The sequence below is a fragment of the Lotus japonicus genome, chromosome 5 (genome assembly GCF_012489685.1).
Source record: "Lotus japonicus ecotype B-129 chromosome 5, LjGifu_v1.2".
Taxonomy (NCBI): domain Eukaryota; kingdom Viridiplantae; phylum Streptophyta; class Magnoliopsida; order Fabales; family Fabaceae; genus Lotus; species Lotus japonicus.
The window spans coordinates 45,381,257-45,453,345 of NC_080045.1; the positions used below are offsets into that span (position 1 = coordinate 45,381,257).

A 72,089-nucleotide genomic window follows, 5' to 3' on the forward strand; every position below is an offset into this window, starting at 1 on the left:
GCCCATTGAAGCTTAAGAATGCACTCGAGACACTTGATTTTTCTTATTAGGCCTAAGCATCCCTTATTGGACCATTGAAGCTTAAGGATGCACTTGAGACACTTGACTTTTCTTATTGGGCCTAAGCATCCCTTATTGGGCAATTGAAGCTTGAGGATGCACTTGAGACACAAGTGATTTCTCTTATTGGGCCTAGGCATCCCTCATTGGCCCATTGAAGCTTAAGGATGCACTTGAGGCACATGACTTCTCTTATTGGGCCTAAGCATCCCTTATTGGCCCATTGAAGCTTAAGGATGCACTTGAGACACTTGACTATTCTTATTGGGCCTAAGCATCCCATATTGACCCATTGAAACTTAAGGATGCACTTGAGACACATGACTTCTCTTATTGGGCCTAAGCATCCCTTATTGGCCCATTGAAGCTTAAAGATGCACTTGAGACACTTGACTATTCTTATTAGACCTAAGCATCCCTTATTGGCCCATTGAAGCTTAAGAATGCACTCGAGACACTTGATTTTTCTTATTAGGCCTAAGCATCCCTTATTGGCCCATTGAAGCTTAAGGATGCACTTGAGACACTTGACTATTCTTATTGGGCCTAAGCATCCCTTATTGGCCTATTGAAACTTAAGGATGCACTTGAGACACATGACTTCTCTTATTGGGCCTAAGCATCCCTTATTGGCCCATTAAAGCTTAAGAATGCACTCGAGACACTTGATTTTTCTTATTAGGCCTAAGCATCCCTTATTGGGCCATTGAAGCTTAAGGATGCACTTGAGACACTTGACTATTCTTATTGGACCTAAGCATCCCTTATTGGCCCATTGAAGCTTAAGAATGCACTCGAGACACTTGATTTTTCTTATTAGGCCTAAACATCCCTTATTGGCCCATTGAAGCTTAAGGATGCACTTGGGACACCTGACTTTTCTTATTAGGCCTAAGCATCCCTTATTGGCCCATTGAAGCTTAAGGATGCATTTGAGACACATGACTTCTCTTATTGGGCCTAAGCATCCCTTATTGGCCCATTGAAGCTTAAGGATGCACTTCAGACACTTGATTATTCTTATTGGACCTAAGCATCCCTTATTGGTCCATTGAAGCTTAAGAAGGCACTCGAGACACTGGAAGTATCAAAAGTCATAATAGAAGTATCAAAAGGTTTGATTTAACATTAAAGCAAAAGATAATAACTCATAACGAATAGCTGAGATCCAAAAAGAGCATATAGATAGTTTTCTAATATCAAATGAAAACAAGAACAACACTCAGGAGCAAACTTGGTACTCTTCTCCTTATCAGCAGCGGCGCGTCCCTTGGCCTTGGGATCCTTGTCGAGCCTGAGCTTGGTGACCACCACCTTGGAAGGGTGGATCCCAACGTTGACGGTGGAGCCGTTCACCTTCTCACGGGTGATGCGCTCGATGTGGATCACCCACTTGCGCCTGTAGACTTGAGTCACCTTCCCTTCTCTTCCCGTTTTACTTGGAGCGCAGGTCGGCTGAGAGCGGTGCGCTCATGAGGACGCGCGCGGACGCTCGACGGCGTTGTGAAATGAGCCTTGCGGCTCTTTCGCCTGCTGCGCGAGACTAGGGTTGAACTTCATCTTCTTTTCCTTTTCCTTGACAAGTTTGTGGCTATTGTTGTTCCAACTTCCTTCAGAAGTTCTTTTAGAAATGGTACGTGAAAATTTACTGAGATAAGTGAAAATGACAGTGGGGTCATTAATTAAGAAACTAGATAGAAATGGGGTCGTTTCATAATTAATGAAAGTATAAGGATATATTAAAATACAATATAATTCATTTATTGTGCCTAACTATGATTGGTCTATGACATTCCTGTACCTACCCATGTTCAAAATTGTGGGCACCACAGCAAGCACCTATATATATATATATATATATATATATATAGATTATTGCATAGAAAAATCTTGTGGGGTTCTTGCAGTGGGTTACTTTCATTCATTTTGTATCCCCATGTTAATGTATTTTTCCTATCATTTTTCTTTCCTTTTGGTTTTGGTTTTTCCTGTTTTGTATTTGGGCTTAGCACCCTTATGCTAATTTCCAATACAATTCTTTGGTTTATATAAAAACAAATTAAACATTTAGTTCAACTTTTAATTTCTGTGTGGTTTGTATGGAGAAGAGCTGAAGAATCAGCAGAAGCTTCTCTTCCTTATTGTTGTTTTAGTGACGCCTACTATGAACTAGTAAAAAAGTACTCTAATTTTGCACCCACTATTTTAACCGGAAATAACAAGTGATTGTTTTAAGATAATAGTTTCAATATTTTTTTTTTTACATAAGATAATAGTTTAAATAGTTATTAGTTTTCTAACACCAAAACAAATTTGTTTTAGATTTTAAAAAGTGTTAAGACTAAGCAAACACCCCTCATCGCCGTTCGTTGTTTGCCCTCCCTCCGTTTCCAATCCTGGATGTGCCTCTTCGCCCTCGGAAGGGAACAAGGGGTTGAAACTGCAAAAAAAACCCATAACCTGGGTATATCTCTTTGAACGCGAGAAAAGATTTAAACCCCAGATTTTTAAAATGTATTTGTTGGGTGGTAATCTTCCAAATGTTTGAATATATAATGTATTTGGGTTTCATGTATTTGTGGGTGTGAGTGGTATCCAACTTCATCTTAATCAGCACTTTGGATAATGTATTTGTCGGTTTTGGGCTTATGGATTTTTGGAAGAAAATCTGGTGGTGGTGATGATTGTGTAGTGGTGGTATGTGAGAGGGGAGAAGATAAGTGATAAGGTGGTGGACTGGTAGTGCAATTTGCAGATTAAAAGAGGATGAACATTATTTGGACATGGAGAAGATGAAGTTTCTGCTAGGAAAGAGGAAGGAATTTATTTGGTGTTCTTGGGTTAATTTGGTATTTTTTAATGTAAATATTATTGTTTTAATAATTATTAAAAAAAATAAAAATATTTTACCTACTCTGCTATAGCCCGTCAAAAGAGTTGGTCTAAAATTGAACTACTTTTGTCAAATCCGATCCCTTACTTTGCAAGGGTAAAGAACAATTAGAAAAACAACTTCGAAGGAGCACTTTCTAGATTCTAGGCAGTTGCGGGTGTTGTCAATTAATTTATTTAATTTTGATTCGTTCAACTCGTTTAAGCTATGTTTGTCAACCTTCAAACTACATGGTCAGTCAAGGGGAATTAACTTAAGGTTTACTTTCACACCAATAGAGAACTACCACACACATGCCATTACATAACATGCATGGCCTATATGTGTGTGTGTATGGAGCTGCTTATTCCTTACCAGATTCATAGCATAAACTCTACTCACTCCCTCTTTTTCTGAATCAATCAAAATCAGAAATAATAGAAAACTTGATATGTCTTTCTCTTTCAGTTACATGATGATGAGGATCCTCCTAATAGTTTCGTTTATCATCTTTGTTATTTTGGTTGCCTCCCCTCAATTTGGAGCTGCCTATAGGCCATTACAAGATGGTCTTGTGTTGCAAAAGCTTCCACGAGGCTCTCCCATTCAATCAAAGCCTGATTCATGTCACCCTATATTGAGGGAGGTAATGATTCATTTATGTAACACCCCATTTTTCCCATTGTTTTATTTAAAAATGTTTATCAGAGTTTAAAAACATATTAAGGGAGTATTACACTTCTTCACGAAAACTCAATAAAATTAACACTGATTGTGTTTGAAAATTTATAAGTTCATATGCTTTTCAAAGAATGAATTATTTCTGCCAATAAAATTTCTAAACCAGCCAGATAATCCTAAAATGCATAAAATCACTTATTTAAATAGGTTTATCTTCCTTGATATTCCAATAAAATTCATCATACTCAAAACTGAATTTTATAGGCACTCTTCGGCCATCAACAGTACGACATCGCCATAATTTAGAAAATTATTCAACAACTTCCATAAGGAGAGGTTATAAAATTCTCTCAACAGAAGTGTAAAAGTAACGTAAAATATCTACCCAGTGTTACATTACAGAGCAAGACACTTATTTTATAATAATATTAATAATAATAATAACATAAGCTAAGACTCTCCGAAGCTACTCCTCATGAGCCACATCTCTACCTCTAGTACCTGAGCGATGTCGCATAGAACATCATTCCAACAGAAGGGTAAGAACTTACATTGTATAAAATATAGCATAACAAAGAGCAAGTAAACAATTCAGATTTTGCTTTATAAACTCTTCACCTTTTCTTTAAAATCTGAGTGATTATAATATTTGCTCTCAAGACAGTTTCATAATTCTTATTGTTGTTTCAGAAAATTATAAGCTTTAAGAAGAATAATAATTCAACTTTACCACAACAGCAAAACAATTCACCAACAAATCACCAAACACATAAAACCACTGAAAACGTGAAACTTAGTGTGTGAGACTCTAATGTATGCATGTGGTACCAATTGTTAACCTTAGCGGTATCACCGCGTCCACTCCAGACAGTTAACCACCAATGAAGTCCACTCCAGACTTCCAGAACCACTCCAGTTCTGGGACAAACCTCAGTTTTCCGATGAAAACCGACACGTTGCCTCTTGACTAAATGAAGTGTATTTCGTGCAAAAACTCATAAATTAAAACATGCAATTTGAGACCACTCCAGTCCCAAATATATAACATATTTTCTCACCAAATTCCATAACGGAAATCACATCAAAATTGCACAAAATAACACTTCAATATAATTATCAAATCATTCACTATTCCACCGACAAACTAGCAACACAAAATCATCAAATGTCTCATATCAATTACCAGCAGTTCCAGAATCAATCACAGAAATAAGCAGGAACATAACAAACTTGCAGATAAATCTGGTACTAAACGAGCACTCCAAAAATTATGAAAATTTTACCGAACATAGCCTTATACGTTAGCTTTCATACAAAATTGGTTTCAACCAATTTGGAATTCTGTAGAGAGAGTTATGCTCTCTACAGCACAGGCTGTTAGGGTGTCAGCGAGCAGAAATAGAGTGAACTTGCAGATAATTCTGGTATTGAACCAACAATCCAAAAATTATGAAAATATTACCCAATATAACCCTATGAGTTAGCTTTCATACAAAATTAGTTTCACTCAATTCGGAATTCTTTAGAGAGAGTTATGCTCTCTACAACACAGGCTGCTAGGGTGTTTGCGGGCAGAAACAGAGTGAACTTGCAGATAATTCTGGTACTGAACCAGAAATCCAAAAATTATGAAAATATTACCCAACATAACCTTATGAGTTAGCTTTCATACAAAATTGGTTTCACATTCTGTAGAGAGAGTTATGCTCTCTACAACACAGACTGTTAGGGTATCTGCGGGCAGAATAGAACCCAAATTTCCCCAGAACCTCAATTTCGCCCAAAATCAATTTTGCCCACCACAATTTAACACTCAACACAGTATCTCAGTTCTGAATTTTCAAAGAAGTTGGGGGTTCCTTCATGTTAAACTCAACCTCTGTTATACTACAATTATACAAGTAAATTCAAACCCTTACCTTCTATGACACCGGTACAAAGCCTCCTAGATCATTTTCTTCTTGAAGATCAAATTCTAGGTTTTCTTCTCTTTTCTCCTCTCCTTGCTTTTCACGTGTTTTCTTTGTCTGCTAACTTCTCCAATTCTCAAATTCTGATTTCTCTCTTTCTAATTCACTCCTAACCCTTAAATAGTCTTACAATGGGCCTCACTCCCAACTACTCACTATAAAACCTAAAACCCTTATTTATCTATATCACATAATAACTTAATTATCTAATAAAATCACTTAATGACCTTATCATCTAATTAAATCACATAATCAAATAATCATCAAATTAAATCACATAAATTATCAAATTATCATATAGTATAATAATTAAAATAAAATAATAAATAACCTAATAACGAAAAGTGGGGTGTTACAATTTACACTTCACTTTCTTTTTCATCTTATCTTCACATATTTTCTTTAAATCCCTCTTTACATTTTCTGGTTATATCACTCATATTTCTCTATTTCTTTTCTTATTTGCTTAAGGTGGATGCACATCACATAATTCTGATTACCCATAAGTACAGAAGCGTTTTCTGACCGCAGATAATTAAGATGGGCCAACTTAAGTGACGTTTCAATCAACCAAAAGCTCGTTTGCCTATTTCCTTCTCTAAAACTGTGATAAATTTCATTGAATAATCCTCCCTTTTACTGTTAATTGTATGCTACTTTTGCTGGAGGTTTATTTCCCAGCCATTTCAATATATATATTGCCTTTTTCTTCTAAAAAAAATAATACTCCATTTAATTTCTATCTCTTGCCGTAGCACTACTCCACCTTTATTTTTTCAGTGTTGATTGGTGGGCACTAGTTTTTTTCGACACTAGTAATACATGCAGTTTATGACGATTTCTTACCTCCACTAACTCCAGAATTAAAACCTTTTAAATTTATAACTGCAAAAACCGTCACAAACTACATATCTCATAAGAAAGGCTTAAATATGTTGGAGGTCCCTCTAAAAAAGGGGTCATTTGGTTAAGGCCCCTACAAATTTTTTTGGATGGAATAAACTCCTAATGTGAAAATAATATATAGTGATAAGTCCCTGTCGTGAGGTTCCATTTAATTTTTTATGATTCTGCAAACGGCGGTGAAGTGGATTATATTTTTCGAAAATTATTAGGATGCCACGTAAGTAAATTATGGTTGAAAAAAGTAAAATTAAAATAAAAACCCAAAGTAAAAAACCCAAGTAAAATCCCCAAACGTACTTGGGTTTTTTACTTTGGGTTTTTAATTTTTTCAACCCTCATTTGCTTACGTGACACCCTCTTTAATTGAATAATTTTCACAAAATATAATTCATGTCAGCGCTATTTGCAGAATCATCAGAAAGTAAATGGAACCTTACGGCAGGGGCTTATCACTATATATTATTTTCACATTAGAGGCTTATTTCATCCAAAAAAAATTTGTAGGAGCCTTAACCAAAGGACCCTTATTTTAAAGGGACCTCCAACATATTTAAGCCCATAAGAAAATAAGATACACTAATGATTTTTTTTTATAAATGACCGCAGTTGAGAGACAAGAGTGTTTAATGGACAAACTGAACCTGCCAAATAAAACCGTCACAAATAAAGAATAGATATACAAACTAACTGCAAAAACCGTCACAAATTTATTCAAGATATGACAAAGGAATTTTTCTTCTTTTTTAAATGACAGAACGGAAATATTCTACACATCTCAAATTCTCAATCGATTATAGCTATCTAATATTATGGCTAGCTAGCTAAATAAATAAAGAATAGATATACAAACTAACTAATGATCGACTAGCTAAATATAGAATATATATATACATTAATTTTGTTAATTACCTAAAATATGGCAAGCCAAATAAAGAGAGAATATACAGTAATTATTTACACACGCTAATACTCACCTCAAGTTGGAGCATGCAGACTCAAAATGACCAACTTGCCAATAAGAATGTCAAATTGTCGTTTTCCAATAGCTTTAGTAAGAATGTTAACCAACTAGTAAGAAGTATAAACACATAACCTGGTCGAATAGTACGTACTTTGAAACATCTCATCATGAATAAAGTTAAAATCAACCTCAATATTGCGTATAGCGCGCTTTGAAAAACTGAATTATTAGCAAGAGCATATCGATTATTACAAAATAGGTGCATAAGAGTAGAATGAGACACAACGAAATAGGTGCATAAGTTAAAATCAACCTCTTGAGCCATTTTAACACACAAGTAGTAGCTCCCACAGAGTGATACTTAGCCTCTATTGAGAACCTGAAATTGTAAGTTGCTTCTTGTTTTCCAGAAAATAGGAGAGCAACAGAAGAAAATAAAGTAAGTATAGTAACATAACGATGATCGAGTTAAAAGACAACTCTTCCAATCAACACCGGAATAAGAAGATAGCTACAAGTGACACTCAACACCCAATAAGATATATGCCCCCGATTAGACTTCAATATCGAACAACCCTTAAAGCTCCCTCACAATGGGCTTCTTTACGTTGTTGCATGAATTGGGAAAAAATATGAACACAATAGAAAAGTTCTTGAGGGTGATAGTTAAGTAGACAAGACGCCTTACAATACGTCACTAGAAAACAAGAGTAGCAAAATCAATTTCATCAACCACCACCAAGTAATGATTTTGTTCAATAGGAGTGTTGGCGGGCTTGGCTCCTAGTAAACCAATTAATCTTGAAGATGATATCTAAGGTTTGTTGTAATTAAAAAGACTCTCTCGAATGATGACATCACAATTTATTGTATGTCATGATGGGGCTCCGTACGTGCAGTACAAGGAGATCACTGCTCTCATATGTGCCTGGAAGGATCCTCTCTCCTTTATACAACTCGATGCTATATTTCTCTCTCATAAAGCCTATATCAAGCGTGTAGAGGCCCTGACAGTCAATCTAATTGCTACATCTACAAAATCACTGGGCATGTAGCTCGCCAATCCAACCTCTCCAACTCATTGGGCATGTGCTTAGTGCTATGATTTTTTTTTTCTGTTTCTTCTCTTGTTGCTTTGGGTTGAGAATTTTTTTCTGAATAATGTAAAAAAAATATTTATTTAGCAAAAAGGGTTGGGAAAAAAATTATTTAGCAAAGTGGGGTAGTTTTTGGAGAAAAGGCTACGGTTTTACTGTTGTTGCCTAAAGTTTCTTAACATTGACATAAATTTTTTTCTCTAAAAATTCGTATAAATTATTTAAATTATGAAAAACAAATTATTGTATGTTTCTAGAATTTCATTTGAGTTTACTATCTTCCCGATGTAGCAAAAAACAATTTCATATGAGTTTACTATATTTATTTGTGTTATTTAGAGATATTTATTTTAAAGAACTAAAATAAATATGGGCATTTTTCTTTATTTAGATATTTTCAACAAAAAATTTATATATTTGTAAATTTTATGAGTTTTTTATTTGAACTCAAATTTCATGAGTTATTTGTGTTCTTTATAAATATTTAAATAAATAAAAAGCCTCATATTTATTTTTGTTCCTTAAAATAATTATCTATTTCTGTTGTTTAAAATAAATATATATTTTTCTTTAAAATAAATATCTATAAAGAAAACAAATAAATACAGTAAATTCATATAAAATTATAATAAAAAGTAAGAATTTGTTTTTTATAAGTTAAGATAATTTATATGAATTTTCTATTGTAAAGAAACTTTAGGCAACAACTTTGAAACCGTAGCCTTTATGAAACCTGGGTTCTACCCACATTTGGAGTGAATTGTTGCCCTTTTATACTTTTGGCCATGGTTTATTGACGGGAGCACCGCGCCGTGGTCTTTTCTCCAAAAACTACCCCACTTTGCTAAATAATTTTTTTCTTACCCCTTTTGGCTAAATAAATATTTTTTTTACATTATTTAGAAAGAAAAAAAATCTTTGGTTGAAGTACCCCTTGTACTTATTTTTTTATCAATATTATTGACTTATCTAAAAAAAAAATGTCGCTCGCCAATCCAACCGTCTCCAACTCACCACCAATGCAACTTCACTCCGAGCCAATCTAGTGGCAACCAGTGGTTCATGGAAATGCTACAATAACCACCAAAACATTGTGTGTTTTATTTGGGGAGATTGGAAACCCGACCAAATGCTTTTTTTTACAGTTTGCATTTAGCGGCAGCTGAAAACTTTCGCTAAACGCGTATGTCGAACGAATGTCGCGCAAAAATAGTCTACGTCCAAAAACTCATCTGTTAAATATATGTATGGCAGGTAAGGTAACGCTTTATACATAAGAAACTCAATATATACTAATAATATCTCAAAGTCTCGAGGCGATTAATTTCATGGGGTGTTCGGTGGTTATAAGGATATTGTTCTAGGAATGAACATTGAAGAAAGGTATAGTACCAAAGGGTAGAGAGATTGAGCTAGAGAGAGAGAATTAGAGAGTGAATGCTGAATTTCAAGTGTGTATTTCTCCAAATGAGCCAAAAGTCCTTTACAATTGGTAACTACCTCCTATTTATAGAGTTTGGGCACAACCTATTGGGCCAATTGGGCCTCCGAAGCTGAGGCCCAACCTAGGACCAGGCCCTCGCCTTGGGGCGAGCTACACACTGGGCGTTGCCCCTCTAGGGGCTCACCCAGTCCACTAGTCCACAAGACACCGAGCTTGAAGTATGAGAGCTAAGTGTGTCTTTTAAATGCCTTCACATATTCTCTATAGTACCCTGGGATCTAAGCCGCCAACATGGCCTTGAGAAAAAGTAAGTTAACTACGTTGCCGACATGGCTTAAGCAAAAAGAAACAAGCGTTTTTGGTCTTGGCGGACAACCCAAACCGGCAAGTCCACAAGTCCACAAGTCTACAAGCGGCGAGAACGACCGCTCCGAACTGGCGATTTGTTGTAGTAGGTGAGCGATCGTTCGCCGGCGAGAAAGGTGGCAGGCATTGATCGTGCGCTGACCACTCAAGCGTTGGCTGGCAATGTCCCTGGCGAGTGGCTAAACTTTAATGCTGGCATTACTTGTCAGGCAATGGCGTTTGGCTTCCCTGGTGGCGAGGCCTTTCGCGCTTCCTCTTGTTTGAAAACCCTTTCAAATCCCTACCTGCTCCACGTGATGCGCCAGTTACACGTGATGCGCCAGTTACATCTGTTTTCCTCTTTTTCCGGAACCGTCACTTCACTTTTCATAACTGTCCCATCGTGCGCAGTAACTCCCCATTACACGCGACCCACTTTCCCAAAACCATCATGACTTCCAACCTTCCACACGCGTCCAACACGCGTCACCCTTCCAGCTTCCCCCCTTCTCCTATAAAAACCCTTCTTCCCCACAATCATCCCTTTCCGAGACCTCTCTTTACTTCCCTAATCGCTTACCAAACTCCCTCTGCCAACTTCCGTTCTGGAGCCGTCGCTTATCATCCTTTCCGCTACCCACTCTACACATCCTTCTCCGGTGAGTCCTACTGCCCTTATCTCTGCATCATATATATACTCATCCTTTCCTTCTTTCCATTTTACTGTCTAAAAATGGCTTCAAACCCTAACTCCCCTAATCACTCCTCCCCTAACTCCCCTAACCACCCCTCTTCCTCTTCCGGGAGTGACCCTGACTCCACCGCAGCCGGCGGCCTCCGCTTAGAGGTCCCGGAGATCCCTCCTTACCGATTAAAAACCTTCGCCACTCTGCCCCTTCCAGTTCAAAGAGCCCCCACCCACGAAGCCATAGACCAACCTTCCATTTTCCAAGATAGTGATCTCATTGTGCAATTCGTGAGCTCCCAGGGTGGTCTGTCTAATGACGATGAGTTTAACGCCAAACTCAGGATCTGGATCTGCAGTTCTGAGGATCGCCCCTGGCTTCATAAGCTAAACGGCGACGTAAAGAGATCCCACTTTTTCTTTGCGTACGAATACATGTTTAGCGAGCTTGGAATCAGGCTTCCTTTCTCGCCCTTTGTCCAAACCGTCCTCCGCGACATCAACGCGGCTCCCTGCCAACTTCACCCCAACGCCTGGGCCTTCATTCGGTGCTTTGAAATCTTATGCGCCGCGGTTGGCATCGCCCCATCTCCCACCAGTTTCTTCTACCTCTACGATGTTGACCCCAAGTCCATCAAAAACAGAGGGTGGATTTCCTTGAAGGCCCGGGCCGGCCGGAAGTGCTTGCATCCCCACAAAAGTAACGCGAAGTCTTCCTTCGCGCGGAAGTACTTTCGTGTGGCGGTTCACCCCGCCTACCCAGAAGCATTCACCCTTAGGGACGGGACCGCCCTTTTCCCTCTTTACTGGACAGAGAGGCCCAATGGGATTACCGATCCTTCAGAAGAATCTTTGTCCGCCAACGACAAAGCCTTTCTGAATCTCCTTGCCCCGCTTCCCATTCTTGACTGCACAACAGTCCTTGAGGGCGCTGGCCTCTCAAGAACTCCCAAATACTTAGGTTGTCCATAGCTTACTTTTATTATCGACATTTCCTTTCTCGTCTCCTATGTTGTCACTGATCTTCTTTTTTATTGTTGCAGAAGATATGAACTTCACGAACGCCGAGCTCCTGAAGGCCCGCGAGAGGAGAATGGCTCGCTTTTCCCCAAAGTTCAACGCTGAGGGCGACGTGAAAAAGCGGGGCGGTGCTGAGAACCAAGCTGAGAGCGCCAAAGCTCCTAAGAGGAGAAAATTGGTCAAAGCCTCCTCCGGCGCCGGCACCTCCAACCCTGGCGCTCAGCCCACCACTGCTGCTGCGCCTAAAGGCAAAAATGTCACCGAAGCCTCCGTCGCCGCGGCTACCGAGCCAACCACCGTCCCAGCCTCTATTCCTGCCACCGCCGGTGCGGCCGCCGCTGTTGCCGCTGAGTCCACTGCTGGCGCCACAGCCGCCTCCGTCGGTGCCACAACCACCAACATTTTTCAATCCTCAGCTGTTGAGAAACTCGCCGGCGTCAACGCCACAAAAGCTGCTGCGTCTTCTGACACTCCCGTTGGAGAGAAAGAAAAAGAAAATGAAACCCCGAAGTCTCCCTCTCGCCAAGACGCGCCTCCTAGCCCGCCCCCAACACATGATGCGGGCTCCATGCCTTCCCCGCCTCAACAAGGGGAAAAATCCTGTCCTGGCGCTGCCATTACCTCTGAAGCAGCTCGAATTGAGCAAGCTCCTGCTCCCGAGGGCGGTTCTTCAAGCTATTATAATATGCTCCCCAACGCCATTGAACCCTCAGAATTCTTACTTACTGGCCTCAACCGTGACGCCATAGAAAAAGAAGTTTTGAGTCGGGGCCTTAATGAAACCAAGGAGGAGACTCTTGCTGGTCTCCTACGCGTTGGGTGCATCTTTGCCCACGCGTTTGAGAAGTTCAACGCCGCCACCGTTGAAGCTGAGCGGTTGAAGGCCGAGAGTGCTAAGTATCAAGAAGCCGCCGCTGCTTGGGAAAAGCGCTTCGACAAACTGGCGACGCAGGCAGGAAAAGACAAAGTCCATGCCGACAAGTTGATTGGCACGGCGGGGATTAAAATCGGCGAACTGGAGGATCAGCTGGCGCTGATGAAGGAAGAAGCGGATGATCTTGATGCAAGTCTTCAAGCTTGCAAAAAGGAAAAAGAGCAAGCTGAGAAGGACCTGATCGCCAGAGGCGAGGCGCTGGTTGCTAAGGAGTCAGAGCTCGCCATATTGCGCGCTGAGCTGGAGTTAGTGAAGAAGGCGCTGGCGGAGCAAGAGAAAAAGTCTGCTGAGTCCTTGGCCTTGGCGAAGTCTGACATGGAGGCGGTGATGCAGGCCACGTCCGAAGAGATCAAGAAAGCGACCGAAGCTCATGTTGAGGCCCTCGCCACGAAAGATGCTGAGATTGCTTCCCAACTGGCAAATATCAAAGGGCTAGAGGACGAGCTGGCGGCGGAGAAAACCAAAGCCACTGAGGCGAGGGAACAAGCTGCCGACATTGCTCTTGACAATCGCGAGCGCGGCTTCTACCTTGCCAAAGATCAGGCCCAACATTTGTACCCGAACTTTGATTTTAGCGCTATGGGAGTAATGAAAGAGATAACCGCTGAAGGATTGGTTGGTCCTGACGATCCTCCCCTGATTGACCAACACCTCAGGATGGCGACTGAAGAAGAAGAAGAAGAAGAAGAAGAAGAAGAAGAAGAAGAAGAAGAAATAGGAGAAAAAGAGAGAAACAATGAATAATGTGTCACTTAGCCTTTTCTGCCGTCTTGTAATGCACTTTTCCGCATTCATATATATAAGCAACCTTTCGCCACAGCTTTCATATCGCCGTTGGATATTTTGTAAATCATGTTGGAATGCTTCCGCCTTACATTTTTTGGTCGCCGCATTCTTGTTGCTTAAAAAAGTTAAGAATGAATTTCATAGTTTAACGCCCCAACACGCCGGAGTAATAAAATACTCAACATCCTGAGTGTCCAAGCACTCGCCTTCCACCTTATTCATTCGCCGACCTTATATCTTGCGCTATTTTTTCACGCGTCATATGATTGAATTACGCCTAACGACTTCGTGCATTAATTTTAACTAGGACTTGTTGCTTGGTATTTCCCTGCCAAGACTTTAGACGTTTTCCTCAAAGGAATAAACGGCCTCCATTCTCGAGGGCTTCGCCCAGGGCTTTGCCCGCTCGGGGCTTACAATGCTTGGGTCCCAATGGCCATTTGGGGGTCCCAAGTCTTTTGCCTAGTTTACGGTGCTCGTCATATTCTGGCGAGACTTACCCAGCACGTCGTTTACGGGACCGGCGATCACGTCAGACTTTCCGGGGGGCGATTCCCAGGCGTCAAAGGCCATTTGTGGAATCGCCACCACCTTCAGGGTTCCAGCAATCCCCTTTGGAGATCAAGCTTGTCCCACCTAGTGATCGCCGTAATTCTTTGTGTCGATCGGCAATTCCGACCGTCAGGGAATACCTGGGATTTTTAGACGCGAATTTCATGAATTTTCATTTTATTGATGATGCGTCTCATTAAAAAACTCCTTTCGGAGAAAAAGATTACGCTTTTGCTATAATGGAGAGTTCCGAGGTACATTGAAAACATTTATCTTTGGCGAATACACTGTGCTCACAATCAACTGTAATAATAACGCAGGCTCAAACCGTTGAACGACCTGGGTAGTCGCCTTCCATCAAGCTCCTCCAAGTGGTAGGCCCCTGTACCAAGAACTTTGATAATGCGGTAAGGCCCTTCCCAGTTCGGAGTCAACTTGTTCCCTGGGGCTCCTGACCGCCACTTTAGGACCAGATCGCCAACCTGCATATCTCGAACGCGAACCCTGCTATTGTACTTGGCGGCCACGCGCTGCTTCATCGCCGTTTCTCGAATGTGCGCCTCGTCACGTGTTTCAGACAGGAGATCCAACTCCACCGCCATATTGGCTTGATTCTCCCCTTCAAAATCTGGCTGGGTTCGCCATGTGAAATTGTCAATTTCCACCGGCAACATGGCGTCTACCCCATAAGTCATTCTAAAGGGGGTTTCTCTTGTGGTAGATTGCACAGTGGTGTTGTACGACCATAATACCACCGGGAGTTCGTCCAGCCAGGCTCCCTTAGCCTCCTCAAGCCGTCGCCTTAGTCCGCGCAGAATTACCCTGTTCGCAGATTCTACTTGCCCGTTCGTTTGCGGATGCTCTACAGAGGCGAATCTCATCTATATACCCATTTCCTTGCAGAATTCCCTTGTTTGGTTGCTTGAAAATTGGGTCCCATTGTCAGATACGATCGCCCTTGGGAGGTTATTTTGGCCAGAGGGTAGAGAAAGGTATAGTACCAAAGGGTAGAGAGATTGAGCTAGAGAGAGAGAACATTGAAGAAATGAACATTGAAGAAAGGTATAGTACCAAAGGGTAGAGAGATTGTTCACAGACGGCACCAAATGAACATTGAAGAGGTTATTTTACCCTGTTCACAGACGGCACCAAATGTTCTAGGAATGAACATTGAAGAAAGGTATAGTACCAAAGGGTAGAGAGATTGAGCTAGAGAGAGAGAGAATTAGAGAGTGAATGCTGAATTTCAAGTGTGTATTTCTCCAAATGAGCCAAAAGTCCTTTACAATTGGTAACTACCTCCTATTTATAGAGTTTGGACACTACCTATTGGGCCAATTGGGCCTCCGAAGCTGAGGCCCAACCTAGGACCAGGCCCTCGCCTTGGGGCGAGCTACACACTGGGCGTTGCCCCTCTAGGGGCTCGCCCAGTCCAGATATATATATAACATTGGTGCAACAACAAAGTAATATTACCATTATGAACGAGGAAATATAACATGAGACAATGTCAAGTTCTTTGCCTTGCAAGTCTTAAGAACAATTAGAAAAACAATTTGGATGGACCACTTTCTAAGTACTTTCTATGCAGGGGCGGGGTGGTCTACAATTAGTTTATTCAATATTTTTGATTCGTTCAACTCGTTTAAGCTATAATTTTCAACCTTCAAACTTCATGCTAAGTCAAGGGAAGGTAATTTCGTTCAAACTAAGTACCACCATTCACACACAGGATGCATAGTGTGCCCCTTTATATAGTGTGTGTTCAGCTGCTTTCTTTCCCAGATTCATATCACAAACTCTATTACTTCTCTGTTCAGTTTCTTTCACAGAAGAATTAACATGTCTTTCTCTTACAGTTACATGACGATGAGGAGGATCCTCTTCATAGTTCTGCTTATCGTCTTTGCCATTTTGGTTGCCTCTGCTCAATGTGGAGCCGCCTACCGGCCATTACAGGATGGAGTTCTTCTGTTTGAAAAGCTTCCTGCACGAAGCCCTCCCGTCAATTCAGGTCCTGATGATGACCACCGTCATAAGTGAAGGTGTCTCTATTGCACCTCGGATCGATTCCAAGATGATGAAATTTCTGGAGAATCACTTCTAATATATTATAAGCCTTAGCACTTTTCAGTGAACGTGTCTTCAAATAAGTGTAAATTGGGAAACCAAACACACAATATTTAAGCTAGTTCTTACCTTCAATTTGAAATATATATATATATATATATAAAATAAATAAGGCATTTGAGTTCCGTGGAAATTGTTTGTTTGTTATGCATATTCAAAGGAGTGTCTGATATTTGGCAAAATAAATGGGTTTAACCAACTTAGTTAATCTGTCTTAAGTTTAATATTCGTTGATTGAAACAAGGCTTTGCGAGTAGTTTGAATGATCTAAAGTGATGTACGCCTGACTTTTCCTACACTACTTTTATATTATTTTATAAGATAATTAAGAAATTTATTTTCAGATTTGATTGACCTATCATGATGCGATTAATATAAAATACTAAATGTGAATGAGATACACATACATGTGTTGACCATCATGGTATTTCCCTCAAAAAAAAAAAAAGACCATCATGGTATTGATTTTTTAAATAAATAAACTCCTTGTGAGATACACATACATGTGTTAGAGTATTGATCTGGTCGTGCCTCCACATGGCTTCCTCGGCGTCTTGCTCGCGATGTTCATCAGTGCTGGAAGACAGTCTTCATGCCTTGAGGGACTGCCCTCACTCTCAGGAACTCTGGGGTAGAATGGCTATGTGGCATTGGCGTGATTTTTGGAACCAGAACGTGAAGGCCTGGATCACCCACCATGCTCGTAGTGATCATGCTGTAAAATTCCTTGTGGGAATGTAGAATGTCTGGAAGTGGCGCTGCAATATGTGCCTTGATCCGAGTAAAGTGGATTAATAGTTTAGCAAAAATAAGGGTAATAAGTTATTAATTTCAATCATATTTGAAACGCAAGTGGAGAAACTTGAGTGTAAAAGAGCATTCGAATCTCGGAATATTAAATTGACACTCCTAAGAACCAAATTGATTGGACATGAGAGGAGCAGAGGAGGCCAAGCCTCCATCCATGGTTTAGATTCCTTCAGATAACAATTCCCCAGAGGAGGGACCCTCTCTCGTGCTTTGTGAGGTCCACAATTAAAGACGAACTCTAAGCAATGAAACCTCCATAGTAAGATTTACAACTCCTTCCACTATAAATACAGGATCATGGCTCAATCTTTGAAGGCATAGCAGCAGCATACAAAGCTTTGAATTCTACAGCTAAGTTCATTTGTGGTGTTTTTCATTTCCTCAAAACCAAACATGTCAAGCTCATGCGGTAACTGCAACTGCGCTGACAAGAGTCAGTGTGGGTAAGTGTTTCATTTCTTTTTCGGAGTGTACACTGTACAGCATGAACTACATGTTTCAATCACCATGTTTGATCTCTAAAGTGTATTATCCATATTGAGTATCCTTGCAAGCAGTAAAGACTGAAAGAGTTAGGTCTGATGTATATTGTTTTCATGGTACCCATTTTAGCTGTTTGATTTACCTATATCCTCATGCTACGCTATGCTATTCAGGAAGGGAAACAGCTATGGCCTTACCATCGTAGAGACTGAGACGAGGTGAAAATTTTACATTCAGTGTTGCATTGTATAAAGTTAGACCAAGAAAAAAAAAGCTTGTTATGACTCACATGTTTTTCTTTTCAGCTATGTCGAGACCGTTGCCATGGACGTTCCAGCTGCTGAGCATGGTGGGAACTGCAAGTGCGGCGCTAACTGCACTTGTGTGGACTGCACCTGTGGCCATTAAGAAACATATGCAAATGTAATTGCCACGTGTCTGGCAATTCAAACTATCTAATCATGTAACCTTTTACTAAATAAATGAGTGTGCTATTATCAAATTTCATGTCTATACAAGTGATGCACAATTGTTTCCAGTTCATGTCCTAGTTATACAACAGCCGTGGCTGTAGCATTTAAATGGACTAAAATACGGGTAGCTCTTTGTTTAACAATCTCTTCTGTGCTTTTATAGATATCACCATCTACATCAGCACATAGATTCCACATATACAAGTGAAAAACCAACTCAGACTAAAATTTGAAAGATAAATCGGGATACACAGGACTAATCTATTTGAACTCAAGGTGAATGAGACACACGAAGCAAAGGCATTTAACTCTGAGATAGCTAGTAATAAGTGCACATGTAAAGATAACCAATGATGTAAAAATAACTATGATTTCTCTCAACAATAAGAACCAACAGGGAAAAGGGTAAGCAAAAAACAGGTAAAGGGATTTATTGATTAATGGCAGCTATCTTCAATCAATTGATGAGTACAGAAACAATGTCAAAACCCTAAACTAAAGCTGTGACTGGCGCAACATCTAATAACAGATACACCAATTAACCTGACTAGCCTAACAATCACTAGTGACCACAACATACTTAGCAAAATAGTTTTTTACAAACCCCATGACAGAATACATTTTACAACTCAATAAATTCTACACTAGCCCTCTATATATGCAGAATCTCTGAGGTTACAAAATAATATCATATGGGCCAGCAAACAAAGGGGGCGTACTGAAAAAAGAAGGGTGATGTTGGACGTTTTGAAACTATAAGTAGCGGGTTATTGAGCTACTTGGGACTCTAGAAGAGAAATAAGAAAAAGGGTGAGTCACATAGACTCATAGCAGGCATAACAACTACCAGGAATTAGAAGAGGAAACACAATAAGAGTGACTGTTCTTTCAAACCTTTGGTAAACATAATAGATAACAAAATACAATTAATCCAAATAGTCTCAATAAACTTTTTGAACAAAAATAACAAATTTGCAAATTTACTATATCGAAATTGAAAATAATAACATTTTTAACACTATAAATTAAAGAAGAAAAAATGGAACTAAAATATGTTAAATGGAAAAACATAGGAAATCTACAATAAGGATCGAACATGAAAAAACCAAAATATGAGGCAACTTCATTGTTTCCCTAGAGCACCGTCTCTAACTCTAGAAAACCTCCAGAAACTAAGTTCACAAGAAAAACAGAAAACAGGCAGGACTTTGAAGCCTCAACTTAAATATCCAAAAGAAGCTTGAAGTGGAGAAAATGGAGCCAAACAGGGAAAAAGAGAGAATGAGCAAAAACATATGTGGCAGAGAAGGGAGAACATCTTGATTCAACAGGTCAGAAAGTTAATAAGTTATGAGTAGTATGTAGCAATCAATAACCCTGCTTTTATTCATAATTTCAACAATCATTCTGACTTAACTATAAAAGAAAGAAACTGTGGTCCAAAACCATCACCAATCTCATAAAACCAACCGAGTTATACTACCAATATCTTCTTCTCTTTTCCTCATTAACAATCTCAAACATTGAATCCCTCAGCACGGAGGCATTGTTTGTGAGCCTCAATCCACTTTGTACAAGCTGCTTCACCGTGCTCTACTATGCATTCATCTCGCAGTTTTTTAGTGTCTGGGCAAGCACAGCAGATTTTCTTCTTTGGCTTTGACTCCACACCACTAGCTTCAGTAGCTGAAACTTTATTTTGTTGTGACCCATGTAAGGTGGCAAGGGAAGCATTTTGCAGTTGTGCACCACTCATTGTCTTAAATCCTCTAAGGAACAAAAAAAAGTGAAAAATAAGTTCAACTCAGGTAGACCTGGATCGAGAGGGAAATTTAGAATACAAATCAATGAAATTTATTTAGATACAATATGTCAGTGAGACACAAGCAAGTATAATAAGCTTAACTAAAATTAGTAAAATGGAAACTTTCACATATAACATGTACTAATTCATTGTCATATGAAACAAGCACAATCTTAAACTTTAGGGACTTTATATGCCACTTAAATGGGTATGGCACCCAAGGCAAGTTGTGAACCATAATACCATATCCAAGAAAAAAAAAGTACTGGAGTAGAGGCTAAGATTGGCTAGAAAAGAAATGAACCCCTCTTGAACTAAGATTGGCGTAATTCAATTCAATCCACCTTCCACCATTAAAGTACTAATCTTTGAAAATTCACAAACAACCAGTTGGTGGGAAATTGACATAGGATTGGTACACCGTACACCCACTGGAAATGAAAAAATAAAATGTATATCAAGATTGATTATCAAATACCTAAAAATACCCAAATGCTGAATAAAAGTAGCAACGCGAACCATAATAAATTATAATTCTATTAACCGAAGCATCTATTAATTCCACAAACACAAGGAGATGAATTCGCAGTGGAATGGGAATTTATTTATTTTTCTTTTATTTCTGAAAAAATGCATTTACTAAATCATAGGGAGCCTTTGAAAAAGTGCATGTACCTGAAAAATGCAGTTTCATGAGCCATCAGTGTTAAGTTTTCTAAAATGGCAAATGCTTGCAACACCTCCCAGCAAGTGAGAAGGATTTTATATAATGCTACTGCCTACTAGCACACCATATATATCATAAACAAGGGAAGAAATCACACAATCAAGCAAAACAAAGTGATTTCCACACACATTGAAGAAAAATTGACACAGACACAATTAGTTGCACAAGATGAGTCAGCTCAGTTCAATTAATCAATCATCACAATACCCAGAAAAATGAAGAGTAAAGAGATGATAGAAAAGACAAGTACCTGAAAGGAAGAGTTCGGAGGAGGGGGGAGCAAACAACCGGAAACTACTCGCAGACTACTCCACCGACGGCACAACCTCTTTCCGGCGACGGCGGCGGCGAAACCTCTCTCTCGATGATGAACGTGTAGACGTTGGAGCAGAGCAGGTAAAAAAACAAGCAGCCAAGCCCAAGCAATGAAAATGGGCTGCACACTTTTCGGGTGGGTAAATGGTCACATTGGTCCCTAAATGTGTCCACCAACTTCAAAGTCGTCATTGGAAGAGTTTTATTGTGCTCGTGGTCCCCAGATGTGGCAAACGTCCGACATATTAGTCCCTGACGTTAAAAACCTCTAACGGACGTTAACCCAATTAATAAAAGTCAACATTATCTTTCTAGTTTTCTTTCACTTTGGTCCCTTTCTTCTTTCTTTCATCATCTTCATCCCCTTCTTCCATCATCTTCACCAAAAACTCATCCCCTTCTTCATCAACCCATTCTTCAACTAGATGTGATAATGGAGCATGACATAGAAATCCTACTATGTGCGTGATAATTACAGATCTGATAATGGAGCATCTCAAACAACTCAAAAATCCTACTTTTACATGCTTCTGCTTGTGCGTGATCTTCACTTTTGCTTCTAAAATTGAATCATCCCAACCCAGTTGCAAAACCCAAAACCACAAATCCAAACAATCCCAAACCAGATCGGTGCGAACATGAAGAGGAAGAGATCAAGAAAGTGGAAAATATGCACATTGGTCCTGTTCTCTGTAAAAAATTGAAAATATCTACCAGTTGATGAATTGGGGACAGTGGAAAGCGATTTCAAGTTCAAACTTCAATCTTTTTGCGGATATCAACCCTTTTTCCCGTTTTCTTCCTCCTTCATAAACTTCGAACCCAGATGAATGGGTTGATGAAGAAGGGGAAGAGTTTTTGGTGAAAATGATGGAAGGAGGGGGTGAAGATGGTAGAAGAAAGAAGAAAGGGACCAAAGTGAAAGAAAATTAGAAAGATAATGTTGACATTTATTAATTGGGTTAACGTTCGTTAGAGGTTTTTAACGTCAGGGACTAATATGACTGATTTTTGCCACAACTGGGGACCGCGAGCCTAATAAAATTCTTCCAGGGACAACTTTGAAGTCGGTGGGAACATTTAGGGACCAATGTGACCATTTACCCCTTTTCGGGTTGTGCAAAAATTGAATTCGAACTGACCAAAGATGCACGGGTTGGGTTGGGTTGGGTTGGATTTTGCGGCTTACAGTGTTTCAAATCTGAACCAAGCTGACTAAGAGCAGGTTGGTTTGGATCACAGTACTCGAGTTTTTTCCACTAGGCTTCTATCCTACGTTCTTTTTCATAATAAGGTTTTTAATAAGAGACATTATTAAGAGATGCTCATCTAAGGGAAAGTGTTATAGATATTTTTGGATGTCCATCATCACTATTAGAAGTTAGGGTTAGACGTAGAGTTTATGAGTCAGACTCATGTATATTTTAAGGTTGTACTTTGTAATACGTTATACTTCATTCTTAACTTAATATTATATATATGAGGAGGTTACTCGTAGCAGGTATCTCATTACAGTATTTCTCTGTTGCTTATACGTTCTTGTCTCTTTACTTACTTGCTTACTTCTTATTCAAAATTTATTAAGTTTTTCATATTTTTATATTAAGGGTAAAAATGTCACTTGACATCAATTTCTATTCAATTGAACGAAAGATATTTACATTATTTTATATCTTCTCTTTTTTGTCTATTTTAATCATACTAAAATACCTACAAAATCTATTATTTTTCTCCACTCATATTTTATCTTTACCCCTGATATATAGATGTACCACCACATATTACATGTCGTTCTCTGTCATACGTCATTTTCTCTCTCTAGCTTTCCCTTCATGTTACACCACATATCATATATATCACTTATTTCTCTTTTCTTCATATCCACTCTAGGTGTCAACACCTTTCGTTTTTTCTTTCTCTCCTAAACCATACGACGCAACAAGGGGCTATTTGGTTTTCTCATTTTCAAAGAAAACAAACAAATGGTTGATATTTCGAAAATGTTTTATTGTATAAAAGATGAACAGAACAAAAAAAAGACCTTTATTTTCAGTGAAAATGAAAACGATTGAAAACAGTGAGATAAAAACATAGTGGTAGTCAAGGTTGGTGGTGGAAAGGGTGGTGGCAGTAATGAAGGTGGTGGTGGTGTTGGTGGTGGAGGGGGGTCGGTGGTGGAAGTGGGGAGTGGGGGGAAGAACAATGACAACGTTGGTGGAGGTGGTGGATGGTAGTGTTGTGGTGAATGGTGATGATGGTAGTAGCGAGCATAGTGATGAAGGTACTGGTTGTGATTTTTTTTTTGGATTGAGACAGGTGTCCTCCTTCGGAGACAATCATGCTCGAACTGGGAACATCTACATCATGGTGGGGCAAACTCTCCCAGCGGGGTTTTTCCATTCACAAGACTCGAACCCGAGACCTTGCTTATGGAGAATCAAACACGTACCACTTAAACTAACCACCCGTTGGTAGGTACTGGTTGTGATAAATCAATTTTAAATTCATTTTACTATTTAAAAATAGAAAACAAAAAGTTAAACTAAGCTTGTTTTCTAAATTTTAAAAACTTAAAATGAAAATAAAGTAAAGCAGAACATGTTTAAAAAGGAAAAGCCCTGGTTTTTATGGCGTCGTCTGCAACACCAATGGAATTCTTTTGCTGGTCCTTGTTTTGTTGGATCACTTGTGACTGCCCCGGTTCCTCAAAGCCAAGGTACTGTTTCAAATTCATCCCAAGTTTGTGTCTTTTACCTGCTCTTGTACCTTACTAACACTGGATTTTCTTAAAGTAGAACCTGTGCTAATAATCAAGTTCTGTTTTTTAAGCTTTTATGTAATTATTAATAATTGTTATTTGTCCTGAACAAAAAGTTTAAGCATGAATGGTTTTTAATATTTAACTTGGAACACGCCCCTCATCCGAGGGTCCATTAGGCCTCAAGCTTGGACAATGTATAAACAATAAACCCACTTATGATGGGCTGAAATTCAACTTTTTATTTGAATAACTGGGGTCAATAACTCTAGATGACTTAGTTATAGAGTCTCTGATACTATATCATGGATTAAGTATCTCAATAGCTTAAAAGTTGTTGGTTGAAGATTCATAGAAGATTTTAGATTATACTTCTAGCATGATTATTGTGGTCCTTATTTATTCATGCAACTGTGATGCTTTTATGGATCTTGTCTTGCATGCCAAGGTTGGAGGCTATTCTTACAAGTGAAATAATTGAAGCAGGGAAATCAAAGTTCAATATCTTACTTCATATTGGTGATCCAATATAAGCTCAAGTTCTTGACTGCAAAAGTCTCTGTTTTATTTGTCTGTGCTGATTCCTGTAAGTCAAATTGGGTTTTCTCTGCCTATTTCGATGCACTTTGTTATTATTTTACAACTATTTATGCATGTAGTTGTTCCCTCAAGATTCTTAAATCAATATTATTGAACTTATGGCTTGAATAAAAACTAAACTTGAATAAATAGACAGAAATGAGATAGTTTGATGCCTTTTTCCCAGAGATTTTCACTGTTGAATTTAATTGGGAATTTATTAGTTATATTCTAGTCATAAGCATTAGGAAAAAGTTTGGTTGACACCCTAAATACACCAGCTCCCAAAGAGAGATGGAAATAGAAGCGAGAGAAATGAGAGATATATGATGTGATAGGAAAAGAAGTGATATTTTGGTTTCATTTTGTTGCAGGATTTGATGCTTGGTGTGCTGACCTTCATACCCCTGAGGTTGTGGCTGCTGCAGAATCTGCTGTTTTCCAGTTATGAGCCTGTGATTCCATTGGTTGGTGATGATAGTGAAAAGCCTTCATTTCATGTTCAAAAATCTATTTCTGGTAAAGATTATATTCATGGAAAGCTATCAAGCTATCAGGGAATAGGCATTCCGAGCAACGTCTGAGGTTAGTTGAGCTTTCATTAATGAGCCCATTACAGTGTTGTCAATTAGCGGATATCACGGTGCCATAGTACTTTAGCGTAGCGCTTCAAGGGCTCACCGCTATCCGCTATTTTACGCTGTTTTCTGCTTTGCGAGCTTGACATAGCGGATTTTTAGCTTTCCGCTATTTTCCACGATCCGCGGTTGACAACATTGGCCCATTATGATAAATTTATTCTAAGACATTTGTGAAATTGAGAATATAATTATAGCAAATTCACTGAGATGATACAATGGGAAATTTTCTATCTGCTAATGTATTTACCATCTCATATGTTAGGGGCAGATAGTGAATAATACAAGAAAGATAGAAAAATTCCCATTTCATACTCAGGTATTCAATATAGAGGATCTAGTGAGCGTTGCAAGTCATCTTTTTACAACAATTATGATATTTAAACACCTCAACATACACACACTTCACCATATACCCCATTCTCAAACTCTCTCTTGATATCATACACATCATAATCATCACTTATCTATATTTTCTTCCTTTCTCATTTTAAATTTGAATGTAGACACCTAAATAGGGGGTGGTATTTGGTTGATATAAACAAAGGAAAAACTTACATATGGTCCTAGACATTTTCATTTGGTTGAGAAATTGAAGATGTTTATTCTGAATCGATCATGTTTATGGCTATCGCCATTATGATCAAAGTCTAGCGAGCATGTAGCTCTGTAATTGAAGCCTCATTGACTGAACCTTGAGTTGAACTATACTCCCATGACTGCATGTCTGGAAGGTTTTCAGTTCTACTATCCACATAAAATGCAGGTTCTGTAGGCACTGGAAGAGTGACAGAGTAACTATTAAGCATCAGGACAACAGAAGCCATGGTTGGCCTGCTAGCTACGTTATCTTGAACACAGAGTAACCCAATATGGATGCATCTTATCATCTCATTTCGCGAATCACTGCTTAATAGCGGATCTATAATATTTGTAGCTGATCCATCCCTCCAGTTCTTCCATGCCTGCAGGAATTTGCTCAATAGCAATGACTATAAGTTAGGTTCCCTTCTAAAGGAATGTTGAAAAACTAACAATTTATTTAGTTCCATACTTCTGAACACAAGGAAAATAAATGATGAGAAGAAGAAAATGACTTACAAAGCTCACTAGATCCTCTATATTCTCCCCATGACGAACGCTGCTATTTTTTTGCCCACTTACAATCTCAAGAACTAGCACACCAAAACTAAAGACATTTGACTTCACTGAAAACTGTCCATGCATTGCATATTCAGGTGCCATATAGCCACTGGATAACAATGGACGAGCTTAATCAATCAAAATATTTTCACAATTATCTTCAAGTTTTCAGATGCTAAGCTCAATGATATCAATATCAGCAAATGCTTCATTTGAATACTTACTAGGTTCCAACAATTCTATTTGTATTTTCTTGAGTTTGATCCACAACAAATAGTCTTGCCATGCCAAAATCGGATATCTTAGGATTCATCTCATCGTCTAACAGTATGTTGCTTGCTTTTAGATCACGATGGATTATGCGTAGTCGAGAATCCTCGTGAAGGTAAAGAATGCCTCGAGCAATACCTGCAATGATTTTGTAGCGCATTTCCCAATATAATTGTGCTCTCTTGGTTTGATCTGCATATACCCACAAGTGATATCAATATCAGAAGTATATAATTAAGCTTAGTGTATATTTGGAAACTGAGTAGATTTTTATGTAGGGGGAGAAGTCATATGGAAAAAGCTACTAGCACTAGTTTTTGTAGGAAAAAAGTGACTCTGAGATGGTTAATTGTGGTTAAAAACACAACTGAAGTGTAAGAGGTATAGTTCAATTAAGTGCAGGTTTGGAAAATCACGGTGAAGTTAAAATTATGGTGAAGCAATTTCCCTTAGCTTTTACTTCAGTCCGACATAATTTTGACTTCACTGTGGTTTCCGAACGTGTTTCAATATATGCACTAAACATATACATTCAAACCTACCAAATATGAAGTAGTCAAGGCTTTTGTTAGGAAAAAATTCATAGATAAGTAGCCTTTCCCTTCCTTCCAGACAGAATCCAAGTAGTCTGACTAAATTTCGATGCTGAAGTTTAGCCACTAAAAGTACTTCATTCTTAAATTCTAGATCTCCTTGTGCAGAATTCCTTGACAGCCTTTTGACAGCAATCTCTTGTCCATTGGCAAGCCTACCCTGAAAGTATATCAGTTAAGAATAGTAAATTCTCTGCAACTATCTGAGAATATCATATTTTGGTGAAGTCATGATATTTCACAATGTTATTTTACCCTGTAAACAGCTCCAAATCCACCTTGTCCAAGTTTATTAGAATCAGAAAAGTCTTTTGTAGCATCTTTTATGGTGCTGAAGTTGAAGTGCAATGACTCAGCAATTTCAATTTCATCGATATCATCATAATCTTCTTCTTGAGTTTCACCTAGGGAATGGCTTCAAATCAGTACATTTTTCACATTTTACTACTACAATAAAACCTTCTCTAACCATTATTAAATATGCAGAATTCAGTGCAGTTTAAAACTAGCATAGTTAGGTGTGCACCCTCCGGTCACTATTAAAATGTTTTTTGCTTATAATAGTGACCGGAGAGTGTAATTCCTTATCATGAAACTAGCACACAATGGTTATTTTCTTCCTTTGTTCTTTTCCCTTATTCAGTTAGTCATAGTCGTTAGTTGAGTAAAGCATGCTTTGAATAGCTGAGAATGACATTATTTTATTTTCTAGTTGCAAAAATGGATTGTTTATCTTACAGATGAACTGAAATCCTTGTTCTCATTTGATATTTCATTTCATGTTCCACAAGTCCAATTGTGTCATGTTATTTAAAAAAATAACTCATCATGTTACAACACATTCCTAGACAAAATTTAAGGGAAAACACTAGTTGGTGCTACTTACTTTCAATCTTTTTCCTCAGCTTTCTCACTCTTAAATAGATGCAGATAAAAGTGAGCAGCACCATAACAGCAACAATTGGTACAACTACAGCGATGACAGTGGTAGTTTTGTTGTTTGTTCCTGCACAAACACCATTTTTGGAAGAAAAAAAAAAAACCTCATAAATCAACTTTCAACAGAATCAACTCAAATTTCCCCTCCATTAAGGGTGTGTTTGGTTTAAAAGAGTGGAAGGGAGGGAATAAGATGGATTTTAATTGAGGGGAGGAGAGTGATTTTAACTCTTATCATATTTGATTATGAGGTGCGGGTTTTAAAAATAAATTTACTTTAGTTACCCTAACTTTTAAAAGAGTTTTAAAGGAGAGGAAGGACATTTTTGTCTAAGAAATATTTCCCCTCAAAATCCCCTCTTTTGAAATGGAGACAAAAATGAATTATGAGTGGTTTTACCCCTCCCCTCCTAGAAATAGTACCAAACAAGACAAGTTTAACAAGACAAGTGCTTATCAAAAAAAAAAAAAACCAAACAAGACAAGTTTAACAAAACTATGAAAAGTTTCAGAGTAAAGGAGAGGAAAATGGAAAATAGCTTGTGTTATTCATTAGTGTTAGGGATGGTAATGGGTAGGGTCTGGATAGGGTACTATAGTACCCATTCTCATACCCGCGTTTTAAAAAATTACTCGTACCCGTCTCCATACCCGCGTGGGTAGCAACTTGAATACCCGTCCCCGTACCCTCTGGGTACCCGTGCCCATTACCCGCAATTTAGCTAACCAAAATATATTTTTCACTATTTTTGTTAATAGAAAACAAAAAATACAACTAACTTTTTAAATAAAAAACACTAATATAAATACAAAAGATTATCTACATAACAAATAAAATCATTCAACTAAGAATATATTTTTTTAGAACGAATAAGCAAGAAAGATATAACTTAATTTTTAATTTTAGATTTATAATACAGTCCTAAAGTTGTATGTTATTAACTTACTAATTTTAAAAATAAGTAGGAGTAAATTAGCAATGATTATGAATACTTTAAATAGTCACTTATTTCTTAAAATAATTAAGTTTGAAAGCTATAGGTTAAGTTGATTTAATAATAATAATAATAATAATAATAATAATAATAATAATAATAATAATAATAATAATAATATGTGTGCGGGTATGGGGCGGGTTGGGTACTATACTACCCATACCCATTACTTTTTGCGGGTAATTACCCATACCCAACCTCATCCCCATCTAGCGGGTTTTTACCCTACCCATAGTGGGTATTTTTTGCGGGTACCCTGTGGGGTCCAAGACCCATTGCCAACCCTAATTAGTGTACAACAGTTTACAATTCTCTCTTATATAGAAGTAGAAAAACTAACTTTCACTTCTATTAACAGTAAAGGGAAACTAGGCTATGTTTGGTTTTCTGTTTGTGAGCCTCAATGTGCTTTTGGGTTGCACTGAACATTGTGCCATTATGTTTGGGTAACTTGAACCCACTTTCACCCTAACTCACTTTTGGCCAAAAACCCACTTTCATCTAACTTGACCCAACCATCACTTCTACGTTCACGTTGAGCAGTTGGGCTAATTAAAGTTGGATTGAAAAAAATCAACTACTTTCACAGTGCCATAACTGACCCTCTCTCTTCTCCTTATTCCAACCTTCTCTGTTAGTGTAGTTTCGTTTTTTCTCCTTTTTCTTTACTGTACCTGCAGTTGTTTGTTATGTTTTTTCTACTTCTTTGCACCTATTTATCTGCTTGGTTTCTTGTCTTGTATGTTGCTCTTTTAGCTCACTTGGAAGAGGTTTGTCTCCAAGACCTCTCTTATATCAATATATTTTCTTTTCTAAAAAAAAATTCTACAACTTATTTAATTTTTATTAGTGTTAAGTGTTAACTTTACAAATTTCAACTATTTGCATTTTTTGATTTCCTTTTAAAAAATATTTTTGCTTAAAATAATAAAATGTAGTTAAAAAATCATGAATGAAACTCTGTTTTAGAATAAAACTCATACCCTTTTTAGTAATTAATCAACTTAAAAGTGTTTTTCATTAATATTATCCAAACATGATTCATGATATCAAACTCTGTTTCAGAATAAAAGTATCCAAACATAAATCACATTACAATCAACTCATTTTGACCCAAACTCTGTTTTGCAAACCCACATTCACCCAAACTCTGTTTTACAAACTGAAATCCAAACACACACTTAACTTGACAACTACTAACTGAAATTGAATACAAACGCATTAGTAGAATACAGGTACAAATCTCATGATTTCACAAAAACCTCTCCGCTTTCATTCATTCCCCTCCAACCAAACGCTATGTAGAATTTACTTATCTTTTCCTCCATGAGATGAAAAAGGAAAACAAAACCACACAGAAGAAAACGTTCAAAGTTGTGTCATGAATGTAAAAACTGGATCATGAAGTCAACTTGACAAGTATACCTGGTGAAGTAGTGTTGTTACTAGTGTTGGAGGTGGTGGATGGAGGAGGTGGCGGCGGTGGTGGTGGTGCTGTTAATCCATAGAAGAGGAAATTGGTTTCAAATCTCATATTACAACTTGGTCTCACCACCCTGCCACCAAGCTTGTCTCTACAACAATCTATGGGTATGCGCGCAATAGACTCATGCAAGCAAGCATAGCATTGTCACCTGATGCAGCTTTGCTTGTTAAATTCCCCAGCAAGTTCCTCACTGCTACATTGAACTCATCCAAATCGGTTGCGTTCATCTTGTTATTCGCATAGTATGCGGGGCCATCTTCCATATTGTGAAATATTGATCGGTCTGAGTAGCGCAGCATGCATTTCTCATCTTCATACCACCCAATTGCCTCTTTCTGGTTTGGACAAAGCTGTGTGAGATTGGCTTTTGAACCGCTGAGGCAACTGCGGCACTCACCTGCAGTGACGGAGTAAGAAATTTGAGATTATGTGGGCTAAGATAAAAAAAATATGACATGCCTACATGAATTTTATAACTCACACACATGTATTACACGTAAGAAAACAAATATTGAAAAGCTTCGGGGGAGGGGGCATGACAGTTGTGTGTCACCCCTCTCTCCGCCACCACGGCTTACCTGGGGCAAAATCCCCTCTACACAGCCCAATGGCGTTTACTTTGTTAGTACTGTTTTCGCGGCCATTTGAGAAATTATAGAAACCGTAGTTAATTTCTGTGTTGGAAGTGAGGGTGGACAAAAGGGTGTTGAGGTTGGTGTGGTAAGTGTAGGAATTACATATTAATTGGATCTATACTAGGAATTAGAACACCATGACATCTAGTAAAACTATAAATAGCATACCGTCATTCTTTTTCATCTTTGCGGAAGCCGACACACAACTGTATGTGACAGAACAGGATCTTCCACTTGATCTCCTGTCTCTTGCAAACTAACTAGTTCGATGGAGCACAAGCCGTTAAAGAACATCAGAGTCAAGTGGGGATCCTGCCCTCTATTAATAAAACATGGAAAACCTAATGTCCATCCATCATGGATATTAGGCTCATTGGGCCCTACACAAAAGCTCATGCACACTTGTCAATTGGGCTCAACCCAATAAACTTATATGCACATGGTGATTCCAAAAATAGCTCAAAAGGATCACATTAACAAAAGAGCTCACAGAGAAAGAATATATCAGGTAACATTCAACTCATTTTAATAAAATAAAAAGTCATCAATCAATATAAGCCCAAATTAGAATAAAATTCTAACATTCTCCCACTTGGGCGATATTGATTGAGTTTTATTTATTTACAAATTCATTTTTGAAAATGACTCTTGAGTTGAACAACTGTGGCCACATAAACAACCTGATATAATCACCATAAAATACATGACCATCACAGCCAACAAAATCATTAGCTAAGAACCATAAGCAAAGATAAACTATTCCAAGTTTAGTTCACCTATAACTACATAACCAACAATCTCATTAACATGATCATAACACAAGTGTGCAGTGTAGGTACACAACATAGCATAGTATGTGATCATCATTTTCATGCTATCGTGTATAGATCCACATTGTGTCTTTCCAACAAAACACAATCAATCTCACCAAGAGATTACAAACATGTTTCTCATGAAACATCATTTCCATATAGGAAACCAACATCTTTCAAATGAAAGATCAATGTTTTTCCAACAAGAAAACATCAACATCTCCCCAAGGAGAAAATAAATAATCATGTTTCACATTTCACATGAAACATCAACATCTCCCCAAAGGAGACAGTAAACATGTTTTATATTAAACATCGTTCCTTAAAAAGGAACAAAACATCTTATGGTTAAAGACCAATGTTTTCCCAAGAAAACATCACCATCTCCCCAAGGAGACAATAAACATGTTTCTTAACGAAACATCATTCCTTGAAAGGAACAAATCATCTTTTAGTGAAAGATCAATGTTAGAAGGAAAACATAGCCATCTCCAGATATTATAATCATACCAAGGTATTATCATTCCAACATCATAATTTTTAACCATATGCATCGGCCCCTCTGCGGAAGTTGTCCAGTCGTTACCATGGTCCCACGAACCATCGGCTCTGATACCACTTGTAGGGGATTCAAGCACCTCGATTGCACGAAGTAGTAGAGCGAGAAATCACAGATAAAGCACACAACATCTTTGGTCACGCAGTTCGGCCTAATTGCCTACCTTTGCGGCTATAGAGTAGCTATAGCTCATTTGTATTACTTGTGGCATGAAGCATGTGGTTCCAAGTACAACTTTTAGGGTTACATTGTTATCCTATTTATAGTGGATTCTATTGATCTCTATTTCACAATAAAATCCTAATAAATCCTATAACAATCTCTTAAAACCTTTTACAATCCACATTAAATCAAATCCTAATAAACTAAGATTTTAGCCCAAAATATAATGAGCCAAATCTTAACCGGATGCAATGATGATGAACGTGGTGATGGAAACAGTGGTGAAAAGCCTTCATTCCATGATCACAAATTTATTTCTGGTAAAGATTATATTCATGGAAAGCTATCAGGGTATCGACATTCCGAGCAACGTCTAACGTCTGAGGTTAGTTGAGCTTTTATTAATGAGCCCATTACAGTGTTGTCAAATAGTGGATATCACGGTGCCATAGTGCTTTAGCGTAGCGCTCCAAGGGCTCACTGCTAACCGCTATTTTATGCTATTTTCTGCTTTGCGAGCTTGACATAGCGGATTTTTGGCTTTCCACTATTTTCTGCAATCCGCCGTTGACAATATTGGCCCATTATGAGAAATTTATTCTAAGACAATGGGAATTTGAGAATATAATTATAGCAAATTCACTGAGATGATACAGTGGGAATTTTTCTATCTGCTAATGTATTTACCATCTCATATGTCAGGGGCAGGTAGTAAATAATACAAGGAAGATAGAAAAATTCCCATTTCATTCTCTGGTATTCAATATAGAGGATCTAGTGAGCTTTGCAAGTCATCTTTTTACAACAATTATGATATTTAAAGTAACACCTCAACAGTACACAAACTTCACATATACCCCATTTTCTCTCAAACTCTCTCTTGATATCCTACACATCATAATCATATCTATCACTTCTATATTTTCTTCCTTTCTCATTTTAAATTTGAATGTAGACACCTAAATAGGGGGTGGTATTTGGTTTATATAAACAAAGAAAAAACTTACATATGGTCCTAGACATTTTAATTTGGTTGAGAACTGAATATCTTTATTCTGAATCGATCATGTTTATGGCTATCGCCATTATGATCAAAATCTAGCGAGCATGTAGCTCTGTAATTGAAGCCTCACTGACTGAACCTTGAGCTGAACTATACTCCCATGACTGCATGTCTGGAAGGTTTTCAGTTCTACTATCCACATAAAATGCAGGTTCTGTAGGCACTGGAAGAGTGACAGAGTAACTATTAAGCATCAGGACAACAGAAGCCATGGTTGGCCTGCTAGCAACGTTATCTTGAACACAGAGTAACCCAATGTGGATGCATCGTATCATCTCATTTCGGGAATCACTGCTTAATGCCAGATCTATAATATTTGTAGCTGATCCATCCCTCCAGTTTTTCCATGCCTGCAGGAATTTGCTCAATAGCAATGACTATAAGTTAGGTTTCCCTTCTAAAGGAATGTTGAAAAACTAACAATTCATTTAGTTCCATACTTCTGAACACAAGAAAAATAAATGATGAGAAGAAGAAAATGACTTACAAAGCTCACTAGATCCTCTATATTCTCCCCATGATGAATGCTGCTATTTTTTTGCCCACTTACAATCTCAAGAACTAGCACACCAAAACTAAAGACATCTGACTTCACTGAAAACTGTCCGTGCATTGCATATTCAGGTGCCATATAGCCACTGGATAACAATGGACGAGCTTAATCAATCAAAATATTTTCACAATTATCTTCAAGTTTTCAGATGCTAAGCTCAATGATATCAATATCAGCAAATGCTTCATTTGAATACTTACTAGGTTCCAACAATTCTATTTGTATTTTCTTGAGTTTGATCCACAACAAATAGTCTTGCCATGCCAAAATCGGATATCTTAGGATTCATCTCATCGTCTAACAGTATGTTGCTTGCTTTTAGATCACGATGGATTATGCGTAGTCGAGAATCCTCGTGAAGGTAAAGAATGCCTCGAGCAATACCTGCAATGATTTTGTAGCGCATTTCCCAATATAATTGTGCTCTCTTGGTTTGATCTGCATATACCCCCAAATGTGAATATCAGAAGTATGTAATTCAGCTTACTGTATATTTCGAAACTTGAGTAGACTTTTATGTAGGGGGAGAAGTGATATGGAAAAAGCTACTAGCACTAGTTTTTGTATGGAAAAAGTGTCTCTGAGATGGTTAATTGTGGACAAAAACACAACTGAAGTGTAAGAGGTATAGTTCAATTTAGTGCAGGTTTGGAAACTCACGGGAAAATCATGGTGAAGTCAAAATTATGGTGAAGCAATTTCCTTTAGCTTTTACTTCAGTCCGCCATAATTTTGACTTCACCTTGGTTTCCGAACGAGTTTACATATACGCACTAAACATATACATTCAAACCTACCAAATATGAAGTAGTCAAGACTTTTGTTAGGAAAAAATTCATAGACAAGTAGCCTTTCCCTTTTTTTCAGACAGAATCCAAGTAGTCTAACTAAATTTCGATGCTGAAGTTTAGCCCCTAAAAGTACTTCATTCCTAAATTCTAGATCTGCTTGTGCAGAATTCCTTGACAGCCTTTTGACAGCAATCTCTTGTCCATTGGCAAGCCTACCCTGAAAGCATATCAGTTAAGAATAGTAAATTCTCCGCAACTATCTGAAAATATCATATTTTGGTGAAGTCATGATATTTTACAATGTTAATTTACCCTGTATACAGCTCCAAATCCACCTTGTCCAAGTTTATTAGAATTAGAAAAGTCGTCTGTACTCTGTAGCATCTTTTATGGTGCTGAAGTTGAATTGCAATGGCTCAGAAATTTCAATTTCATCGATATCATCATCATCTTCTTGAGCTTCACCTAGGGAATGGCTTCAAATCAGTACATTTTTCACATTTTATGACTACAACAAAACCTTCTCGGCTTCTCTAACCATACTAAATATGCAGAATTCAGTGCAGTTTAAAACTAGCATAGCTAGATATAATTTCTTAGTGTGAAACCATCACATGATCACACAATGATTATTTGCATCTTTTGTTCCTTTTCCCTTATCAGTTAGTCCTAGTCGTTAATAGAGTAAAGCATCCTTTGAATTGCTGAGAAAGGCATTATTTCATTTTCTACTTGCAAAAATGGAATCTTTCTCTTACATATGAACTAAGATCCTCTGTTCTCGTTCGATGTCTCATTACATGTTTCACAAGTCCAATTGTGTCATGTTATTTAACAATAACTCATGTCCTGGATTGAGGGGAAAACACTAGTTAGTACTACTTACTTTCAATCTTTCTCGTCGGCTTCCTCGCACTTAAATAGATGCAGATAAAAGTGAGCAGCACCATAGCAGCAACAATTGGTACAACTATGGCGATGACAGTGAGAGTTTTGTTGCTTCTTCCTGCACAAACACAATTTTTGGAAAAAATCTACCTCATAAATCATAAGTTTCATCAGAATCAACTAAAATCCCCCCTCCATTAAGGGTGTGTTTTGGTTTAACAGAGGGAAGAGGAGAGATTTTGATTGAGGGGAGGAGAGTGATTTTAACTTATTGAAAACAAATTTACTTTAGTTACCCTTACTTTTAAAAGAGTTTTAAAACAGAGGAATGCCATTTTTGTCTAATGAAATATTTCCCTTCTAAATCCCCCACTTTCAGAATGGAGACAAATTGAATTACAAGTGGTTTTGCCATTCCCCTCCCCTTAGAAATTGAACCAAACAAGACAAGTTTAACAAAACTATGAAAAGTATCACAGTAAAGGAGAGAAAAATGGAAAATAACTTGTGTTCTTCATTAGTGTTTAACTGTTTACACTTTTCTCTTATATAGAAGTAGAAAAACTAACTTTCACTTCTAGTAACAAAAGGGCTATAACTACTTAACAGTAAAGGGAAACTAACTTGACAACTACTAACTGGAATTGAATACGAACACATTAGTAGAATACAGTTAGAAATCTCATGATTTCACAAAAAGCTCTCCGTTTTTATTCATTCTCCTCCGACCAAACACTATGTAAAATTTATTTATTTATTCCTCCATGAGATGAAAAAGGAAGACAAAACCACACAGAAGAAAAAGTTCAAAGTTGTGTCATGGATGTAAAAGCTGGATCATGAAGTCAACTTGACAAGTATACCTGGTGAAGTAGTGTTGTTACTAGTGGTGGTGGTGGTTGATGGGTGAGGTGGCTGTGGTAGCGGTGCAGGTGCAGGTGTAGCTGTTAGTCCATAGAATAGGAAATTGGTTTCATATCTCATATAACAGCTTGGCCTCACCACTCTGCCACCAATCTTGTCTCTACAACAATCTTTGTCCATTTGCGCGATAGACTCAATCAAGCAAGCATTGCATTGTGTCTCATCCAAATCAGGAGTGCACTGCACCAGACCATAAATGGTCTGAGAATCAGGACTTGGTGCCCTTGATGCAGCATATTTCAGATGAGAGTCTCCTGATGCAGCTTTGCTTGTTAAATTCTCCAGCAATTTCCTCACCACTACATTGAACTCATTCAAATTGGTTGCGTTCATCATGTTATGGGCATAGTATCCGGGGACATCTTCCATATTGTGAAATATTGGTCGGTCTGAGTAGCGCAGCATGCATTTCTCATCTTCATACCACCCAATCGCCTCTTTCTGGTTTGGACAAAGTTGTGTGAGATTGGCTTTTGAACTGCTGAGGCAACTGCGGCACTCATCTGCAGTGGCGGAAGCAGAAATTTGAGATTATGTGCAGTGTTGTCAAACTCGCGAGTTAACTCGTAAACTTGTACGAGTCTACGTTTCTAGGTGCCAAAAACGAGTTAACTCGCAGGTAAACTCAAAATTTCCTTGACTCGAGAAAACTCGTGTCAGACTCGGTAGACTCGTACAAACTCGCGAGTTTACTCCGAGTTTACGAGTCAAGGAGGAAATTGGATTTTGTACTAAATCTCAAAATTAAAAGGGTAATTTGGGGTCCATATCAAGTTTCTTCTCTCATTTTCTCAGAGTTCTGACCTCAAGTGGCCTTCTCCTTGCTTAGAACATGAGAAAATATGTTGACTTGATCAAACCAGTTTACTGAGCCAAACTTACTATCAGTTTTGGTCTATTATTTTTTCAATTCATTTTTCATTCATTTGAGTCTTTTTCATTTCAAAAAGAATATTGAACTACTCCCTCCGTCCTTAATTATAAGCTAACATTGAGACTTTTTTTGTGTCACTAAATATAAGCTAACCTTGCAAAAGTTAATATTTCTTTCCATATTCACCCTTGCATTTATTGGTAGTGGAGCACCACCATTAGTAGTACAATGATGAAAAAGTGTTATCATAAATAGGGGTAAACATAGAAAGTTGTACATTTTTTTTGAAAACCAATGCATCAATTAAGGCTTTCTTATTAAGTGTGATTTTTACAACTTTAGCTTATAATTAGGGACGGAGGGAGTATGTTTTATTATGAAGTTGGGTGTTGAATTTATTTGGTTAATGTCTCCTTGGTGGTCTTAATAAACAATGACAAGTTTTTTTTTTGGTAGACGAGTCTACGAGTTAACTCGGCAAAATGAATTTACCTCCCAAAACGAGTCTACTTAGACTCTCGAGTTTGACAACCTTGATTATGTGGGCTAAGATAAAAAAAAATGACATGGCGCACATGAATTTTATAGCTCACACACATAGGTACTACACGTAAGAAAACAAAAATTGAAAAGCTTGTTAGTACTGTTTACCTGGGGCAACATCACCTCTACACAGTCCAATGGCGTTTACTTTGTTAGTACTGTTTTCACCACCATTTGAGAAATTATAGAAACTGTAGTTAATTTCTGTGTTGGAAGTGAGAGTGGACAAAAGGGTGTTGAGGTTGGTGTGGTAGGTGCTGTTGGCTGTGAAGTTACCCCTGTTATTAAAATCACAGAAGTAGTGAAAGTTTTGTGTGTTGTTTGCGGCGTTGGCTTGAAATGTGAAAATGATTAAGAGAAAGGAACAGAAAACACAGGTAAGAATAACAGCCATATTGGTTGTCCTTTGGAAATAAGAAGTAAAACTCAGAGAAGAGCATTCAAGTGTTTGCTTTGTAGCATCTTTATTTCCCAAGAAGAAGACTTGGAGTTGGATGATTCAATGCAGGGACGGCAAAAGCGTGTTAATCTAAGAGCAACTCCAACGCTGGTTTCTTAACCCAGCTGGAGTTGCTAAGATACGGTTTCTTATTTTTTTCAGCATTGGAGCTTGCTGAAAAGGCAGGTTCAGTTTCTTAGCTACAGTGCATGGTTGCTTCTGCAAGCAACTATGCTTTTTGGTTTCTTAAGTTAAAAAATGATATTTTCTCTCACCGAAACCCAACTGATTTCAGTGGGAAAACAACAGAATGGAAAACAGAAGGCAAGAAGATGAAATTGAACATGAACATAATTTTTTTGCAATAAATTTACATGAACAGAACCTCAAATTTACAGACCAGAGGTTAAAATTTACATGAAAAAAAAAACAAAACAAAAATCATAATCCAAATCTTGACTCAGAAGCTCTGATCTGCAAAGGGAGATGAGAGAGTTTCAATAGAAGGGTCATGAACAAACGAAAATCAACAAAACAAAGAGAAAACAACACGAACTCACCTCAGATCACTTTGCATGTGAGGAAAGGAAGCTTCTTTGTGAGATTGAAGGCCTTGATACGATGAAACAAGGCCGGTGGTTGCCGGATCGTGGCCGGAGGGTGGCGGGTTGGGGGCGTTAGGCCTGGAGCATGGCTGTTTGGCGGCGGATTGTGGCGGAGCCTGGCTTTTTGAGGTGGATCGTGACTCTTCTTCTTCCTGCGAGCGTGAGTGAGACCGAGAGAGGAGATCGCGAACAGGAACAGGAGAGGAGAAAGAGAGAGCGAGTGGGTGAGAGAGATAGAGAGGAGGGACAGAGGTGGAGATGGCGGTGGTGGGTGTTTGTTGCCGGTGGAGGTCGTTTGGAGGGGCTTGAGGAAGAAGAAGGTGAAGGAGAGAGCTTGAGGGTTAGGAGGAAGAAGGGTGAGGGTGAGGAGCGGCTAGGGTTCTGAAGATGGGAGAAAAGAAAATGTATTTATAGTGGGTGACCGGCTGAGCCGGTCATCCCACCGTTATGGACCGGTCCAGACCGGTTTAGACCGGCTGGAGCCGGTTTTCTGCCCGTTTGGGCTTTTTTTTTTAAATTTTTTTGAATTGACCGGTTTGACCGGTTTTCTTACCGTTTTTTTCAATTCTCAGCATATTTACCTTATATATAGTATTAGCAACAACAAGTATCGCATTCATTGGCCCAAACCACTATTTAACCTTCAATTCCCAGCTTCTTTACCTTATACACTAGCATTTGAAACACTAGCATTTACTCCCACAATTTCTCTCTTGTCCAAAAATTCTCAAATTTCTCAAAATGTCTAATCCTTATGAGCAATACTATCCACTGCTCGACAATGAAACACCTCCTACAAGTGAAGGTTTGCAACCTTCGCCTATGTTTCCGCCACAAAACCAATCTCCGCAGATGATTCACCCGCAAAGCCAACCTATGATGGTGTTCCAACAACAAAACCAACATTCGCAGATGATTCGCCCGCAAAGCCAACCTATGCCGATGTTCCAACAACAAAACCCACATCCGCAAATGTATCAACCACAAAGCCAACATCCGCAGATGTGTCACCCTCAAAACCAACCTCCTCACACCGGTGGTAATGTTCAAAATCCTTCGTATCAAATGTTTCCACAATCGTTCTACCATCAAAACCAACCTCAGGGTCAAATGGGACCATATCCACCACAAATGTCTTATCCAAACAATCCACAATATTGCATGTATCCACCACAATACCGAGCACCTCCTACTGGTAGCAGCAGTAGTTCAAAAGTCTCAAGTACACAATGTGAGGCTATGCCCGATGAGCCTGAATTTTCTACTCAACGGGGTCTAGATGATATTGATCTTGAAGAATCCGGAAAGAAACGCACCAAATGGAGTGGTAAAGATAATATACTTCTTCTTCAATCATGGCTCAACGTTTCTACCGATCGGGTCGTGGGAAATGAGCAAAAGTCAGATTTGTTCTGGAATAAGATTCGAGCCCAATATGAGGAGTACCGCGACGATGCCTCTCCTTCGAGGACATGGTTATCCCTGAAATCTCATTTTAATAAATTGAATGCTGATCTTCAAAAATTTGTCGGTTGCCACACTAAAGCCGTCAATCATTGGAAAAGTGGACACTCAGATAAGGACATCATGGCTACGGCGCATCAATTATATCATGTAGATACGGGTAAAGATTTCAAACATGAGAATGAATGGCGGTTGGTGAAGGATGAACCAAAGTGGAAGGGAACATTTATGACAACCAGTTCAACGAGGCAGAAGAAGTCAGGAGATGGGGTGTATGCAACATCGTCTGACCGGAGTGCATCAATTGAGGGCGACGAATATGAGGCCACACAACCAGCAACCCGCCCGTTGGGAAAAAAGAACCAGAAAAGGAAGGCCAAAGTAGGAGACACAGCTTCAAGTGATCTCGATTATGTTCCTAACTCCGAGATGATAGCCATCGGGAAAGCTAAACTGGGATTCCTTGCGAGTTTTGAGAAGCTCAAGACTGAAGAACTGGAGGTGAAAAAGGAAAAAAACAAACTTCAAAAGGCGCGGTTATTGAAGGAATACAAAGATATCCTTATGGAGGACACATCTGAAATGAATGAGGTGCAGTTAGCAACGCATCAGCGCCTAGTTGAATTCGCCATGAAAGAACTAGGAATGTCTTAATTCTTGTTGTTGTCTTTCTTAGCGTGTGCCAATGTTGTGATTTTAGCATTTCTACTTATTGATTCTGCATTAGTGTTGTAATTTTAGCATTTCTACTTATGTGTATTGCATTAGTGTTGTAATTTTAGCATTTCTACTTATGTATTCTGCATTAATGTTGTAATTTCAGTATTCGAATTTTTCTTAATGTGTACTGCGTTTCTACTTATGTGTTCTATATAGTCGTTGGGGAATATAGTCGTTCGAGAATATAGCCGTTGGGGAATATAGCCGTTGGGGAATATAGCCGTTGGAGAATATAGCCGTTGTTGTTTCTCTTATTTATACATGTCATATTTCATTCATCTCAACATTCAAGAGTTGTTTTGTCCTCTCATATTGTCTTCCTCCTATCCAATTACACTGATAGTTTCTCATTGTGTCATAGAATGGATCCAAACAATATGGCCGACTTGGACATTTACGACGTTGTCATTGACGAACTTATCAATGACACGACTATAGAAGATATGATGCAGGAGGAGATGGAGTTTTATCAACGACGTGCCAACACCGTTAGGCCCAAGCGAACAAGAAAGGTGATAGAGAGAGATCGTGAAGCTGGGAACGAGCGGTTGTGGAATGACTACTTCTCCGAAAATCCTGTGTACACGGAAGAGCTTTTCCGACGAAGGTTTCGAATGCGAAAGCATGTGTTCCTCAGAATTGTAGGGGCCTTTGGGTCTCATGACCCGTACTTTTTAATGTCTGTCGATGCAGTTGGAAGACAAGGCCTGTCACCATTACAAAAGTGCACCGCCGCTATTCGTATGTTGGCGTACGGATCACCTGCTGACAGTGTTGACGAGTACGTTCGAATTGGTGAAAGTACTGCAATTGAGTGCTTAAAGAATTTTGTGGAAGGTGTGTGTGCAGTATTTGGTGAAACATACTTGAGGCGCCCGAACCAGGAAGACATTACCCGCTTACTTCAATGGGGCGAGTATCGTGGATTTCCAGGTATGTTGGGTTCTATTGATTGTATGCATTGGGAATGGAAGAATTGTCCAGTTGCGTGGAAAGGTCAATTCACCCGAGGTGATCATGGAAAGCCCACAATCATGCTTGAAGCAGTGGCATCACAAGACTTGTGGATTTGGCATGCATTTTTTGGCATTGCAGGTTCTAACAATGACATTAATGTGCTAAATCAATCTCTGGTTTTTAATGAGGTTTTGAGTGGAAATGCTCCCATGGTGAACTTTAGCGTGAATGGAACAATGTATAACATGGGATACTATCTAGCAGACGGTATCTATCCCCCGTGGGCTACATTTGTGAAGACCATCCCAATGCCGCAAGGAGAAAAAAGGCAAAAATTTGCGAAAAGACAAGAAGGAGCAAGAAAGGACGTTGAACGTGCATTCGGCGTTCTCCAATCTCGGTTTGCAATAGTTCGTGGTCCATCACGCTTTTGGCATCCGAATGAGATGAAGTCAATAATGTATGCTTGCATCATATTGCACAACATGATTGTTGAAGATGAGCGCAACACGTACCGAGGTAATTTTGTTTATGATCAGATCAATAATGACATATTGGATGCTGAAGTAGTAAGTGGTCCTATTCCCGCTTTTAGAAATATCTTGGAAAGAAGAGCACATCAAATTGATAGGTCAATTCATCACCAGCTTCAAGCAGACTTGGTGGAGCATATTTGGCAGCTTCCCGAAAACGAGAATAATGAAAATTAACCTTCAAGTGTTATTATGTATTTCATTTCAAATGTATTGTTGCTTATTTTTCATTGTCATGTATTTTCTTTCGTCTTTATTTCTATCATTCAATAAAATTGTTTTTGCTAGAAATAACACAATGTACTTTTTTATTTTTGTTTCAAGTTAGCATGCCGATATTTAAATTTAATTGTTTTAAATATTAAGTAAAATTAAATTTAAATTAAATTCGTATTAATTTTAATTAAATTATTTTTAAGTTGAAGTATTGATTTAGTATTAAATTTTAAATCTAAATTGAGTGAAAATAAATATTATTAATTTATGTTGTATGGTGGGACACGGGTGGGACCCTTCAAATAGTAATTTAAGAAACCATGGGTTGGAGCAAAATCTGCTTCAGTTTCTTAGGAGTTTCTTAAGTCTGATGTGGCAGACAGGGCCCACAGGAATAGTGCTGAATAGTGCTGAATAGTGTGTTAAGAAACCAGATAAGAATTTTGGGGTTGGAGTTGCTCTAAGGAAATTGTTCCAACAAAGGCTCTTTGTGACTGGTTAGTTACTTTCTTGTTCCAAACTTTATTAATTTTCAAATGGTAGTCAATTTTACCACTCAAACTTTCCACACATCTTCCTTACCAAGTTCTCTAATAGACTCCAACCTAGCCAAGCTCCTTCCCAAATGAGTGATTATATGTGAATATACTAAATCATCCCTTCCTATTTATAAGAACTAAATGAGATGTTTATTTTGGTCTTTTTCATAAGAACTAAATTAAAGCTTGTGTGATACTCCCTCCGTTCCCATTTATAAGTTCATTTTACCCAATTCTCTTAGATTAAGAAAAGTAGTTACAAGTAATAAATTTGTAAAAGAATTTATTCACTTTCCTAGATTAACCTTATTTAATTTCTTATAAATTTCTCTCTCCAAGTTATTATTTCAAAATCTCATTGTCTCTTTCATATTAAATATGAGGATAGTTTTGGGAAAAAATAATTAATGCTCCATTGATATTGTAAATGGACTTATATTTAGGAACAAGAAAAACACTCAAAATTGACCTTATAATAAGGAACGGAGGGAGTATCAATTATTTTTTTGACATTATTGTTCTTAATAATTTTGAACTAGTAAAATAGGCAGCTCATTAATTATATTCTCTCTCATAGAAACTTTTTTTTTTTTGGATAAGCAAAATTGTATTAGATATCAGAGTACAAGGGGTACTCCAACCCGAATACAAACAAAAGGAAAACGAGAATACAGGAAATAGCCTAACAATAGAAACTAACAGAAACCAACATGAAACTTGTACTGACTCAACTATATCAAAGTATATCCTTAATTACTCTAACAAAGTATATCCTTAGCTAGTACCCTCTGCCACTAACTAGTAACATGGTTGGACCATCCAGTAAATGCTTCAGTCAACTAAGCAGCTCACAATTGAGAGGAACCTGAGCACAGCAGCAGCGAGCACCATTCAATCACCACATTTCCTTGGACGCAGCTCCCAAATCAATAGTAGTAAAGAAATAGTGAATTGTAAGCCACCACGGCCCTTTCACTGCTAACAATTTTGGATACACATCATGGGACTTGTAAACCATTCAAATAGTGAATTTCTAAAACCTCCCAGACCTGCATTACACCATTGCCAGGATTTCAGCTTTACCATATCCAATATGTTAGATAAATTAGCCTCCACTGATCTAAAAATAATTACACTTTCCTATACCACATACACATGATATGACGAGTAATTTTGGAAGTTTAATACTTCCTCCGTTCCTATTTAACTGTCCACTTTAAAGAAATTTGTTTGTTCCTATTTAACTGTCTACTTAGCATTTCAAGAGAGCATTTAATGATGTTTTACCAAATAATGTCCTTGTCAGACTAGTAAATGAAGAGAGATAACATACAACTTAAAGGGTAAAACAGAAAAAACATATGTAACTTTTCTAAAAATCAACAAAATTAACTACACTCTTAATCTATGTGCCACACCTAAAGTGGACAGATAAAAAGGAATGGAGGGAGTATTAATTTAGAATAAATTTAACTACTTTAACTTGTTTTCTTAAAACTATGTGAGGTAGTTTTTTTGGCTCTTATAAATAGGACAGGAGCTAAGGGAATGAAGGGATTTTCAGGGTGAAGGGTTAGGGTTCGAATCCTAGCGAATGAACTAATTTACTAACAATTAACCACTAACTTTGGCCTATAAAAAAAAGATCGAAGCTATATTCGGTCATATTTATAAGAAATAGGACCGGAGCTACCTTCGGTTCTATTTATAAAAATCAAATGAGGTGTTTATCTTGGTTTTTTTTATAAGAACCAAATTGGAACTTGTGTTATATTAATTATTTTGACACTATTACCCTTAATAATTTTGAATTAGTGAAATGTGCAGCTCACAAGCATTATATTCTCTCTCATCTCACTCGTCAAAACTAATTACAATTTTCTAAGCCACTTACACATAATATAAGAAGGGTAATTTTGAAAGTTTAACATTAAATTAGCATAAGTTTATTACATTGAGTAATGATACATTCGCACTTCACTTTCTCTTACATCTCATTTTCACACTTTTCTATCTCTCTCTATTTTCTGGTACATCACATATTATATCACTCATTTCTATCATTTCTCCTTATTTATTAAGGTGGAGGTGAAAAAGTGGTGTAAAGACAACATTAGAAGATGCTTCTGAACTTGCGATATCAAAAAAGTTGTTATAGATGACATGGTGGGTGACACCTAAATTTGAATATCCGGAGCTCTTTTTATAGGCTTTGGAATTGGGCCTAGTGAGATAGGTTTGGGTATATAATTTAGGCTTAATTGCACTTTTGGTCTCCCAACTATTGCTTTCTTGCGAAAATCGTCCTCAGACTTCAAAATTAGCAAAAAAACGTCCTCCAACTATACATGTCGTTACACTTTGGGTCTGCCGTTTGCCTTCCGTGAGAAACTAACGTGAGAAGCTGATGTGGCTGCCTCACGCGTGTCTCACGTGACTTTCTTCAGAGAGCTTGATGACTGGACAAGTCACATGCTTCTCACGTGACTCTGAAAGGCTCCAACGGTCATCTCACTCCTCCATCGTCTTCTTCACCATGGAACCATTTTAGAGTCACCTAAGAAGCATGTGACTTGTCCAGTCATCAAGCTCTTTGAAGAAAGTCACGTGAGACACGCGTGAGGGAACAAGCAGGGGCGGAGGGAAGGGGTGGCCATGGCCCTCCCTCTCCTCAATTTTGATACCTGCATATATGTATCAGTGCTTGCTATTGCTAATTAATATGTACTGTCACAGTTACACACACACAGATACGTTTAATACATATATATATATATATATATATATATATATATATATATATATATATATATAATAATATCATCACATTCATTATCATGTCCTACTTTTCTTATTTGTAATTTATACACATTTCACTTAATTTTCATCACATTTTTATTCACTTTATATTATTATTTCCCTCATATATTTTTTTATAATATCTTACATTTCAATATTTTTTATTCATGTCTTTCTTGGAGTGTGATCAAATACTAATGAGTCTGTAAAAAAAAAAAACTCAAATGAGTGTGAATGATTATCATTTTTTTTTCTAGCACTTTTTAAGATGACAAACACTCTTGCTCTTTTTTTTTTTTTTACTTACGGTTACAAAAAAACTTATAAGTTAGTTAATATACATTATACTTAAACTAGTTATAGTTATATATGTCTTCTAATTATAAAATTTTATTATGTATCTTGCATATGTAGGGTTTGTGAATTTTTTTCTTCTTATAAATCATAATGCATGTTTGATACACAGTAGAAGGAAGTGACGGTAAGACAAAATTATAGTGTATTAGAAGCAATTAATTTCTCTTAAATTTTGTTTTTGTTCACAATAATTTTTTGTTCAACGTATCAAAATATACACCGTTCAATCTCGGTCCCCCATATCAAAATGCTGGCTACGCACCTGGGAACTAGGGATTAATTCAGAGTTTATTCCTAAATAATTGAAATTTCAATTTAATGATCATGAAATCTTCAAAACAACCTTCTTATATAGGGGTAATAGTTAAAAGCTAATGTGAATTTAAAGTTGTAAAGATCGAATTGGAGTGCAGCACATATTTGGTGGGTACACCGTGAAAAAATGGTAATTCATGTCTCAAATGTTTTAACTTATCTTCTGTATATGAATAATTTATTGTGCTTAATAACTTAGTCTTGTTTCTTGTATATGAGTTCCCCACTTCCCCCATTATACCTCTTTTACTGCAATTTAATTTGTTTGGTTTATAAAAAAGTAAAAGTAGTAATTTTATAAAACTATGATAATTAAGGATACGCGGCAGGATGGGTTTTGTTGTGGTTAGATATCGGTGGATTAAGAGGACTGAGTATGTTTATCAAAAAAAAAAAAAGAGGACTGAGTATGATATTGACCATCCGTTGACTTTATGTCATTTTACAATGATTTGACTTTTTTGATTTTATTCTTTCTTCTGAAAAGTACTTTCGGTCATGTATACTTGTTCAAAGGGAGAAAATGGTTTTTTGTAGTTTTTTTTGAAAGTGTAGTTTTGAACAGGATTAACCAGTGTTATCAGACTCGGACCGGTGATCGACTCGGTCAAGGCACTGGGTCAATGAGTCAATGGTTCAACCACTGGGTCACTGGTTGAACCGCTTGACTCGGTTGACACTAAAAAAAAATTAAAAATTCATAATACCATAACAAAATGTCACAAATACCGTACACACAAAAGCAATGAGGAATGTTTTGAATATAAATGTATTATTTTACATAATATTAATATAAATATATTATTTTGAATTTTTTAAAAATAGTATTATCCTTTATAACAAAATATATTATGATATTACATATGCAATACATATACAATTTTAAGTTTGTTCCAAAAGGAGTTTGTTCCAGGACCAAATTGAAATGAATTATGCGCAAGCCCAAATGCAACAGTGCAATGAAGGTGAAGGAATATGACAAAAAAGTAAAAGTTTAACCATATGGGCCCATTACATTCTGATAATGAAGACAACCCTAAATTGTTATGCAGCTGTGCGGTGCCTCATCATTCATCAATAACAGAGATCAAATTTCTGGTGAAGCAAGAGTCTCCAAACCACAAAGGGAGAAGTCTACGGCCAAATCATGCCTCTTGTTCAGTGTTATTAAATGTGAGTGAGAGGGAAGGCATAAGGGGAGTGATAGAAAACTTAGATCTCTTTCTCAACTCAACACTGTAAAACTAGCAAAAAGAACCCAGGTTTCTTCTTCCATTTTTTTTTGATACAGTTTTCTTCTTCCTTCAAATGGGTTTTCACGTAAAAAAAAAAAATAGATTGAGGTAGCGGTCGAACCAAACCCGGTCGAGTCACCGGTTTTTTTACTAAACCGGCCGAGTTATAGCGGTTCATACCGAGTCAGTTGCATGGCCGATCGGATGTGTGGCTCGGACCGGTCAGGGGTCCGGTTCCCGGTCCAACCGGTCGAACCGGCCGGTCCGAGCGGAGTTTAATAACACTGGGATTAACTATTATTTTTTTAATTTCCGTTTTTTTTCTGTTACGGCTTGGTTTTAAATAACCATGAGTATCTATCAGGGTGGGGGATTTAAAAATGATTAAGGCCCGGATACGTTTGAAAACTACAGTAAAATCAAAATGTTGATAATAGTCACAATAGTTAAGAAAAATTGATCAAATTGTTTATCATAGATTTTTCATTGTATACCTAGATATTATAATAAAATAGAAATGAGTATCATTTTGTCTTTGATCAATTTGGGAAACTGTATGTAATTTTTCCAACAAAATAAATTTTCCAAGATTTGAATATTTTTTTTTTTTGCTACATCGGAAAATTCCAAGATTTGAACTATAACTTTACAAGATTTAGCCTATTTACCACTTAGATTATGAGCACTATATTGGTATAGGTTAGTTAACTTTATTTCGAGTTTTAACACATAATTAATAATGGTATTTAATTATATATCATTTATGAGTTTACTCATATATCATTTTTCATGTTTAGGGCATATGAGATTTGTATAAGAATTTTGATTTGTTCAATTTTCAAACCAAGCGTATTGCTGAGTCAAGCTAAACGAGTTTTTAAAACCACCACGGCACCACCTCCGGTCTCTCTATATATATGTCCATGCTGCATGTGTTCATTCCACCACCATCAGTCCATCCACCATCTCTCAAATCTAACCAAAGTATCATCAGTTCTCTAGCAAAGAAACTCTCATCCAAATTAAAGCTTATATAAGAGGCAAAAGCAGAATTAAACAATATTATTCTTCATTTCATTCGATTACGTTGTTACGCCGCATACAACAAAGTAAGATCTTAGGGGGTATGGCTTTGTGTAACAGAAGGATTCTTTTGATAGTTGTAATGATTATCTTCTTCATTTTGGTTGCTTCTTCTCAACTTGGAGAAAGTTGCAGGCCCTTGCAAGATGATCATCAATGGAGGAAGGAATCTGAATATGATGGGCTTTTGTTGCAGTTTCTTCCACGAGGCCCATCGAGACCATCAAGCCCTGACCCAAAACATCCCTAAATAAGCACACGCACAGTTGGAGTCATGCATGGCTTCCTCAATCCTCATTGATTTTTCAGGCATACGACAAAGATGTTCATATACCTAACCTACATAGGTTACCATCATGAGGAGCTTACATTCTTTTTGTAAACTATTGTTAATTTTTTCTCGTCCACGCGACTATTTTCTTTTATTACTCAAAAACATTCTTTTATTCACAATTTTTTGTATCTATTTATTTGTTTTGCTATTGGATTCCCACATTACTTAACTTGATTTTTAATTTGGAAACATGGCTTATGCTTTGACGCTTTCGTTATTGGTTCTTACGACAATTGATGACTCCATCTCCATGGAGGGAGTAAAAGTTTCGAACAGTCTCTCATCTCATATTTTTAGTAGCATCATCATAATGTGAATGATATTGATTCGAACATAATTGTCTCCTATTAAAAATCTGTAAGCACAATGTTTTTTTTGGGAGAAACTAATTGGTAAAAGTTTAATTTATTTTTACTTTTTTGTTACAAGAGGAATGCTAAAAGAAATTAAGAACTGCGCTGTCACGTCCATACACAAAGCCGATATGATGAACGATGGAGGAAGCCACCGTGTATACACCTAATTTAGTTATAATTAGGTGTGTAACTGAAACCTTTTTTATAAAGGTTTTAGTTTATGTGTTACTGCTTTTTGTGTTAAACATCGTTTGCATCTAGCAGAATGAGTTGTCGTGTTCACAAGGAATTGGTTTACTATGTCGTTCAATACTTTTAGTAACTTAAGTAATGAAAATTTACAAGATTTAAATTTATTTTTTGCAACACATTTCACAATCTATTGGATATGAAAAGTTTTCAAGAAGACTTTTATAGTTGTTTGATTTATATTTATTTGGAGCATTTGGTGGGTACACAATGACATTATATAGTTGTATGATTTGTAAATTTTTTAGTACCCAGAAATTATTTTGGGTATGATATCCATAATAAGTGACTCAGTAGATTATTGTCATGTGGTATTTTAAGTTATAATTTTATTATTTTGTTGAAAAAAGAGGGAGGGATTTGTTGTTACTATTTTAAAAAGTTCGAAGATTTAATGAATTAATAAAATATCGTTCTTAAGTCTGCTTATGTTATTCATCTAAATTTATTTCATGTTCGAATCATCTTCATCCATGCTCCATCCATCTTGAACCTCCAAATCTTGATTCTTGAGACATACCCCTGGATAACAAAAAAAATTAAAGTACTAGGCAACCAAACACTAGAAACGCACACTTTACAACCGCAAAACCAATCGTGGCGAACCACCACTGCTTCATAGTCTCTACCACACCCTCAAACATCACCATGGTGGCCCTCTCCCCATTAAGCTCGCCACCAAATTAACTTTGTCATTGAACACCAACTGCGCCACTTCGTCCGCCACCGTGTATTTGTCCAACTCCGTCGCGTAACTGTCAAAGCCAACATCTCTTGTTCCATCCAAAATGAGTCACATTTACCATTGTCGAAACCCAGAAAAATAAAACAAACCCATATATGCGTCATCATTAGCCAACTACCGATTCACCTCCCTTTTTGTGGTACCGAAGCAACCACGTAGAGACCCACCGCGTTGTCAATGAAAGAAGATGAATTCGTGAAATTGATGGTAGAGAATGAAAAAAAGAGAAGATTCAATATTTCAACTGTAATTGGGATCTTCAACGCGAACCAAACTTAGATTTGTGTCGTGATCGAGCCCAATCACTAAGTCACTTATTTTCATTGTACAAGAGCCACTACGACGAGACCCACCGCGTCGTCATCAAAAGAAGATAAAATCATGAAATTGAAGGGTAGAGAAAGAGAAATAGAGAAGACAAGGAGAGGGTGAAATTTGGAGATCGTGGCTGATGAACAAAGAGCGATATTGTTTTAGCCGTCGAGTCTGATTGACGATAAGGAGAGTGACATTTGGAGATCATGGTCGACAAATAAAGTGAACGGTGGTGCAAGTTTCGACACCTGTCCTTGGAACAAAATTTTGGTGATGCAGAGGAGGTGAAGAATTGAGAACTGTCTGAAGAGGAACTGTCTAAATATTAACAAATAATTATAATAATATGATTTAAAATTTATAAAAAAAATATTGATACAAACTAAATAAATGTTGACTTAATCACAATATGTATGTTTTCTTACTACCAGATAGTGAATCCCACACTTTTTCATGTTTCACAACTTAATTTTTGTGTAACAAAAATCGGTGCCCACTAAGGTGGACATTTTATATTTTGGTCCACCAGTGCACCCTACTAATTTACAATAAATAAAAATATATTTAAAAAATTAAATTCTTAACATTATCCAGCTGTGTTTTGGCCTTGTGCAATTCGCGGTGGCTGTCGCCATCCTTGTCCCCAGACCTCAACCATTCCATGGAGGAATTAGTTCCCAATCTTCGTTAAAAAATCTCCATCCACTCAAACTAGGTGAGTCAGTGGGTTTTGCCACCATCACATGGGTTTGAAGATATTTTTAATTTCTTGAATTAATCCAATTCTCAATGCTTTCTGGGTGTATGAAACTGTATTAGCCATCTCGTGCACGGTGTGAGCAGGAGCAAGTGAATGAGAGAAAGATTAGCAGAATTATTCCTTCTTTGATTTTGTACCGGTGAGTGAATGAGAGAAATATTAGCAGAAGATGAGCATAAGCAAAAGGAAACATACAATTCTTTCACAAAAGTGTACTTCACATAGTAACCTCCGCATTAGAACCAACAATGGCGCAGGAAACCATCGTTGTAGCTTCTGCAGCGGCAGCTAGAGAGATAAGGGTAGGTTGTACCACTAACATGCCTTTGCAGAAGGAGAGAGAAGAAGAGGGGGTGTGACTAAGGATCATAAATTTACATTGTTACCCTTTTATCATTCATTCAATCTAAAACAATTCAATTAATGAATATTCTAATATTCCTAGATCTAACGGTAATGAACTTTGGTGCATGGGTGGACCAAAACATAAAAGATCCCCCCTAGTGAGCACCATAAAAATCAACCACATAAGTGCGGCCACATATTTGGGGTTTTAAAAAAATGGGAATGGTACATTAAGGCCCCGTTTGGAAGATGTTATTTGAGCTTATTTGATAGCATAAGCTCTTATGCTAGTGTTTGAGAGAGCTTATGCAAACAGCTTATGGGCTGTAGCCCATAAGCTGTTCTGAGCTTATTTTCATAAGCTATTCAGGATAGCTTATGAAAAAAAGCTTATGCTTATATATAGTTTATTTTTAATTTATTTCAATAAATATTTTAAAATAGACTATAAGCGCTAATTAAGCTGTGTTTCTAAACGGGATACTAATACTTATAAGATTATGGTAATTAAGCGGCAAGATGTGAGTTGTCGCGGGATTAAAAAAACTGAGTATGATTATTTAAAAAAAAACTGAGTATGATATCGACCATCCGTTGACTTGATGTCATTTTACATTGATTTGAGTTTTTTGACTTTATTCTTTCTTATGAAAAAAGTACTTTCGGTCTTGTTTACTTGTTCAAAAATCAAAGGGAGAAAATGGTTTTTGTCTTGAATGGGATCAGCTATTTTTTTTTAATTTCCTTTTTCTTTATTACGGCTTGGTCTTCATAATAGCCATGATCGGATCTGTCCGGATGGGGGACTTAAAAAAAAAACTAACTGCACGTAGATAGTGATTAAATATAGAGAAACACAAAACTGAAGAGTGACTTAAAATATTTTTTAATAAGAGATTTTATTTTAGGACTTAACTCATCTTTTATTGGTCTAGACTGTCACATAAGATTTAAGACACTTATAAAGTCCTGATGCACATTTTACTCTAATAGTTTGGGATCTTACTTTATTTTTAATTTTAATTGGACTCACAGTACCTGATATATTGAATGAGAGAAAAATAAATATTAATTTATTTAAGAGCCAACTTTTAAAGGTTGTTGAGTTAAGGCATGATCATGCCATCTAAGATACCTCCAACTCCAATGATAGAATTTAACAAAATCTAGATTTTAATTTAAGATCTTTATTTTAGATCTCCATTAAAGATGGTTCTATCTCCACTGTAATGTTAATTTGCTTACCGTAGTTTTCTGATGAATGCATAATGAAATAGAAATGAGATGATTATTTTCATCCCTTCACCAAATAATCTGTGTAACTGTCATTAATTTTCAATAAATAATTTTTCCTACCTCTAAGGTACGCCGTTTACCACTACATGACTACAACTATATATAAGTAGGTATCTTGATTACAAATTAGTTAATTTTATTTTGAGTTTTAGCACATAATTTTGAATGGTATTAGTTTCAACAAAAAAAAAACAATGGTAATAATTATATACCGTACGTTTATTATGAGTTTACTCAATATCATTTTCATGTTTACTGGCAAGGATTTGTATAAGAATTTTGAATTGTTCAACTTTCAAACAATATTCAAGTTCAACCAATACGTAAATTGCTGAGTCAAGCTAAACGAGTTTTAAAAAACCACTATACCAACTCTGGTCCAAATTATAAAACTTACGACCCCCTCTCCCTATATATATGTCCATGCATGTGTTCCACTACCATCACCAACCATATATCTCTCAAATCTAACCAATATCATCAGCTCTCTAGCAAATAAACTCTCGTCCAAATTAAAGCTCACAAGAGGCAAAAGCAGAATTAAACAACAAATTTCATTTCATCCGATTACATTGTTAATACATACTACAAAGGGATCATATATATATATATATATATATATATATATATATATATATATATATATATATATAATAGGGGCATGGCTTTATCTAACAGCAGGAGGATCCTTTTCCTAATTGTAGTGATCATCTTCTTCATTTTGGTGGCTTCTTCTCAGCTTGGAGCAAGTTGCAGGCCCTTCCAAGATGATCAATGGCGGAAGGAATCTGAATATGATGGGCTTTTGTTGCAATTGCTTCCACGTGGCCCACCGAGACCATCACGCCCCGACCCAACTAAGCCCTAATTATGCATGGCTTCCTCAATCCTGGCCTCATTGATTTTTCATATACCTAACCTGCCTAGCTTACCATCATGATGAGGAGCTTACATTAATTCTCTGTAAATTTATTGTTACTTTTCATATAGCTCATCCACGCCACTATTTTCTCTTACTAAAAAGTCAAAAACATTCTTCTAAGTGACAAGTGATCGTATTTTGAATAGGGCTAAATAAGTCACATTTTTTAATAACATGTTAAAGGGAATTGGAATTTTAGAAAAAGGCATGTATAAGTAATTCACAGCGTCTAAGGTGGATCTGCTAAAATCGAGATCCACTATGAACCACTATTTAAATTTAATAATTTTGTAAAATTTGGGACCACCATGGGATCGTCTTAGTGTTTTATGTTGTTTTATGAGTGTTTGACGAGAAATGACGACTCCATAAAGGAAGAAAAAGTTGGTCAAATAGTCTCTCATATTTTGATATTTTGAGTAGTTTTGAACGTTTGGAGAAAACAAACATTGTTAGAATTTCTATAAAAATGAGGCTTAAATATGTTGGGGGCCCCTACAAAATAAAAATTTCTTTGGTATACACCCTTAAAGGGAAAATAATATGGAGTAATAAGCCCCTGCCGTCAGCTTCTGTCCAATTGTTGCCTGGAGAGGATTTGAACTCGGGTTCTCTACTCTAAGTTCAAATGACTTACCACTAAACCACAAGCTAGCTTTTTGATTCTAGTCCAGATTCTATTATGAGGTGGGCTCCATTTACTCCAAGAGTAACTCTACAAACTTACTCCCAATCCTCACCCTCTAATTTATTGAAATTTAATGGTCCTGATTAATCACTAATTTCCCTCACGTGACATCTTCTTCTCCTTTTGGTAGAAAACATGCCTCCTCACCAAACCCTATATTCTGTTTCAATTTTCTGCTATTGGGTATGAAATCTGTTATGCTTCCACCAGTTCCATGTTGTAGATTTGTCCTACCATCATCCTTGTTTTGCCTTAAACATAATCATTCATTTTCTCTGTCGAATTGATAGTTCCCCCAATGCAATTTTGCTTCTCGAAACCACCGAGTTTTCAACATCAGGTTCTATGAATAATAACAATTGTCTCTAATTCCTTTACAAAGTAATTTATTTTAATGGCAATTGTTAACCATGAGAAATGGGGATAAACATTAAACAGAACACGTATTGAGGAAATGACAAAGGGAAACAACTCCCAACCCAATCATTTGCCATGAAAATCCATTTTAAAACTCTATGGAAAAAGCAAATTCACTGATTTTGAAATATTAAAAGCCGAATGACAGCACACTAGTGATCGATGGAGAAGCAAAACAAGGAGTATTGGGTGGTCTATTTGGGGAAGGAAGAAGAGAAGCGCTCAAATTCTCTCGGCAACTAATTGAGAAAGTCACGTGAGGGTTTTAAGAACCCATCTGAACCGTTAATTTTTAATAAATTAGAGGGTGAGGATTGAGAGTAAGTTTGTAGAGTTACTCTTGGAGAAAATGGAGACCTCCTCTTCTATTATTTATCAAAACAACCAATAACTAATCGAACCCCAGTTCCTCTCTCCTTCACTCCCCTATTTCTTCTTCTTCTTCGTGCATTTTCCCCTCTCTGGTTCTTCTTCACCACTTCTTCCTCCATTCTTCCATCTTCCTCCCTTCTTTATCTGCTCGTGTGTACTTTTAATAGTAAATTCACCCCAACACCATTCCTCTTCTTCATCCCTTCTTCTTCCTCCTTTCTTCACCTATTTCTTCTTTACCAAGAAATAGCAAATTCACCCCAACCCTTGCTGTACAGATTCATGTACCCACATGCACCCCTGAAACAAATTGCAAACTACAAAACAATCAAAGAAAAAAATTGAATCTTTTTGGGAAAATCAGACATGGGCATGGAAAAGGGTGGTCAGATTTAAACCCCAACCACAGGGAGCCATCACAGTCAGCCAAACCACCACCACCCTCCAGTCGTCGAACCATTGTCACGGCCATGACGTCGCCGGCCAGAGCTATCATTACAACCGCCTCCTCGTCCCAATCCCCAAGCCAGAAACAACCAATCACCACCGCCTCTCTCAATCGCAAAACCCCCAACCCCAATCTCTTCACGCATAGCATCACCTTCGTCATTGGAATTGTCGATCTCGAACCCAAATTGCGAAATCATTCACCTCGAACCCTAAATCATCGATCTAACATGCATTGCTTCTTGGGGGTTCGATGTGGATGATGGTGGTTTGGGATTTCAAGCAAGATGGCCTTGGTGAAGAGAAGTTTTGACTGTGGCAGGTGATGGAGGAGAAGGCATGGTAGGGGCATTTAGGGATTTTGACCTCCTGCCATGGTGAAGAAGAAGAGGTGGTGATGGATGAGGGGCAGAGGAGGGAAGTTATGGAGGAGAGGGTATAGGTGGTGGCCGCCGGTGGAGAATGAAGCTAGGAAGGAGAAGAAGAATCTGGTTTCAACTTTTTTTTTCTTCTCAAATATAATTATCAAAACTAAATGGTAAATAGCATATGACGTGGATTCTTATGTAGGAGAGAGAAACAAGTATCTTCATCGCCACCTCACCACTTAACGGAGGTTAACGGCAGGGGCTTAAAGCTACATATTATTTTCCCTTTAAGGGTGTATACCAAAGAAAATTTTTTGTAGGGGCTTAAACCAAATGACCCCTATTTTGTAGGGCCCCCAACATATTTAAGTCTAAAAATGAGCTAATTTAGAGTTTAAATTCTCCCGACAACGACGCTAAATTTTCTGACACAGAGATAAAACTCACTTAAAGTCGGCGTCAGCTAGATTGAAGCTAATTAGCATCGGTGACAGTATTTCATCATTTAGAGTTGCTTATGACAAATGCTAAAATAACTAGCCAATGTAGTGTCCACCCTCGAAAAAATAGTGGCCGTTACCACCAACACTACAGTCACCGTCGAGATTAGGGACGGTCTAGACCGAAGCTAACTCTACGTATTTCATCAGTTAGCGTCAGCTAGTCGTCGCTACCTTCACCGACTAGATTAGATTCAGCCTAGACTGAGCTAACTTCGCGTATTTCATCAATTAGTGTCGGCCAACCGACACTAAATTCATAGATTTCTCCTTCCATGCTTCCTTAATTATAAGCATCTCTTTGCCATTTTTTACCAAACCATACTTTTTATCTTTTCTTCCTCCGCCCCTTGCCCTGATCTGCCGCCATCCGCCTTGTCTACCGCCCCTTTCCCTTCTCTATCGCTGATCCTCGTCACCTTTCTCTGTCGCCCCTTGCCCCTCATGTAACATCCCGATCTCATGACTACTGACCTCACGGTAACAACACAAGTCTTTCCAGCATGCTTTGTCCTCACTTATGCGCGCTTCCTAGAAAACTTCCCAAGAGGTCACCCATGCATCCCAAATTGCTCCAAGGAAATCCACCTTAACCTCGGAGATTTTCTGAGTTGGACTACCAAAAAGAAGATTTCTTTGCATACTTATTTTTAATTTGTACCCATTATTCATTCTTGAGTGAATGAGATGTTTCCAATTGTTTAGGAAATACATGTTAGCAATTTTCAATTTACTGCAACATGGAGAAAAACACAAATTTTCAGGATTAAAAAATTCGATAAAAATATTAATATTTAGTATGATATGGTGATATAATTAGGCTTAATTGCACATTTGCCCCCTCATCTTTCACCGTTGTGCAAAGTCTCTCCCCCATGTTTAAAACGAGCAGATTCCCTCCCTCATGTTTCAAATTGTGCTGCCGTTAACTTTCCATCAAATTGTTAACTGTGATTGTTATTTTCACCCCCCCTTTTTACTATCTGCACCACTTACACTAAATTAAAAAAAAAATAATTAAATTTCTACCTTGGCTTAATCGCACTTTTCTCTTTCTCCATCTCCCTTAACCTTCTTCATCTGCATCCTTTTTCTTCTTCTTCATCATTCAGCTCAAAATCACATCACCTAGCTCTCTCTCCCTTTAAAAGAGCTATCTTAAAAAGCTTCAAAATTTGACCTGGGTTTTCATCAATCTGTTCAGTGGAAACAACAACTACCGTAGGAGATTTAAATTCTATGAACCCATAATAATGTCTTTATTTTTCAGTGCGTCATCAACCAATAGATGTCATCAATATCAATTATCAATTAGCTAAAACTAATATCAATTATCAGTGAAAAAGATAAAACATATATGGTTGAATGCATGTATTTAACTGAAAAAAGTAAAGTAACATTAGTACATTACACACAAGAATCCACCAAGCAAAATTACAACACACACACAAAACATTCAAGACAAATAACCAGAAAAATTACAATTACCACTACCCAAATAAAAGTAAACCATGCCAAAAATCGACTGAGCCCCATAACCTTCTCCGACCCATAACCACAACCACCCCCAAGATCGGGAAAGAGAGAGAAATGCGAGATCTGGGAAGAGTTTCGGTGATGAAATTGAAATGATGCTCTCTCTTTACTGGCTCTCGATTTTGAACTGCAAGATCTGAAATTGAATGGGTTTGTTTCTGGTTTTGAGAAGATGGGTTTTGTGAATTTGGTCTTGGTAGAGAAGAGAAGAGACAAATCAGTGTTGCGATTTTGAGTTGAAGGATTTCGATTTCTAAGAGAAATGAAAAGAGAATGAGATGATGATGATGAAGGAGGATGCAGATGAACAAAGGATGAATTCGCAAGGAGAAATGGGAAAGATGAAGGGAACCTCACGTGCAGAAATCGTTATTGTTTTTCACTTTTTTGACTGATTTAGTTTTTTTTTCTTTGATTTTATAATTTTTTTTTCTGTTTTTCTATTAATTGTATTTTACTTATTTCATTTATATTTTCCTTTATTTTTATTATTGATTGAGAGGTGTGGTTAGTAAATGGATGGGGTGAAAATAGCAACCGCCGTTAACAATTGGATGGAAAGTTAACGGCAGCACAATTTGAAACATGAGGGAGGGAATTTGCTCGTTTTAAACATGGGGGAGGGACTTCGCACAACGGTGAAAGATGAGGGAGCAAATGTGCAATTAAGCCATATAATTATTGATAGGAGTATTTGATAACAGCTCATGATAGTTTTCTTTAAGAAGGTTTAAATACTGATGAGTAAAGAAATTTTCACCCCATAACTGCTACTATAAAACCTTTTTACCCATCACATTACAGCAAATATTCTACAAAAATCTGGCACTTTCTTGATTATTCTCACAGTTATGGTCCTTTGATGTAGTATGGCTGGCTGCGCGCTTTAGCTATGATGTTGCTCGTCGGATGAACCCGGTCGGATTTCTGGTGTCCGATTGACTAATATTATATGTTCCCGAGAAGGAAACAAACCGTCAACTCTGGACTTTTCACTTAAGCCAAAAGGTTTGGGTTTTTAGCCCTTCCGAATCCGTTTCGGGCCCGAAAAACAGTATTTTAGTAATTTTATTTATTTTCGGTTAGGATCTTATTTATTTTCGTTCAGGATCTTATTTATTTTCGGTTAGGATTTTCTTTCTTTTCCTCTATAAGCATTGTAAGGCGTAGCCATAAGACAGTTTTATTATAATAAAATTTAAAAGTTTTATCTTCTGGTGGATTCCAAAGTTTGTCCTCAGGGTTAGTGCTTGCTAATCCTTATTGTGCTTTCGACTGCATCATCCTTCCTAAAGGCAACACGAGCACACATATACATCGCACGCACAATGCACAAACAGGCGTGAAGAGAGATGTTATATAGAATTAGCATTAAAAAATCGAATATTGTCTCTCTTTTCAGTCTCACACTCTCACATTTATACGAATTTGTCTATCTTTCCTTCTCTTCCCTCTCTGTTTTACCTCAAGCTGTCGCTGTTGTTGCAGCGTACTCGGTACTTCCTCATCCATGTAGACCGTAGACCATGATTGTTTTTCTTCTTTCCCTCTCCCATTTCTGCAACCATCTTATGTTCCTAATTAAGTGTAATGCATTTTTGCGTATATGTTTCTAATGCAACCCATGTCACAAAGGTTCCGACATCATACGTTCGGGTGCAATCATCAGCTGACTTGACGTGTGTGACTTTCCCACACAATTTCCATGTACACGAGGCTTTGAGACGTGATCTGGTATTTGAAACCTTTGGAATTGGTAGCGACAATAATGCTTCTCCAGCTTTGGAATCTTCTCAAGGGAATGATGGAGCTGCTACTTCTTGATTTGTAATTCATATGCTTCTTGTGTGCATTTTTCTTTGCATATCAAATAGAAGATTTCTTATTTTTAATTTGTTCTCATTATGCATTCATGTCATGTACTATCTATTTAAAAATGAGAACTGATATGTTTCTATTTGGTATTTAACAACACCTTACTTTGTTTTTTCATATTTTGTATTGTTTGTCAGTCTCCAAATATGGATTTGGGTGATTAAAGTGTTTGCATTTATATTATAGGCAGTCTCTATCAAACCACTGGAGAAATATAAAATGTCAGCATTGCTAAGTAGAAAATTTGAATGAACTGCACATGAATTTGAACACTACCCACCTGCAGAGGCGGACCTTGGAGTGGACAGGGAGGAGCCCTGGCTCCCTCAAGCCTTTGAAAAAATCTTATTTTATGAATTTGTGTGGAATATTTTGTGTCCAAAGTAATATAATAAATATTTAACAGTGTGCCTTTCAAAGAAAACTATCTCGTGTTCCAGTGGCTAGTGCCTTACTATATATTCAACAGGTCTTGGGATTAGGTCCTCTTTGCACCTGAGTTGGGTTTGGGGCCCCCCCTATGGGGCTCCCCGCCCCACTTAAAGTGGAGAAATTACTGGAACGCCCCCCTTTAATAGAATACGGAAGCAACATTTCCGTATTCAATACGGAAGTCTTATATCCGTATTATATTAGTATGTAAACCGGCAAGGGTTTATTCAAACCCATTTCAAACTTCATTCCGTATTTTGCCAAGCTCTTCTCCCCTCTTCAACCTTCGATCTCTGTCGCTCCCCTTGCTTGAACCGTGTACTTGAAAGGTTCCATCATCTCCATCAAAGCTCTTCACAACCCCATTCTCAGAATTGAAACCTAGAGGTAAGGATTTTTGGATTTTCCCCATTTAACTTGAAATTATGTTAATCATTGAACCCTAGGGTAGTCGATTGTTGCTTGTGTAGAGGTATTGTTGGCTGAAATGTCTTGAATGTGGTTTGGGTTTAGGGCCGATAGCTCATTGTCGTTAATGGCGTTTCTGGGTAAATACGGATCACAGGTTTCCGTATTGAATATGGAAAATGGTATTCCGTATTCAGTATGGAACATGGTTTTCCGTATTGAATACGGAAAAACGTTTTCCGTATTCATCTCAGAACCAAACCCAACACTTATAATTGATTCTGGGTTCAGAATCAATTATAGAAGGTTTCCAAAGCATTTGTGAGTAGTTTCTAGATGCCATAATTGATTATTAGGAAAATAAAAGTTGATCCAAGCATGCATAATCCACAGAAGATCCGATTATCATCTATGTACTTATAAAATTCTAGGAATTTTCCATTTGCTTGCATCATGTTTCTGTCTATGGCTGAAATGGTATATATAGTGAATGTTTGCTCTGAATATATAGTGAGAATGAAGAACAGAAAGAGGTCTCATGCTTCTAGTGAGGATGTCGGGGCTACTGAGGATAGACACCGGCGGTTACATGCTTCTAGCCGGCGCGGCGATCATGCTGCAACCTCTCAGGCGGTGGAGGCTTCAGCTCCAGTTGTTTCTCCGCCGTCTCCCATGATTGAGGTTCCTCTGGTTGATTATCCGCCGTCTCCCACGGTTGAGATACCTACAGTTGTTTCTCCGCCCTCTCCCATGGTTGAGTCATCAGGCGAGGAGTCCTCAGGCGAGGAGTCCTCAGGCGAGGAATCCTCAGGCGAGGAGTCTTCCGGCGAGGAGTCATCAGGCGAGGCCTCATCCGGCATGGGAGGATCTGACGAGGATAGTATTCCTCCGCCTACTGTTGATGCTGATGTCCTGCCGCCAGAGCAGGGGGAGCAGGGGGCACAGGGTGGCGAGGAGGACCTGATCCAGAGGTTGCCGCCGTTTCCGGGGGGGCCTGTTGAGCTATCGCTCCTCACCCATTATGCTGATCACAAGGCTCCCTGGGCGTGGCATGCACTCCTACGCACAGACGAGCGGTATGTGGACCGTCGACAGTTGAAGGTGGCCACAGCTGGGGGGAAGGTTTGGAACCTTGCTTGTGATGGTGATTCAGACAGTCACAGGCGGGTTCGAGAGTTGATTGAGCAGACGGGTCTTCATCAGCTACCCTATTGCAGCTACCCGGTGACAGATGCAGGCCTTATTTTGGCCCTTGTGGAGCGATGGCATGAGGAGACTAGTAGCTTCCACATGCCGTTCGGGGAGATGACTATCACCTTGGACGACATGTCGGCTCTTCTCCATCTCCCCATGGGGTCGAGGTTCTATACGCCTGGGAGGGGGGAGAGGGACGAGTGTGCAGCGCTCTGTGCTCAGTTGATGGGAGGATCTGTTGGTATTTATGAGGCTGAGTTTGATACGAATAGGTCCCAGACTATTCGCTTTGGGGTCTTGCAGACCCGGTATGAGGCTGCGTTGGCGGGTATGTCTTAATTATTATTGTATTGTCTTTGTATCTATTATTATTGTATTGTTATAAACTATTAACTTAATTCACTTCATTGTAGAGCACCGATATGAGGACGCTGCACGGATTTGGCTGGTGAACCAGCTAGGCGCCACGCTCTTTGCTAGCAAGAGCGGAGGCTACCATACGACCGTCTACTGGATAGGGATGTTGGAGGATCTTGGTCGAGTGTGCGAGTACGCGTGGGGCGGTATTGCGCTCGCTACGCTATACGACCAGCTTAGTCGAGCGTCCAGGAGGGGGACGGCCCAGATGGGAGGTTTTAGCTCGCTCCTGCTAGGATGGGTCTACGAGTACCTTTCTGACCGCGTCATTATCCGTAGGGCGGATCCGGAGTACTCGCAGGACCAGCCTAGGGCGCGGCGGTGGGCTATGTCCCGGGTCGGGCATGCAGAGAACCAATCAGCTCATCCACTTTCAAACTGCTGATATCTTGAGCTTCTTCAATAGCAGTGACCTTCATTGCAAACTTGCTGGTTACAGACCTCAAGATTTTCCTCACAAGCTTTTCATCTGACATAGGTTCTCCCAGAGCAAATGAAGCATTTGACAGATCACGCACACGCATGTGATATTCAGAAATAGTCTCATCTTCTGTCATTGTCAAGTTCTCAAAACGAGTAGTAAGCATCTGGAGTCTAGACATCCTCACCCTGGTTGTACCTTCATGTGCTGTTTTCAAAATCTCCCAAGCATCTTTGGCAACAGTGCAAGTATTAATCAATCTAAACATGTTTTTGTCCACAGCATTGAAGATAGCATTCATTGCTTTTGAGTTTGCCAGAGAAGCTTCTTCTTCAGCACTTGTCCATTCATCCTCAGGTTTTTCTTCAGGAGTAGATGTACTTCCTTCTTCTTGAGCTTTGACAGGATGCTTCCAGCCTTTGACAACAGCCTTCCAAGTTTTGATATCAATAGACTTGAGAAAGGCTATCATTCGAACCTTCCAGTAATCATAATTTGAGCCATCCAGGATTGGTGGCCTGTTGATCGATCCTCCCTCCTTATTGTCCATGAGATCAAGAAAATATCTCCCTGGAGCTCACCCACACAGAACAGGGGTGCCTGCTCTGATGCCAATTGAAATTCTAGATCCCTTAGAACAAATGTCCTGCACGATGCTGGGACAATCGATTAGAACATCATACAACTGAAAGATCTGAACACAAAACAACAAACAACTAAAAGGAAACAAGACACAGGAAGTTGTTAACCCAGTTCGGTGAAACTACACCTACGTCTGGTTAGCTTTCGCCCAATGAAAAGGAATTCCACTATCTCAAGAACTAGGTATTACAGACCCACATGAACACATCAAGTTCATTGTTCTTAACCTAATCTACCCAGTGGTATTCTACTTAGAACCACAGCCTAAGTATGAGAGCCCCTCTCACTTTTCCTCAATCACTGCCACAGTGATTGGTGAACAACAATAACACAGAGTTTGTTTGACACTCAAACACAACACAGAACTCAGTCTCACTTTATAGAATCAGTGAGCAAGACGAGTTCACAACTAACAAAGACAAAGAACAACTTACACTCTTAAGAACACTTGATCTTCAAGGTAATTCTCTCGATCGACTTCAAGCTTCAGGTCTTTGTCAATATATACTTCAGCAGAGGCGGCTAGGGTTTCTTTGGGCTGAAGAACACTTTGATCCAACTCATATCAGCAGAGAATCTTTCAAGATCTGATATGAGTGATCAACAAGTAAAAATAGAAACAAATCTTTTTAATCACAGATTTGCTTCAACAATAACAACCCGCAACTGGCTCCCAACACACAGTTACTTGACCTTCAAGTAAGCACAGATCATACCATAAAGCATAACCACAAGGGACCCACTTGCATGCCAGCAGAGGCGGATGTCCTGGCCTTCATCAAGGCAGATGTCACAACATCGGCTAGGACATCAGGTTGTTTTTAACAAAATTGATGACAACAAAGGAACAACAATCTCCCCCTTTGTCAAATTTTGACTAAAAACAACTTCACTACCAGAGAGGGAAAAAAATATCAAAATCATCAGAGTCAGCAGCAGAAATACTCCCCCTCAAACCAATGCATCCACAACAGCCAAAACATGGAGGAACTCCCCCTCAAAAGATGCATCCAAATAAACACTGCATAAAGTATATAGAACCCATATGCAACACAGTACAAACTAAGCAAGCACACTTGGTACTACTTGAACAGAAGCTAGCTTGTAGCACTTGAACACTTGAACATAAAATATCTCCTGAACTGGTCTTGTCTTGACAAAGCTGCATACTTATTACATAACATAACCAGAATACCAAGTCTTAAAAAAACAAACCACAACAAACTACTACTCCCCCTTTTTAGCACAAATTTGGCAAAGATGGAAAGAATTTAACCAAGGCCAACTAAAAATCAACTAGGAGATGCACTAAACACCAGAAGAAGAGGAGTGTTCCTCATCATTTTCTGCAGATCCTTCCCTCTCAGCATCAGCTGTATGCTTACCCTCTTGACCAGCTTCCCCCTGGAGAGTTTGAATGAGAGCATCCACCTTAATCTTCCTAGCAGCAGCAATCCTGATCGTCTCTTGAAGTTCCTTGGAAATGGCCTCAAGTTCAGCAATGACACTGTGAGTGCCTGAGGCAGACATAGAGGCAGGAACAGATGTCCTACTGGATGGCAGATCAATGTCCAGGACATGAGGGTCCAGGAACAACCGTTGGTCCAAGGTGATGGGAGGGCCTTTGGGCACAGGAACATCATCAACAGTGAGGATATTAGGATGTTGTTTCAGAATGATAGCAGTCAGTAAAGAAGGAAAAGAGATGGGGAGTTTCACTGCACATGTATCTGCATGCTTCAAAGTTTGGGAAAACACAAAGTTGCCAAAGTCATAAGCAATTTCAGTCCCAATGCGATAGAGAAGCTTGGCAAGCATAGCAGAAACAGCAGAAGTATGGTTAGAGGGAACCCAATTCACCACTCCAATCCTATTCAAAATAGCATACTTCACACTCAGAACCCAGTTGACAGAAGCTTCTTAGCAGGCCACTTCTTTACTCTTCCAGCAGTCAATTCCTCAGCAACCGTATCCAAAGAAAGTTCTTCTTCAACAAATTCAACCACACTTCTTCCAAGGGTTTGGTTGATGATAGCAGGAGAGAAATTCAAACACTTACCCCTGACAAACACTTTCCTGAATTCAGGACTGGCAGAATTATTAACATCATCAGAGAGATTGACAATAAATTCCTTCACAAGCTTGTCATAACATTTTCCTATGTTCATCACAGTCTGCCTCAACCCTGCTTTTGCTATCAAGGCAATGATCTCTTTGCAGGCTAACACATCAGAATCAATCTCCCTTTCTTTGGCAACACGTCTTTGATAGACATATTTCCATTTGAAGGCATTTTCTGGAGCATGAATAGACACATTATCTAGAGGAACATTAGGAATATCTGAGGGAATACGCTTACCAGAGAACATTTTCTTCTCAGAGGCAGTGATGTCCAGGACATCGCCTTCAACATCTGATTCAGTCTCCAAATCAATTCTGGAAACTTTATGCTTTTTTCCCAGTAGTCTTCTTGGCTTTCTTCCCTGATGATTCCACAACTTTCTGCTTGCCTTTCCGTGACGCATCGGTTGCCCTTGATTTTGAAGATCCAGTAGTGATCTTGGTTTTCTTCTTCTTGACAACAGGGGTTTCTTCAACAGATGCTCTTCTTCGCTTAAGCATTCTGGCAGCAACACTCGCCAGAGGCACATCCTCTGAATCTTCATCATCAGATACATCATGAACAATAGGAGGGGTCTTCATCGATTCCTCTGACAAAGCATCCATTGAGTTTGCAGCCTTGGAATCAGAACTCTTGGATGAAGAGGAAGAATCCTTTGAGAGTGAAACTTCCTTGGCATGCTTATCAGACAATGTCGCGACATCGTCTTCAACATTTGCAGAGACAGAAGTATTGGAGACTTCCTCAGGCACAGGGGCTTCTGGGTTTTGCATTGGGGTTGCACGAGACTTGTAGTGCTTCTTGGAAGGAGTTCTTGAGTTCTTCTTAGATTGAGAGGAAGAACTTGTGTGCAAACCCATAACCCTAGCACCACCAGCAGTTCTCTCTATCTTTCCTTTCACAGACTCTTGCTTGCTTGAAGACATGATGAACTGGTAAAGCAAACGAACAAAAACAAGAAATTGAGAGAAATGTAAGTGATGAGAATCAGAAATTGTTATAGCAAGATTGGCAACTTGTGGTGAGATTGTGATGAAGTCATTGGTGATGATTATATAGCAGTTGAGTGAGAAGGAAGCAATGATGTCACAACGGCAGTTAATGGTAGTTACGAGGAAACTAGCCGTTAGACAGAAAAGGGGCTTTAATTGCTATGCTTCTTCGAAGAGGCAAATCCCAAGATTTCCTCTTAATTTGTCAAATGTAGCAGCATCTAAGGGTTTGGTAAAGATGTCAGCCAATTGTCTCTCTGTGGGGACATGTTCCAAAGTAACAATTTTATCCTCCACTAATTCCCTGATGAAGTGATGTCTGATATCTATGTGTTTGGTTCTGCTATGTTGTACAGGGTTCTTGGCAATATTGATAGCACTCAAATTGTCACAGTACAATGTCATGACATCTTGCTCAACTTCGTATTCCTTGAGCATCTGCTTCATCCAAATAAGCTGAGTACAACTGCTTCCAGCAGCTATATATTCAGCTTCAGCTGTGGATAAAGACACGCAGTTTTGCTTCTTGCTAAACCAAGAAATTAAGTTGTTTCCAAAGAAGAAACACCCTCTAGATGTACTCTTTCTATCATCAGCACTCCCTGCCCAATCTGCATCACAATACCCTACAAGAGAAGAATTAGTATCATTTGTTTAAAGAATCCCATAGTCACAAGTACCATTTATGTACTTAATGATTCTTTTCACTTGTAAGAGATGACTGGTCTTTGGAGCAGCTTGATATCTTGCACAAGCATCAACAGCAAAGGTAATGTCAGGTCTGCTAGCAGTGAGGTACAACAAACTTCCAATCATGCTTCTATATAAGCTTTGATCAACATCCTCTCCCTGATTGTCTTTAGACAGCTTGATATGTGTAGCAGCAGGAGTCCTTTTATGTCCAGATTTTTCAAGTCCAAATTTCTTGACGATGCCCCTAGCATACTTACTCTGGGAAATAAACATTGAGTCTTCCATTTGTTTGATCTGAAGTCCCAGAAAGTAGTTCAATTCACCAACTAAGCTCATCTCAAACTCTGACTTCATTTGTTGGACAAAATGTTCCACCATCGTGTTCGACATCCCACCAAACACAATATCATCAACATATATCTGTGCAATCATGAGTTTTCCTCTTTCATTTTTCACAAATAGTGTCTTGTCTATTCCTCCCTTGCAATAACCATTGCTCACCAGAAACTCTGTAAGACGTTCATACCAAGCTCTAGGAGCCTGTTTTAATCCATACAAGGCTTTCTTGAGTTTGTAGACATGTTCAGGATGATGTGGATCTGTGAATCCCTTTGGCTGTTCAACATAAACTTCCTCATTCAGATAACCATTTAGAAAAGCACTTTTGACATCCATTTGGAATAATCTGAACTTCAAAAGACAAGCAACACCAAGCAAAAGTCTTATGGATTCCAACCTAGCCACTGGAGCAAAGGTTTCATCAAAGTCTACTCCTTCAATCTGAGTATATCCTTGAGCCACCAGTCTTGCTTTGTTTCTAGTTACTACACCATTCTCATCTGACTTGTTCTTGAAAATCCACTTGGTTCCTATGATGTTTACTCCCTCAGGCCTAGGAATGAGATCCCATACTTCATTTCTTCTGAATTGATCAAGTTCTTCTTGCATAGCATTTATCCAGTATTCATCTGTCAGAGCCTCCTTGACATTCTTGGGTTCTACCTTGGATATAAAACATTCATGAGCAATGTAGCTTCTAGCCCTGGTAGTAACTCCTTCTTTGAGGTCACCAATAATATTCTCTTGAGGATGATTCTTTTGAATTCTGATCGATGGAGCTTTATGTGCAGGGGTCATCTGGTGATCTTGCTCATCAGAACTGGTTTCTGATTCAATGTCGAGGTCAATAGTTGGGACATCGGCTGTGACATGTGGACCATCATCATCTTCAGTTGCACCAGTGTCTTCTCTTTCATTTGGTTGATCATCAATAGAGACATTTACAGATTCCATCATTACCTTTGTTCGGGAATTGTACACTCTGTAAGCTTTGCTGTTTGTAGAGTATCCCATGAAAATTCCTTCATCACTCTTAGGATCTAGCTTTCTTCTTTGTTCACGATCAGCCAGAATATAACATTTACTCCCAAAGATATGAAAGTGTTTCACAGTTGGCTTCCTTCCTTTCCAGAGTTCATATAGAGTGACTGTGGTTCCAGCTCTAATGGTTACTCTATTGTGAATGTAACAGGCTGTGTTCATGGCTTCTGCCCAGAACTTGTTGGAAATCTTCCTTGCATGAAGCATAACCCTGGTGGATTCTTGAAGAGTCCTGTTTTTCCTTTCAACAATTCCATTCAGCTGAGGTGTAATTGGAGCTGAGAATTCATGGCTTATTCCTTCTGAATCACAGAAGTCAGAGAATTTGGAGTTCTCAAACTCTCTTCCATGATCACTTCTGATTCTTATTATAGAGCAATTCTTCTCAGTTTGAAGTTTCAGACATAGCCTTCTGAATATGTCAAAGGTTTCTGATTTTTCCTTCATGAAGTCAATCCATGTGAACCTGGAATAATCATCAACACAGACATAAACATATTTCTTACCTCCTAGACTTTCTACCTGCATGGGTCCCATCAAGTCCATGTGAAGAAGTTCAAGGACTTTTGTTGTAGTTGGATGCTGAAGCTTTGCATGAGATGTTTTGGTCAGCTTTCCAATCTTGCATTCTCCACATATCTTTTCTTCATCTATTTTCAGTTTTGGTAGCCCTCGTACAGCATCTTTAGAGATAACTTTCTGCATACTCTTGAGATTGATGTGACCTAAACGTTGGTGCCATAGATTCAACTCATCCACTTTTGATATCAAACATCTAGACACTTGGGCTTTCTTTTGTGGAATCCACATGTAGCAATTGTCTTTGGACCTGACACCTCTCATCACAATCTCTTGATCACTAGTGGTAACCATGCATTCAGTCTTGCTAAACTTCACATCCAGATCTTGATCACACAACTGACTTATACTGATTAGATTTGCTGTCAACCCCTTGACAAGAAGAACGTTGTTCAGACTAGGAGATCCAGTGTTTACCAACTTCCCAATGCCTTTGATTTTTCCTTTAGCCCCATCTCCAAAGGTGACTGATTTACTGGAGTATTCCTTGAGATTTTCCAGATACTCCTTATTCCCAGTCATGTGTTTTGAGCAGCCACTATCAAAATACCAGTCTTCACTTGATGAGACTCTAAAAGATGTGTGTGCTATAAGACATGAAACTTCTCCTTTGGGTACCCAAGCTCTCTTAGATGTCTTGAGAACCTTCTGGATCTGAGGATATCCCTATAGCTTGAAGCAGTAGGGCTTAATGTGACCAAACCTACCACAATAATGACATTTCCATGGAATTTGAGCAGTAGCCTTCTGAGTAGTAGGATGTGGAGGCATATGTTGTGACATCGGGCTTGACCTCTGATAGTTCTCTGGGTTTTTAAACTCAGAGTTTTCTTTAGCTCTTACAAACTTCCTTGATGCTTTCTGATTTCCTCTACTCCCAGACTGGTAACTGAAACCAATGCCTTTAACACTCTTTCCTTGCTTGCTTGTTTCTTCCAGAATCTCTTCAAGCATATTAGATCCACTATTCAGCATACGCACTGACTTTTAGGTATTTTCCAGTTTGGCTATCAATGTAGCTACTTTCTCTTGAAGATCAGCTATGGTTAACAGAAGCTTGGCTTTTTCAACAGTTTCAACATCCTTTAATTTTGAGTTCCATTTATCCAAATCATCTTGCAGTTTAGCAATGGTCTCCCTTAGGTTTTCATTTTCAGTCTTAACTTGTTTCATCTCATCTTCTTGCTCCTTCAGATGTTTGCAAGTTTCCTTCCATTTAACATGTAGGAGTTTGTAAGTCTCTTCCAAATCCTCAAATGTCATTTCATCACCACTTGAATCTGAGTCATTGACAGCCCCTGAGAAAGCATTAACCTTGTTGACAGATAATTCTTCCTCATCCTCAGTATCTTCATCTGACCATGTCACTACCATGCCTTTCTTCTGTTTCTTCAAGTAGGTTGCACACTCAGATCTAATGTGACCATAACCCTCACATTCATGACACTGAACACCCTTGTTTTGGCCTGATTTGTCCTCTTCTTTGACCTTTCGCTGGGAATTGTAGGTTTTATAGTTGTCTGACTTAATGTCCTGGACATTTGGCCTAGTCCTTCTGTCTATCTTCCTTAGAGCTCTGTTGAATTTTCTAGCAAGAAGGGCCAGAGCTTCAGATAGATTCTCACTTTCACTATCAGCATCATCTCCTTCAGTGGTGTTGGATACAAAAGCAATGCTTTTGGTCTTCTTTTCAGGTTTTTCACCCAACTTTAACTCATAAGTCTGCAGAGAACCAATCAGCTCATCCACTTTCAAACTGCTG

General features: G+C 38.3%; 1 protein-coding gene and 3 pseudogenes across 1 annotated transcript; all 4 read right to left on the minus strand.

The window, feature by feature from the left end:
• Window positions 1–1,188: 1,188 nt before the first annotated feature.
• Window positions 1,189–1,620, minus strand: LOC130719640 (60S ribosomal protein L26-2-like; annotated as a pseudogene).
• A 17,885-nt stretch (window positions 1,621–19,505) lies between these two features.
• On the minus strand, window positions 19,506–21,228 carry LOC130718377 (cytochrome c oxidase copper chaperone 1-like). The gene is made up of 2 exons (XM_057568962.1): window positions 20,991–21,228; window positions 19,506–19,978 (listed from the first exon to the last, which is right to left on the minus strand). Exon 2 carries the CDS (start codon window positions 19,963–19,965, stop codon window positions 19,726–19,728), a length of 240 nt encoding a protein of 79 aa, XP_057424945.1. The 5' UTR covers window positions 19,966–19,978; window positions 20,991–21,228; the 3' UTR covers window positions 19,506–19,725.
• A 4,452-nt stretch (window positions 21,229–25,680) lies between these two features.
• Window positions 25,681–31,265, minus strand: LOC130719641 (cysteine-rich receptor-like protein kinase 44; annotated as a pseudogene).
• Window positions 31,266–33,333: 2,068 nt separating this feature from the next.
• On the minus strand, window positions 33,334–56,931 carry LOC130719642 (cysteine-rich receptor-like protein kinase 10; annotated as a pseudogene).
• Between the last annotated feature and the right edge of the window lie 15,158 nt (window positions 56,932–72,089).

Excerpts from the sequence above, each read along its gene's own strand:
- LOC130718377 (XM_057568962.1), bottom strand. The coding sequence starts at position 19,965 with ATGAGTGGTGCACAACTGCAAAATGCTTCCCTTGCCACCTTACATGGG.